Source organism: Melitaea cinxia, chromosome 23, assembly GCF_905220565.1.
Source record: "Melitaea cinxia chromosome 23, ilMelCinx1.1, whole genome shotgun sequence".
NCBI classification, from domain to species: Eukaryota; Metazoa; Arthropoda; class Insecta; order Lepidoptera; family Nymphalidae; genus Melitaea; species Melitaea cinxia.
This window is the reverse complement of record NC_059416.1, coordinates 2,975,875-3,047,963: the sequence shown is the minus strand read 5'-3', so window position 1 is coordinate 3,047,963 and position 72,089 is coordinate 2,975,875. Positions and strand designations below refer to the sequence as shown.

The window sequence follows — 72,089 nt, the reverse complement described above, 5'->3', positions numbered from 1 at the left end:
TAGGATTGTCCGCCGGTTTCTCAGCCTACAGCCCTAACCCCCGGCCGTTTGATTTCTCTGCCGGGGCGTATTCCTCCACCCGCTTATATTTATATATGTAAGTATAAGTAAATTTACTATATTATTTATATAAGTAGTTATTATAATATATGTATCTATTATGTATTGGGCGGGCGGAGTGACATTCAGTATAATAATAATAATACACTTTATTGTACACCAAAGACAGAAATGATACATATCAAAGAAAGAAAAAAAATATTGACAATATATTCATTAGGTACAAAGGGCGGCCTTATCGCTAAAAAGCAATCTCTTCCAGGCAACCTTAGGGCAAAGGAAATGGTCTAGCGTCAACATAGGTGTACAAGTTACAACAAATTTATTATAAATATTCAAATAATTAAACATATACATACATACCCACATACATAAATACATACATACATACTGACATATATACATATATACCCACGTACATGCATACATACATATAAATACGTATATGTATACATTATAATTATGAATTACGTGTTTATTGTTGAGTTTGAAGAAAATGCTTCCAAACAGTCTTTTTAAAAAGTGCAGGTGTTTGTACACGTCTGATATTCAAGGGCAAGGTATTCCATAAGCAATAGGCTTGAACTGTAAAAGATTTATCATAAAAGGAAGAGGAGTGAGAAGGAATTTCAAGAAGAAAATTACTGTCAGAACGAAGACAGCGTTCATGAGAATCACCAAGGAATTTGAAACGTTCTTTCAGATAGGAAGGGGTAAAGGGTATATTAAGTATATTTAAGCAACACAGAAAAAACAACGTTACAGAAAAAAAACCTAGTGGTATAAATTTAAATAAAAACTTTTTTAACAAAAACTCAACGTTCCAAATTTAAAATCACTCGACGTCACTCCCGTAGCGCCTGGAGCGCGTCCGCAAATCGGTAATTTCACGACTCTTCGTGACAAATACCATGTCCGTTTCACTCTTCTGAATGAATTCTTGTTTATTTTGAAGTTCGAAATTCAAATTTTATTTATTTCAAATGATAGAGACAATGTTTATTCTTTTTTTATTTAAGCATTGCATGCTATTTAACAGCACGCTCGTATTCTCAAAAGTTTCTATAGTTTAGTCAGTTGGTGCCTGAGTTATCTGATTTAGCTGGGTTGTTTAGTCGGTTGATTCAACCAATATTGTGCGCTATTGAATAGTAATTATCTACTAACTTCATACATGTAAAATTGATCGATTTGAACATATCGACATCATTTTATTAAACAAAACAAAAATACAATAATATGTTATAACTCATATCTTTTAAGTTTATATGTTATACATAATTATACAACATAGTATCATCACAAGATTCAAGTTTGTAGTTACGTTCAAAAAAAATCTCGTTGTGTGTATTTATATCATACTAGCTGACCTGGCGAACTTTGTGCCCCCTTTATTGTTTTAAATATAATAATAACATTTATCAAAATCAAATATAGCCTATCTTCCAAGTTGGATAAAACTGCACACGGTGTGCAAATTTGATCAATATCGGTTAAGTACTTTAGGAGTCCATCACACACAACGTGACGCGTAATTTATATATATTAAGATTAAAAATAGCATATTTAAATAAAACCTGTTATATAATATAATATAAAATATAATAATAAATAGCTTTTTTATAAAATTTTGTTATAAAATTTGAACAAACCATAACACCAATAAATTACAACATAAATACTCAACAGTCAAAACTATTTACGAGCCCGCCAAAATAAATATGCTCTATATCACAAAACACAATTACATTACAAATAGAATCAAGCTTAGCTTCCATTTACCCTCCGAATCACTATCGAATAGACATCTTAATACGTGACAGAAAATACAGACGATTCCCAACCTTATAGCAAAGACAATAAGAATCATATAGATCCAATACACAATCATAGAAATGTATGGAATCCAAATGAAAAAGGTGTCAAAGATCGAATTTACGATTCATTATACTTAATCCGAATAAAATCGAGGGAGGCCTTCGAAATTCGTAAATCGAAATTCGACCTTAAATGGAATAAATATATGGTCGAATTTGCAACGAAAAAAACAATTGACATTCGATTTTCAAAAAAGCATTCCAAGTGCGCATGTAAGTGCCCATTGTGGCGACAGATGGCCTGTTCGAAATCCGAAACGAAAGGACGCATGATATGTCACATTTAATACCTTTTATTACAACGATATAAGAACTAGTTTCGCAGCATTTTTCCGTCCGATCCTTTTGACGGTGGCTATTTTTTAAAAGCATGAAGATCGTCGAGTGTTTAAAAAAGTAATTCGTTGTTAAAACCCGCCAGCGAGGGTGGCGTGTAATTAAGTCTATATGAATCAGTTTCCGTGTCAATTAGTGTTTATGAATAAAATTACTACTGGCCGTAATGTTTGGGGTGTGTCGTGTTTTTTTTTAAAGTAATGACATTAAGCCCATTACAAGTTAGCGGTAAATAAATGACGTAACGTTGATATTAATGTCGCAATTAAATGGATGTGTTTTTTATTCTCGCGAGGTATTAATTTAGTTTATTGTCACATTTGTTTTAATCACGAGTTAAAATGACGTTTTTTACTAACGAAGAATTTTTCTAAACAAACAACGCAAATAAAAACAACAATACTATTTGTTCTTTTTTGCATTGTTAAACTTGCTTGAAACTTATACGTTGTTGTTTGAAGAAAAGAGTTGAAATAAAAGATGTTAAAGACGAATTATTTTATATTGCAAAGCTTACAATGGTTTTAGGCTTTAGCAAACACTTCGCACGATGAGAAGAAAAATGGGAAAAGAGAGTTATAATGTCAAAATCACTGCCTTTTATAGTGAACGTTCTGTCACACCACTGTATTGTCTATTGCACTCACAGTTTATATAAACACTTCACATCGATGACCGACGAATTAAGTACGGACCACACGATGTGAACCGTTGCAGAGTTGCCACGCAATAAAAATGTGAGACGTTCCTTAACACTATTGATTTTAAAAGCATTTTTTTTCTACATATATATAAAATAATACATATAAATAATATTTTTAATTTTTATTACCTATTTTGCTATCACACTTTTTCGTAAATTCAATCAAAGACACACACATGTAAGGCCGTAATATAAAACCTCAAACGATAGGTATAGACAATAGACGAGAGATAAGATGATCGTAAAGAATTGATCCACGATAATACAGCCTAGACGATCGCTAATAGGTCGGAACGAATTGAAAATATGTGTTGGGCCATTAGTGGCCGCCATTACGCATCCCGCGGGGAAACGGCCTAATGCGGCAAAGATTACATAACGCAGATATAACTGGAGGTCATTTATATCTTAAAAATGTAATATTAATATTCGATATTCAGTATATTTACTTACTCTGAATAAAGAATGAAATATCTTTGAAATATTCATAATAAACGATATAATTATTCGCCAACCCGCATTGGAGCAGCGTGGTGGATTATGCTCTGATCCTTCTCTTACATGGGGACATTCCTATACGCAACATTGGGATATTACAGGCTGAATCGATCGATCGAAGTCTGTCACCCGCACACTATAATACCTACTGTACATAGACTAGTTATTATCGAGCGCTTATGCCAGTAAATGGAATTGCTCTACGTCCTTTTCGAAGCACGGTCAATAGATCGAATAGATATTACAGGCTGAAAGAACGAACGATATAAGGCGCGTGGTAGAAAAAAATATTTGGGGAGAGAAATTGCGTGAAGCAGAACCACTGAGACCTGTGAATCATTAATCACGATTATATTTCACCTATGCTTGTATAATAAAAAAAAAATAACGAACGTAATACAATTCGAAAATTAAATATATGTCAAACATCAATACCACAGACAATGCTAACAAAAAAAAATCGTTTTTTAATCTGTGTCGTATAATCATCGCCGCCCCAGTGTTTTGTGTTCGGGGGTCGGGTTTCGCGCCATTTGGCCAACCAGTCGTGTAATAGCGCTAAGGATAACTAACGCTGAAATAATCCTCAGATTAAACACACTTTATAATAGGAAAGTTGAAAATTAAATGTTTCAAAATATCGACCATCTTGTTTTTATGTAATAAAGTTTGAATCAAATTTTTTTTGCTCTTGATTTAAAAAAGGAAGTCTTAGGTATATGATATGTCAGTTTTTTATATATATTTATCGGCAACCGCAGATCCTTATTAAAGTCGTATAGTTCGATTTTATACATGACTAAGATGATTTATGCTATAGCTACTTTATATTTTTGTTTTAGGTTTGACCATCCCAAAAAAAGAGTAATATAACATAAATTGATGTATTTAAATTTACCATTTAATCAGTAAATGAAAAAAAAATGTTTAACCACAACTTTGAACATTTTAGGTACTACACAATTTGTTATTACATTAAAAAATAATTAATAATGTATTCATGATGAACAATAAAGTACAGAAAAAACAAAGACAAAAAAAAATACCGTTATCGTACGTTGCTCTTTCAAACCTCTAATGTGCCTCTCCAGCCAACATTGTCTATTCGAATTTAGAATAAGCCCGTTCGAAATTTGAATTGAGATGTTTGTTTTCGATTCGACGGTTACGGCTTAATTTGACGCTCGAAATTGTAATGAGTTTATATTTACGAGGTTTGATGTTTGATTAATTGGAATCTAAATAAAGCGATTAGAGATCATTCATAATACATTTGTTCAATCGGGATAGCGTACTATACTAATGGTTATTAGTTTGAGTACGTTATTTTTTTAAATGCTGGTCACCTTACTCACCACAGGAACAAAGTACTACTTGAGAGTAATATTATTTAGTTGTAATCTTCTGTAAGATTATTAAAAGATTATTCCTGCTGTGCTTTAGCTTGCAGTAGATAGTGTTTAAGCGATAAGACCACTTGTGCTCTCTTTCTTCCTCTTAGTTACTATGTAAATCCTATTTGATGTAAAATAAAGATTATAAATAAATAAAATAAAAAAAAGCTAACCAAATTAACGCTCACCACCCCCATATATCACAAAATCAAACAATAAATCTGTATTAATTAGAAAACTAACATCATAACAGCTCTCACCCGGCTCGAAGGACCGAACATCAAAGCGTCGCATCAAAGGGTATTAGATATTGGGTTCCGTCATAATTACTGGACAACCAATCGCGTGCGAGTATTTTTGTGAGGGTGGATAATTGACTACTGGTCGCTAGTGGCGCCCTCGGGTGGTCTTAATCTTAGATGATTTGGTATAACACAAAAATGCGGAAATAAAATTTGTAAGTTTTGCCGCTGCTACTATATCTTAGATTGATTTGGTATAATACAAAAATTTTACACGGTAGTTACAACTACTTTCATTTCATTTTTTTAATAGCTGCGGATTTCTTGCCAATTCTTCTCTGCTTAATCTACATTCTGAATCGGTGGTAAGTCCACTTTGAAAACAATTATTTTCTTTTTACAAATGACTCTAATTTTATATTTAAAATGTTGATTCAAAAGTAATTTTGAAGCCTACTTAAAAAGGTACTTTTCGATAGGTTGAAATTTTGAAAAGTTGAAAAGACTACTACTACTAGTACTTTTTAATTGATTGAAAGATTGAAAAGTTTCAAAATGACTATAACGGTAAGACTCGTATGTGTAAGAGTGTAAATTAGGGGGTAATTTTTAAAACTAATCAAGTCAAACTTGCGGACTAGTCCCCTCGTCAGTGTCCACGTCTCGGACGGAGTGCTGCTGAGTTTTGTCTTCAAACAGGAAGCTTCGAACTTGGGGAGGCCTATGTTCAGCAGTGGACTGCGATAGGCTGAAGTTAGTGTAATCAAGTCAGATTTTCCACAATTCATTCAAAGATGACATTTGTATAGAAACGGGTTTGTTAGTATATTTTTAAAAATAGATTAATCTAAATTATGTTTAAGTATTCACATAGGTACGCATTTTTTTTTTTCTATAAATGACTTCGAAATTGAATTTTTCTTTATGCATGTTCAAAAGCACTTTTAAATCGCCTTTTTTCAAATAACGAAATATTCTGAGTAATGACTAGCTCGTTGGCGTAGTTTGTAGTGGCCCTGCTTTCTGCTCCGCGGGTTGCGGGTACGATTCCCGCCTGAGTCCGGGTGTAATATTTGTATTAATGTATGTATATATGTATGTAATATTACTCTGTATATTTTTAAAAAAAAGTATTTAGCTACCTATATCAGTCGGCTGTTACCTGTAACACAAGCATTAAGTTGCTTACCATAGGAACAGACGACCGTGTTTGTATGTATCCGTTATGTTATAAGATATTAAGATAAAAAAAAAATATATTTTTTATATTCTCTTACCGTCGTATTCTTTATAAATTAATTGTAAAAAATTCGACTTTGTCTTTGATTGGGAATGTATACGTGAGAAGAGCCAGCAATAAGCTTAACATTTAACCTTTAAGAACAAACAACCAACTCGTTAACAGCTTCGGTTAAATTTTCTGTAAAATAATTATAAGTAAAAAAATAAAACATTTTTCCTTTTTATCCTACAAAAAAAACACAGTTATAAAATTAAACATTTTTATCATTTTTTCTATAATCATAATCGAATCGAACCCCATTCAGCTCATCTCTTTTACTTCAAGTAAAGATGACATCAAAAAACTCCCCAACCCATGAAAAAACCACAAGCAAAACCCATATAGATATTGCTTAAACAACTGCCAAAACATGGCAATTTTATGGATATATCAGATGCGCGATCCCGCGGGATCGCGATGGGTCCCGCGGGATTCATCCGGGATCGCCCGGGACGGGGGACAAATCCGGGTACTTAATGACTATAAACACTAGCTAAATGATTGAATGCATTTAGGGTGTTTGAAGTTCCATTGTTCGTGGCACTTGTAGGGCCGACATCACTATCTATGTAGTAGGTACAAGATTAAATTTTATTTATTTATTTATTAGTGCCTCGGAGAGCACGTTAAGCCGTCGGTCCCGGTTGTTATCATGTACACCTGATAACGATCGTTACTCATAGTAGGGAATATATCCGCCAACGCGCACTGGAGCAGCGTGGTAGATTAAGCTCTGATCCTTCTCCTACATGGGAAAAGAGGCCTATGCCTAGTAGTGGGATATTACAGGCTGAAGCGTATTTATTCATTAGTATATATTATATTAAGCGTTACATACGTACACACACATATATAATTGCTTATTTTGTTATTGTATTGTAATTAAAATTTGGATAAGAGCGTAGGTATAGATAGACAGTGATATTATTATTATATTTATTGCATCAAATATATATAAAATAAATTTCAAAGTTAATATTTATAGTTAGCTGTGTCCCACAGTTTCACACGCATTAATATGAGAAAAAATAGCCTACGCCCTTCCTCGGTAAATAGGCTATCCAACACAAAAATAATTTTTCAATTCGAACCAGTATTTCCTGAGATAAGTCCGTTTAAGTAATCGAACAAACAATATTGAAACTACTTTTCCGATTTTTTTTTAAAGTTATTTACATGCCCGACATTTCGGATACTTAATAGTAACCATGGTCACGGGAGGACCATGGACCAAACCGCAATAAAGTCCGAAAAAGTTATTTCATTCTGATGAGTGAAATACGCGTAAACATTAGAAAACAATAATCAAGCACCTTTTCAGCTTTATAATATTAGTATAAATAAGACTTTACGATGATTTTAGTTTAATTTTAATAATTGGCATATTAAAAGGTAACAAAGCAAAAGTACTTATTAACCATAATGTCATAACCCATTACACCCCCTCGTGGGGTTACTTGATTCTCCAATTACCCGCCCCATAGACAACTGAATAATGTCTTGTGATCTGTTTGGGGTCTGCGGCGGATTATTATGTTATAAGAGAATTTTGTTTTACAGTTAAAACCTCGTTGACAAACATTTGTCTTACATTGTTTTGCCAAGGTTAAAAAAATATTTGACGAAGTATTATCATATGAAACTATTGTTAACTTAAATAACGTAATAAATAAAAAGATAAGCGGCAAAATCTACGCGTTATTCACAGGCAATAGCCGCTTGATATAGATATTTTTTTTTAAATGTACATATCGGTTTGGAAATCGAACCCAAAAGCGGAAAGCAATGTAAACTGCGCTAACAGGATTGCCAAAGCATTTGCGACCGCTTTTGATTTCCTTCTTCTTATATTATTATTTACTTTAATTACAACAAGAGTTGCAAAAGTATAAAGATATATTAAATAAAGAGGTTTCAATAAAATGTTTATAACTTTTGATTACTTATTTCATCCCTTTGGAAAAAATCAGCACATTCAGGCCAAATTGTCATGTCGATTTATGAGAGGCTGTGAGACCTATGAGTCTACGTTGCTTATTTCACCAATGTATATTAAATATGGAGACGAATTAATTTAAAAATATCGAACGACACATCCGTGTGCGTCTGTCGAACATTTTATTTATAAGCTAAACGGTAATATACAATAAGACTTACAATTTATCAACAGATATTGCATTATAAAATTCTTACAAATATTATATCAATCATATATTTTAAAAAAAATGGCACTCAAACGAAAACTTTTAACTGTTGAAACAATTACAACACTTCATTAAACAACAATGAGAAATGTCAACAAATTGGCAAATACCAAATTACCGCCATCTGCTTGCAATTACATCTCCCAAAGGGTTCTCTACTGCATCTGTCAAGCGGCCATTTCTGTGCATAGATAAAATTTGCGATTTTCCAAATCATTGAATACAGTTTTGTGAAATTAACCGCAAGCGATCCGTTTATTTTAAAAGTATTGCTGGCCAGTTAGGTTTTTTTTTTTTACTTAAACCCGGAACAATTTTTTCCGCGTCGGTCCATTTTGTTGCTAGTTATAGTTATTAGTATAACGATGGTCAATGTTCAGTGTCTGCAAAATATACATATTTAGGTTAATAAGTAGCATACGTGTATTATTGATCTCTAGCTATCTACGTGCCAAATTTTATTGCAATCAGTTTAGTAGTTTTGCATTAAAGATTAACAAACATACATATTTACATCCATAATTTCACATTTTATGTAACATTGCATTAGACTTATTTATCTAGTCTATATAATTTTTTTTTATATAAAATATAAAAATGCTATATGATATAATTATTTTCCCAAATAATTGGTACCTACGGCAATTCAACTGGAACATGCTGATATCCTTCGTTAAATAATTCCACGCCGATAAAAATGTATGCCGTAATTATCTGTAAGTAATGAATTCCTAAGATGTCAATTGTATGCTTGGCTGTGTGGTTACGACATACGACATTAAGAATATAGCCACCCCCTCTCTTCCCGTAGGTGTCGCAAGAGGCGATTAAGGGATAACACAGTTCCATTACCACCTTGGAACCTAAAAAGCCGACCGATGGTGGGATAACCATCCAACTGCTGGCTTTTAAATACACAAAACGACGGGCAGCAGCGTCTTCGGTGCGACAAAACCAGTCCTGCGGTCACCAACCCGCCTGCCCAGCGCGGTGACTAAAGGCAAAACACATGAGTTCACTTCATTTTTGGCGCGAACTAGTGGAGGCCTATGTCCAGCAGTGGACTGTATTAAGCTGAAGTGAGCGAGTGAGTGAATTGTACGCTAGTAATTAAATTTGTTGACAATAAAAATCATATTTTTAAATCACATGAAAAGTAATGGCAAATAACAATACACTTTAAAAATTACAATAAAATGTAAGAATGTTAACAAACAGCACTCAGAGCGAGCGGCGGTCAGATCAGGGCACTCCCATACGGAACCAGCGGACCGTGAAATATGGAACATCGACAAAGGAGCTAATAACTCGTATGAAACACCCTTAACGCACCCTCTCGATAAGTCCAAGTTATAGGGTTACAGCGAGATTAAAATTTAAAAATAGTCGATTGATTCAGCTTGTAACATCACACTGCTGGGCACAGGCCTGTTTCTCCATGGAGAAGTAGGATCGAAGCTTAATCCACCACGCTGGTCAATTACGGGTTGGTGAATAGTTTCCCTTCTTTGAGTAACAATCGCGTGTCTTTGATAACAACCGGAACCGACACCTTGACGTGTTCTTTGAGGCACAGTGAACCATTGTAGGTGACAAAAAATTTGAAGTAGTCTATTTAAATAGTCGCGCCTAACTTAACAACGCCACTTGACCACTTAAATTATAGACATTTAAATTTAGTTACTTTTTTCCTAAGACTTATATAACGCATTTTTTATATAACTAGGTCGGTAAACATGTGTACGGTTTACCTAATGGTAAGCGATTACCGTAGCATAGACGACTGCAACACCAGAAGCATCGCAAGCGCGTTTCCAACCCTACCCCCAATTTCCCCAGGAGTTCTGGTCACCTTACTCACCAACAGGAACGCAACGCTGCTTGAAAATAGTGCTATTTAGCTATGATCTTCTGTAAGGTCGATGTACGCTTATAAGTAAATCCTTATTATTTATATTTGGCATGACCAAAAGAAATCTTTGCCGATTCCTTTCATATTTTTTTAAGTTTTTTGATACACTGTAGAAGGTTAAAAATGAAAAATTTCAAAAAACTTTACGATACACATAGAACTTCACATGTTTGATAGTTTGCAAGATAAAAACACAGGCTGTCAGGTCAGCTAATACGTAATATTACGTATTATATATTGTGTGATTATTAATATTGGTAAAAAGGCAAAAACCTGATCTAAAACAACAAAAAAATAATAGCAAACTACTAAACCAAATTAAAAAAAGGAAACAAAAAAATCGCTACAGTTTCCAGCAAAGACCAAACGAAAACATTGGCTATGGAAAATATTATTTATCTATAGTACCATCGGTAATTCCTTTGTCGGGAATAAAGACCATTGTTAGTCATAGACAAGCCAATTTTTTTTTCGTGGCGTCTGCCATTTTTTTTTAACAGCTACCGACTTGGAATACAAACGTTTGTTTTGTTTTCACCGAAGTGAATATGTTTAAGGTATTTTTTGATAGTTTTTATATCGATCTATATCACAGATAAGATTTTGTATAAATTGTAAAGTATTAAATAAAATGAGTGTTTAGTGTTTCATCTTTATAATAGAAAAATATATTCCTGAATTTGTTCTTAGTTAAAAGGTATGCATTCGTTATTATGACGCAGGACTGATGGCTGTTGGAACAGACGTGTCCTGAAGTAGATACCACGTGTATCCAAACGCAGTGTGACCGATGATCTTCGTAAGATTTCCGGTGGAGGCTGGATAAGAATTGCGTAAAACCGAGATGTCCGGCGTGAACTTGGATACACTGCAGCAATGTATACATTTATTAAACTGTACCTTTGGTTATTATTATTATTTTTATACACCAAGCCAAGTAAAGGTACAAAGTACATATCTTGTCCTTAAAAAAAAATTATAACACTAAACTATGCATTTATAGGCCTAGATTAATTTGTACGAATCTGTCTTAAGCCAAAAATCTGTTTCAATGTACTCTCATATTATTATTTTTATATTATTGTTGTTGGGATGGTGATAAAAAATTCATAATTACTTAGTTTTTAACATTTTAATAAATTAATAACCCTATCACCGACAATCTTTATAAACACTTTCAACTACGTGCTACTAACTAACTAACGTACGTTCCGTGATTGTCATTTTTAACCAACTTCGAAAAAGGAGGAGGTTTCTCAATTCGACCGTATATATTTTTCTCATGTGTGTTCGCGGATTAACTTTTTCGTTTACGAACCGATTTTGATGATTGCTTATTTTGTTGGAAAGAAAATATCCCAAGGATGGTACCATGATAAGGAAAGCAGGATCTGATGATGGCGTCCCATAGAAATCGAGGGGAACCTTCGAAAATTTTAATGGTGACTAGTGCGTTTGTTAATGTTTTTCGTCCACTTAAGTTGTATTACTTGTCGATGTAATTGAAGTCGCTTTTTGTTCATTTGCTAGCAAACACAATTATATCATTCCGTTTAGCTTTTTGTTTTTTGTAAAAATTAATCTTGATAAATAATATTTTGCTGATTTAGCTCAACTTATACAAAGGCTCGCTTGTAACGGGTATACATTCGTCGATTGATATTTTATCAAGAACAGCTTAGCAATAAGAACTACGAAGTGAACAAATAGGTTGCTGTAAAAATAAATGTTCTCACAAGGGTTGTTAAAGATTTATTTACTTACACACCTTAAACTTGAGAAGATTCTAGTAGTCCCGATATTTCGAAGACATTGTAGAGGCCATGATTACGTATCAAAAATTATTATCTCAGTAATTCCGCATTCGAAAGCAAAAACTATAGCATTCTTTATGATGTAGGACACAGGAGGATATATCATATGACTTACCTGTAACATCCCACTGTTGGGCATAGGCCTCTTTCTCCATGTAGAAGAAGGATCGGAGCTTATACCACGCTGCTCCACTGTGGTTTGGCGGATATGTTCCCTACTGTGAGTTAGATCGCTATCAGGTATTTATGGTAACAAACGGGACGACGGCTCAACGTGCTCTCCGAGGCACGGTATTAAAGAATATCAGAGTTAATTACTGCTATCAAGTAGTGTCGTGTTGTGATAGCTCCTGGAAACGGGTAATGCTGACAGTGGTAGTAGAGTCAGTAATGAGTTTGGGATGCTCCTAATATTATAGGCGTCCACAAGCTACTATCAGCTTAATATATAACTGGTGGTGTAAGAAATCTACTTCATAATATTAAAGCCAGTTACACTTGTCTACATCTTTGATAATTGTGCTTGCAGACAATCGAAGAAAAACCGACGTCAATTATATCGACAAGTAATACAACGTAGGTAGACGAAAAAATAGTCAAGTAAATACGCATTATCAAAGATTACTCAAAAAGTTGTAATCAGATCTCGATGAAATTTAAATGCGACCACATGATAAAAATCATCAGAATCGGTACACCCAGTAAAAAGTTATGTGGATTTTCGAGAGTTTCCCTCGATTTCTCTGGGATCCCATCATCAGATCCTGGTTTCCTTATCATGGTACCAAACTAGGGATATCTTCTTTCTAACAAAAAAAGAATTATCAAAATCGGTTCATAAAAAACGGAGTTATCCCCGAACATACATAAAAAAAATATGTATATATTGCGGTCGAATTGAGTAACCTCCTCCTTTTTTTGAAGTCGGTTAAAAATATACTGCAAATCAATCTATATTAGTCATTTATTGTTATCATTTAGTGCAACCGTGTTTTGTCTATGTGGTGTCAGTCTGTGAGTGGTTGATAAATTTATCATTACATAGTAGAAAACAAAGTCGCTTTCCATTGTCTTTATGCTCAGATCTTTAAAACTACGCAACAGATTTTGATGCGGATTTCTTTAGTAAATAGAGTGATTCCAGAGAAAGTTTTATATGTCTACTACATGAATAATATAGTAGAGGAACACTGATAGTTTTAGAGGTTTCTAAGGAGGATCGCTAGTATACGATATTTTGCTCTAAATATTATTTTTATTTATATAAACAACAGTTGGTTAAGTAAATAAATAAATAAAAGCATTAATGCATAACTAAATTACCTGACTAGAAGGGTAGATCGAGGAGAATTGAAACAAAGTCACCAATTATATTCAAGTTGATTTATAGGATTCCGTATTTCAAAAGAAAAAAAAAATAGAACCATTATAGGATCACTTTGTTGTCCGTCTGTTTGTCAAGACCCTATTCGTTACGAACGCTTGGAGGTTTCAAGCTAAATTAAACTTAAATACTCGGGTCTACTGTCCCTAGGAGCTGTGAAAAAATTAGATTTCTAAGCCAACGCAATCAAATGATACAGCCGTCTATGCTGCAAATTTCAATACTCGCAAGGGAATCAAAACCTACAGAGTACTTTCCGTGAACTCAGAATCTGGAAATTTGGTATGAAGCAACGTCTTATAGCACAGATTTTTAATAATTTTGTTTGTACGGAACCCTCCTCTCCGACTTGGCCGGTTGATAATATACGGTACATAGGAAATAATGGTAGTGTTTATCTTCACCATTTGTTAGATATCTAAACAAGGTTTCATTACGTTATCAACGATATTAACACGTTACAGACTATCATCTATTTTTAAAGTAATGGGTCTTAATGTAAAAACTGGTTCAACTCTTGGTCCTCTTACTTCATATAGTAATTAGTATATATCGTGTATTGGATGTGTAAAACTGCGTGTCACGCCTAGTGCTATACATATTTCCATTACAATACTATACGTACTGATACCCAGTGATACGAGCTCAAAGCTATGCCTTAATCACGTTACTTTGACGGTTTTCAGCTTTCGATTTTTTGCAACCCATTTGCAGCGCGCCACTTTTTAATTCTTTTGACGATGGGCCTGGCACGCGTTCGTGTAGCTAGGGATGGGAATTTGTCGATTGTTTTATAAATGATATATCGAAATTTCTTATAAAGATTGTATAATCTATATTTAGATAATTTTTTATTTTATTTTATTTTATTTATTTGGGAAACACACAATATAAAAATCACATACAATTATTTTTTTTTACAAAAACACATTAATCACTAAAGTTTCCACTAACAATAATATACAGATATATCATTTGAAAAGTCGTAATTTTAAATCAATTAACATAGTATAAATTAAATTAACTATCAAGAGACAAAAAAAAGTCATAAAAAGAGTCGAACGTGTCAATTATGTCAAATGGAAGGATTATAATTTAAAATTAAGTCAAAGATTAAAATTAAATATAAATGTCGATATGTTTACTTTCGAAATTTTCAATATTATATATATTTTCTAATTACTATCCACAACCTAAAAACTAAATATTCACAGATGTTTAGCGGTAAACATCATATTTTTGCTTTTAAATTATTTAATGATTAAAATTTTTCATAGTGTAAACTGAAATTGCTGTGACTAATAACTGTAGACAAATATTGATTAACTGATAATCTTAATAACATTTTTTTGACTATAGCAAAGCCATTACTATGTATTTCCCATAAAAATCAAATCTTATCTATAAAATTCTCGTGTCACAATGTTAGTTACAATACTCCTCCGAAACGGCTGGACTGATTTTTATGAAATTTTGTGTGCATATTGGGTAGGTCTGAGAATAGGCTAACGTCTATTTTTCATACCCCTTAGTTATAGGGGGAGGGGGCTAATAACATATACGGCATAACAACGTTTGCTGTGTCAGCTAGTCTTATATATAAAATTTTCCTGTCACATTGCAGTTACAATATTCCTCCGAAACAGCTGGACCGATTTTTATGAAATTTTTCGTACATATCGGGTAGGTCTGAGAATCGGCCAACGTCTATTTTTCATACCCCTAAGTTATAAAGGGGGGGGGGGGGAAATTAAGAGGTTAATAACATATATGGCAAAACAACGTTTGCGAGGTCAGCTATTTAATGTTACTGTACTAAGATACATCCATTTCACAGTATAACACATGGACGTAGGTACCCACGGTGAGGCAAGGTGGGGCATTTGCCCCATTCTGGCTCGAAGATAATAATTGATATTTTAGATTTTAATAAATATCTATCTCTCTATAATCTCCGCAAACTAGTATTGAAGTAGTGCAGATAGTGAAAGTAAATGTAAAGTTGCAGTAAATAAAAAAATACGATTTTCTTCAAACACTTATCGAGTTTACCTTAATTTTTAGCCTCACCTTTACAAAATTCTAGGTACACCTATGTTATCACACATAAAGATTTTCATTCACGTTATTCTGCAGCTACACACTTTTTTAAACAAAATATAAATAAATATATCTATATCTTCTCCCATCCCTAGCGCCTCACTCGCATCGAGCTCGGAGCCATCATATTTCATTTTTATCATTTTATCCAATCCTTTGCCGAAACCATACTTTTAGAAGGCCCGCTTTTTAATTCGTTTTGCTATGATAACTACGGCTAGCTTTTTATTCGTCGAATATTACTTTTGACTGCTGCGCGGCTTCGGCGTAGTTGGGTTTAGGATACTTCACTTGCTACTATTCTAAATTGCAATAAAATTGCAATTTCTTTATTCAAGTAGTTTTTTTGAAGTGAAATTTCTTAAGGCGTATGAGCAAACGGCAACGTTTTTGTCGAACAACAGAGCCAGCTAGCGTGTACTATAGAAACTACAAAGTTTGTTACATTAATATCGATAGTATTACATTGCAAACCAACTAGATGGCCCTGGAACGTAAATCTAAAGCCTTAGATTTGTATAATATAAACAAGACTTAAAAATTAGTTTGCCAAAGAAGTTACACTTCTGACATATGTACTTTATACGCACGTACTTTTTTTATAATTGAATTATTTTGTAATAGGGGCAAACGGACAGATAGTAGTATCTGATGTTAAATGGCTGTCGTTACCCATGGACATCTAAAATATTAAATGAGTTTCCATGGACAACGACAGGTTAGCTATACACATCTGTGTGGCTGGACTTATAGCGCCCAGGGAACACTTCAGGATAAAGGTTAAACTTTAATTAATTTATTACTATTATTATGAAACTATATTGATTTTATATGAGGTGAGGTACATCGCAAAAAGTGTACCATGTCATACCACAGCCGATATTAAACGTAAAAAAAAAAACGTAGCAGTAGTAATTACAGGTCACTATTACGTAACTTTAAGGTCATCGAATTTGAAAAAAAAAAATATCGAGAAGACATGGAAAAATTGGCTATAAATAAGTGATTTAACTGTAAAACTCAGGTGCACTCGATACTAACGTTACACACGACTTTTTTTAATATTTAATTTTATTATTTGTATTTAAGGGTTAGGGAAATTAAGAAGCATATTTAGGCTATAATATCGATTCTAATGTCGAAGTTAAATGGATGGACGCTAGTTTAATAACACGTTGTATACGAAGTATACAAATCCGTTACACGAGATACACTTCAGCCTGTAATATCCCACTACTGGGCATAGGCCTCTTTCCCCATGTAGGAGAAGGATCAGAGCTTAATCCACAACGCTGTTCCAATGCGGGTTGGCGCATATATCCCTACTACGAGTAACGATCGCTATCAGGTGTACATGATAACAACCGGGACCGACGGCTTAACATGCTCTCCGAGGCACGGTGCGGAGACCCACAAGGACTGCACATACACCCAGACCACGGCAAATACCTGTATGGCCAATACAAATGTTTGTCATGTGCGGGGGATCGAACCCGCAACCGCCAGCACAACAGGTACAATCCATGGCTGTAATCGACGCCAACGCGGCGTCACGCGAGATGCTTTACCTAAAATCTTAATAAAAAAACGTTCGAATCTCCGAAACGTAGCGCGAGTGCATTTTGATGAAAACGCGTAAATATCTGTTATACAGTCATTACAGAGACGTGTTTTATTTACGGCGGCACGTAGCGTTATCGTAACATATGACGTCACATATTTGTTTTCGTTTGCTGCACGGCTAATGGTTTAATATCCGGCGAGTTTCGCTTGTGAGGCTTTTAACTGACGTTAGTTATGGTGTTACAAAGGGCTAGATCTGTTTGGTGCGTCTAAATTTTAAGATATAGTTGAAGACGTATCAGCTAACCTCACTAAATTAGTTTTAGTGAACCGATCACTCGATCTTCTTAATTGATTAAAGGAGTTAAAATGAAATAAAAAAAAATTAATTACCGTTAAAATTGAAGCTGCCACCGATTCTGTACTTTTTGCCCTGCTAAGTATTATATCTGTGTACATTTGTCAAAAAAAAAATTACCTCTGACAGTCGGCTGTTACCTGTAACACAAGCATAAAGTTGCTTACATTTATTTTATTATTCAGCTCAATAGGTCTCAATATTTGTATTAAAATTGAGTTTCATTTCACTCTCTCAAACATACATACATACATTGCAAGTTGATTAAAAGCTTTTAAAAACTGTCTTTGTATATTGACTAGCCACAATGGCAACTTATTAATTTCCTTCTAAAAAGAGAAAGTAATATACGTGTGAAATGAAATGAAAATATATATTTGGCCATAAGTTGATTACACACACTTAACGAACTTAAAAAAAATATCATTTACAAATAAAACTCAACAGAAATAAAAGAAAGTTAAGTTAGAAAAAATATCAATAAGTAAAATAAAAATTTACATCTAATTTTAGGTACATTACAAACTTAGGTAATGTACCTAGTGTTATCCAGCAACCTTAACTAAGTCACAATATATAGCAAACATTAAATCCTTATGGGAAAATAATAAATATATTCGTAAATAGAGTCTATTTTCTGTTACTAACGCATTCAAACTGATAAACTATTTCGCTTCATTGTATAAAATTGCGCTTTATCTAACATTCGATACCCCAAAAGCACAAAAAGCTTATCAAGCAATCAATTAACTCACGCATAATACCTCGATGATTCATACGTACGGACGGACGTATGGTTTTATGTAAATATACTAATATAAAACGCTTATCAGACGATCCTAACGTTATTTGAATAAAAACACAATTAGACGCGAGCTGTTTTGATCGCTACGTGTTTGATTAATTTCGTTTCTTTGATAAGAGGTGCGATGTGTGTGGACTTTTAGTAATTTATTTTATAGTAATTGTTTTTTTGTTTCTACTATTAAATTAATTATGGTTGATTATTTTGGACAATAAAAATGACATGAGTTTTATAACGCGAACTTTTAAATATATCAGAAATTACTAAAAGTAGAATTAATCATAGAAGAGTCGATTTAATTTCATTCAAAAAATATAAAAAAAAAATTACTTTAAACAAGTATGATCAATCAATTTGATCTGAATTACGAATTTCTGATGACATATATGAATCTGATTACATCAAGGCAAGAGATGATCGAAAAACAGATGACAACTTAGTGAAAACACACAATGCTGTTATTTTGAAGGTTGAGGCACATCCCCACTCGTGCTTTGGATTTTGAACAAAACATTTCTGTACCCTACTTTTTATAAAGTTTTCGTATAAAAAGTATTAAATGAACTCTAAATTGTAACATTTAGTATTCAATATAACCTTTTAAATTAACGTGGTTATTTTTATTGCTAAAATAATTTAAAATAGCGGCCAAGTGCGAGTCGGACTCGCACACGAAGGGTTCCGTACCATTGACTAGGTAAAATATTTAGACAAAATTTTATTATTTACTATTACAGTAAATATAGAATTAAGTGTTTTATGAATATTTCAAAAGCCTACTTGTTCCCATTTATTGATATCGAGCAAAAATAGGCAAAAAATTGCGTTTTCGAATGAGATTCCAACTTAAATATTTATTTTGTTTTAATTTTATTATTTATTATTAAATTAAAAATATAACTGAGTATTTTATGTATATTTCAAGTGCCTACCTGCTGCCATTATTGATATCGAGCAAAAAAGGGAAAAAAATTGCGTTTTTTGTATCGAGCCTCCTTAAATATTTATTTTATTTTGTTTTTAATATTTGTTGTTATAGCGGCAACAGAAATACATAATTTATGAAAATTTCAACTGTCTAGCTATCGCGGTTCTTGAGATAAAGCCAGATCTAAAAAAAACTTCATTCTTCATCATTCTTCATTCTTTTTGTTTTTATTTTTTGTTTTAATTTATGTTCTAGATCGAGTTCTTGAGATAAAGTCAGACAGACAGATGGACGGACGGACGGACGTACGGACGGACGGACAGACAGCGAAGTCTTAGAAATAGAGTCCCGATTTACCCTTTGGGTACGGAACCCTAAAAAGACGAGGTAAATATCCCGTTTTTGAATCATTTTAGCAATTTATTCTGTTCAGTTAGATTCTCATTAAAATACATAAAACAAAATATGTCGTAATAATCATTGTTTTCATTTTCATAATTGTACATCTACCTATTATTTTATTATTATCTGTAATTGTTTCTTTTCCAGAACACCCGTTAGAAAAATATTCTTTTAGTAAAGCACTTTTGTTTCATTGCATATATAATACCTACTTTACATACAATTAATTTAACTGAGGTATCATACAACAGGAAATATCCTGTTCAAATGTGGAACAGTCCGACTAGTATATAAGTAAGGGTAGTACCTCGATCTTACAGAAGATCACAGCTAAATAATACTGCTTTCAAGCAGTGATGTGCTCCTTTGGTGAGTAGGTGACTAGAGCTCATGGGTTGGATTTATAGGCTACGGTGTTCCCTTCAGCGAGCCGTACGCTTATTTGCCAACCTAGTTTTATATATAAATTAAAAAAAAATAACAAATTAATAATTTTCTTAAAGAAGAAGAAATAATAGTGTTTATATAACAAAATGCCGCATTGACGCAACGGTCACAGCCATGGATTGTACCTGTTGCGCTGGCGGTTGCGGGTTCGATCCCCGCACATGACAAACATTTGTATTGGCCATACTGGTGTTTGCCGTGGTCTGGGTATTTGTGTAGTCCTTGTGGATCTCCCCCCTGTGCCTCGGAGAGCACGTTAAGCGTCGGTCCCGGTTATTATCATGTACACCTGATAGCGATCGGTACTCATAGTAGTAGGGAATATATCCGCCTACCCGCATTGGAGCAGCGCTGCCCTAATGCGGGTTGAGGATATATTAGTAGGTTCAGATCAGGTGTTTAAATAGCAACCGGGACTGAAAGCTTAACATGCTCTCCGAGGCACGAGGGAACACCCACAAGAATAGACAACCAGACCTGAAATAAATATTTATATAAACAGGAATATCCACTCCGAGCGGGAATCGAAACCAAAGCCGACCTAGTATTCAGGTGCATAAAGGACACGCTCCACTACGCTAGAGCGGTTGTCGAAAAAAGTTAAAATAATAATTAGTTTTATACAGTTTACTTAAGTCAAAACAGTTTGTGGTGTAACCTACCCAAGTGTAGATAGTTATCTGTTGTTCTTGTCCAAAATTTAATCGTTATAAACTCATTTCTCGGAATGCTTGCGTTGCATTCATTTTAATTGAATTATTAGCTTAATTATAATTATCTGTATGACTGTTTTTATAAATTATTTTATTTTTGTTTCGTTTAGATAATTGTCAGAACAAATTATATTTATATTAATTTCATGTAAAAATGATGTATGTATTTTAGACAATATAGAATACAGATGTTTTCTGTGGTCTGGGTGTTTTGTACAGTCCTTTTGGGTCTCCCCGGCGTACTTCGGAGAGCACGTTAAGCCGCGGTTCCCGATTGTTATAATGTATACCTAATAGCGATCATTACTCATAGAAATAACCGCCGCACATTAGAGCAGCTTGGTGTATTAAACTTTAATTCTTCTCCCGAGGAAAGAGGTCTATGCCCAGCAGTGGGATATTACAGGCTGAAGCAATGTATTTTAGACGCCTTAACACTATCGAGATATTATTTTGCAATCTTTTCGTCATTTCGGAAGAACGAATGTTCTATTTTGGCGCTATTAATAGTAATTAACGTAAACAAATGAATGAATGAGATTGATGGTGTGATATTTTACAGCCTAAAACTTTCCCAGAAAAATAAGATTATGAATACAAAACAAATAACTTAAATAAATAAATAAATACCACACGATACCATACCACACATACCTATAGCCTATGGACATCTGCAAAATCAGGAGCATTCAAGCGTGTTACCGACCCTCTACAAGAGTTCTGGTCACCTTACTCACCAACAGAAACACAAGACTGCTTGAAAGCAATATTATTTAGCTGTGACGATATTTCCAGCTGTGCCCCACTATACTATAAAATGCTCATTATAATAGGTATGTTAGTTATAAATTATTAATATTAACGACGTCTATATATATGAAAATGAATAGTTGTCTGTATGTCCTTTATAGAATCGTAAACTATGCATTTGATCATGTCATGATCTTCAGCAAAGTGTTGTGCATGAGACCACAAAGGTTTCTGAGTTGGTACGACCAAAAAAAAATATTTAAAAAGCGTAGCAACGCACGCGGGGTACAGCTAGTCATCAATAAAAGTAGGTACATAGGTCAGCAATTGTTTTTAATTTGTTAACGTTTAATCGCTGCCAAGTCGATCGTAATAATTTAATAAACACATTTAAATGATTATTGTCACACATTTAAATATATTAATTATATCTATGGACAAATAATTCAGTTTTATCAAAGTCGGAGATAAGGGGTCGTCGCTGGACAATTAAACTAGGAAGTGGGGTCGATTCTAATTTAATTTTTATATTTAACTCCGACCATCTGCTCCTTATCTGTTAATATTGTCACCCGGCTTGCTTAGTGTTTAGCGTTTTATTTTGAAATTAAATTAACTTATCATATAGTACATGGGGAAAGTGGCCCGTGCCCAGCAGTGGGATGTGTGCTGAATCAATAAATCTACCATAATTACAGTAAGTGACGACCTGATAGCGCAGTGATCTTAAAAATACTTATGTGCTTATAATCGCGAGTACAATCCCCGTTTACGATAAATATTTATTTAAATTTAATAATAAAGTGTATGTGTTTAACGGATGTGTATATATATATTATATTTTTTTATTATTCATTGACTGATTTGATCTTCTCTGCAGAATCGACATTTTTAATCGGTAGTAAAGATACTACCGATTGAAGATAATTCATTTACCTTATTGAAAATAAATATAACTTTAACTTGTAAAATGACGATTCCAAAAGGGCTTTTGTAGAAGTTAATAAATAAATCGTTCACATTGTGTTGGAAAACACTAATTACGTCATAGATTACAACTCCGCACATGACACATTCGTCCAGACCGTCCAGGTGCTTTTCACATTTAGCGTATGTGTTTTGTGCCCTGACACACCATTAGTCTATAGAATCTCAATAGGACATTTTTATTGTATTATCCATCCTCTCCAAGCGGGAATTAAATCCAGAACCAAATCATTACCATATTTACTTAAAACTACTTAGCACTAAACTTACTACAATTAGCTTTGCCGCGCGGTTTTGCACGCGTTAATTTAAACAAAACATAGTATATCTCCATCTTCGGTAAATGGGCTACCCAACATATAAAGTTATTTCCAATTCGAGCCAGTAGTGTCTGAGATTAGTAGCTATAAACAAACAAACTTCACAGCTGGATATTATGATTAGAGATTGTGTCATCCTTTAAGATTTGTAAGACGCAGACGACAAAGGAGATACAATAATTATCATTAAAATAACGACTGTTACGTAATACATATAGCTATAATGTATATAAGCGAGATGTAGATATAATAAGCGAGAGGCATTCAGTTGGACCACGTAATAATACTACATAGGTATTTGACTATTTCGTTGGCGCATTTTATATTGGCCCGCCCTGCTTTCTGTTCTGCGGGTTCCGGGTTCGATTCCCGCCTGAGTCTGAGTGTAATATTTGTATTTATTTATATATGTATGATTTCTATGTATGTTAATCAAAAAATATATAGTTATAACTGTCGGCTGTTACCTGTAACACAAGCATTAAGTTGCTTACCATAGGAGCAGACGACCGTGTGTGAATGCTATAAGATATTTATTTATTTATTTATTTATAGGTTCCATTAGACCGGTGCCAAGGCTTTGAAAATGCTAGAAAAGTAATAAAAATATCTGTCGACTTTTGTGCTTGCTTTTTTATGTCTCAAAAATTATCGGCCTTTATCTACATTTTTAAGATATATTAAAAAATAATTAAACAGAATAAGTAGTTTAAGTTCGATTTTAAACCTTACTTGTGTCGTCTATAGAACTTCAATTCGATTGAGTTTTTGCCAACTTTGAAAAGAGCGGCAGGTTCTCAACTCAACTAAGTACTTATAGATTTTGTACCTCAAAACTTTAAGCTGGGTCGTACCGATTTTAGTGTTTTTTTTTTATTTGATAAATATATTTTTTTTAGTGTAGATTTTAACCATTTTTGAGTTATCCATAACAATAAGTGGTTAACTAACTTCGATTTAATTATGTTCTCATTATTACTTTTTGATGTAAAATTAACAAAAAAAAAAATTGGATAGATTTTCTAGCTTAGATATGTTCTGATGAAAATCTTCGGAGAAGCGTCGGTTTAGTCTAGGACTCGCGGCTTTATCTGCTTGCTGACTTATTCTAACTAAAATTAAATTTACACTTTTTAAATGACTCTAGTATTTTTTTTTTTTTTTTTTTTTTTTTAAATAAAGTTATGTCCACAGGCTTAAAGTGCCCATGCTTTTGTTATTCCGATTTTTAGTTTTATTACTGATCGTTTACTTGTTACACTACTGCAGCTTACACTAAGAGACCTAATTATTCTATCTTAGTATCCCTAATGCAGACGTGAGTCCACCGACCAAAATTATGCTAAACTTAATTGATATCTTACATGCAAAAAGACATAGAATTATATTACGCCTTACTTTAATTATTGTTGTCACTATTATAATAATTATTATTATCTATGTTTATATATACACTTACTTGCTATCTATAATATATGTACACTTATTGTCTAGCTAACGTATATGTACACTTATGGCTTACTTGGCCTACTTACAATATACACTTAACCTATGTTATTATTAGTATTTTTTTTTTTTTTTTTTTTTTTTTTTCCTTATACAATTTATTCCTACAAGTAAGGTGTGCTACAATTTTAACATTTCGAGCACACCCTCAATGACGGCGGCATCCCTGTGGTGAATCGCCATCCTGAGGCTGTGCTCGAGGATGTCTTTTTCAGAAGTTTCCGCTGCCTTCGTCACAAAGCGACCAATTGCGTCGTCACGGTCGTCGGTGTAATAGACACAGGTGTTGGTATGCCTAGTCACCGCGACTACAGCGTGCGAGACGCTGTCGTGAATCTTGAGCCTCCTTGTCTTCGTCTGGAGGACAACGACGTCCTCATAGGTCTGGCCCTGCGCCTCATGGATGGTTAAGACGCGCGATCCCTCACCAGACCCGTATCCCTGGTCAGTCAGCAATCTCTTCTCCTCTTGCGTAAAGACCAGGTACAAGGTCCGGTCCCTTCCTACAGGAATGCGCGCGCCCGTGAGGCTCTCCACTCGCAAAGATCGGATCTTTGTGCTTGAGCTGTACACGGTCTTGTAAACCTCACTGATGGCAAAGGCGACGTCTTTGAGGTTACGATGCGTGCATGACAACTCACATGAGATGGTTGTTAACAGGTTTGGTCTGCGGTACCGCATTTCGAACAGGTTGTCCCTGTCGATGTACGGCAGCTGATTTATATCTCCAATGAGGACTACCTTCTCTGCTCCCGATAGTCGGGCGGCCATTACTATGGCTCCGAAATGGTTCATGAGGGCTTCGTCCACCGTTAGGCGTTTGATTTTTGAGCCCTCACGGAAACCATTTACCAGCACGGATGCCATAGTGCGCACCTTTTGCTTGGCCTTGTTGCCATAGCGGTGCGCCAGTTTTTCCTTTAGGTCTTTGGCCGCCTCGACTGTGGTCGTAATCACGACCTCCGTGTCCTCATCGAAGTCCCTGACTATGCGAGTTGTCTTACCGCATCCCGGTACACCGTTTATCCACTCCAGCGATGGTAGCCCCCAGGTCACGGACGGTAAACCGGCTTCCCGGTCGCCCGAGATGGTTTTCGCCATCCGCAGCATCCGGTCGCCCAGCATTACTTTCGTGCATCTGGCCACTACCACCACCGGGTCCCCTTCAGGTGTGTCGAAGGTGACTCTAGTATTGACAAATAAACCAACAAATGTATTACACACATATTCAACATTTAATTTCCAATTGTAAAAATTACTCATCAACCCGAGTAGAAATTGTTTCGTGTTCCTTAAAAGGATCGGACCGGGTATGCCCGATCTTGACCGGATAAGGTATTTAACGCAGAAGATTTGTCTGGACCTGATCAGGATGAGATGAGCTTGCCGGATCTGGCATCCCTCATTCTATCCTGATCCGATCCAGATACATGATATGGTTGAGCCTGACTTTTTTTCTAGTCGGGATTAAGCAGGTTATATGTGTTATTTTATATCTAATTTATGTAATACCAACTTAAGTAATTTTATCGTTAGCAATAAAAATAATTTCATAATTCTCGTATTACCATATACAGTACATATATATTACATAGTATAAAACAAAGTCACTTCCCGCTGTCTGTATGCTTAGATTTTTAAAACTACGCAATGCAAAATTTTGATGCGGTTTTCTTTAGTAAATAGAGTGATTTCAGAGGAAGGTTTATATGTATAAAACATACATAATATAGAACAGGAACACTGATAGTATTGGCAGCCATACGTAGCAGGGCAGGTCACTAGTATATTATAAAACTACTCCATTTAATTATATATTTAAATATAAATGTATGAATTATTATAACACACTTAAAATAAGAACAAAATAAGAGATATTTATAATTTTTTATATATTATAACAAAGGAATAACATTTTATTTTATTTCACACATTTAAGCTTATTATCTAAATACATTTTGATTTAGAAAACAGTTCATTTAAAAATCGACTCTATATTTAAAAGTAATAAAGTCTATAATTTGCTACAGTATATATCGAAAGCTAAACGCCATGCAACATGAGCCGATAGTATTTACCTATTCATTTTTCAAAAAAGGAACTTAACGCCCAAATCGACGCATTAATACGCGACAAAGAGAAAAATAAACGGCTTTATATGATTCGACAAACGTAGCAATACAGGTCATAAAACAAACAAACGTTCTTATAATATAGTTATAAGGTTGAAAATTGATTGATATTTTTTTTTATAAGTGTATGTTATTGTTTGTGATCGTAACAGAAGCAGAAAAGAATAAAACAGGCCCGTTCTTTTTTAAAATTGTAATTCGTAGGTTCGTATTGCGAGTGCGGCGTTCTAATTTCAAAACATCAGTAGGTGTCATTGGACACTCCCTGTTTGCGAGCCAACGAGAAAGTTTTCTGTACTTAAAAATAAAATATGTGTATTGGAATCTGCAGCCTTCATTACCTTGCCAAATTACCAATATTAACTATTTCTAAGTTATTTGGTTTCTAAAAAGTGTTAACTAACCTCGAAATTCCTTAAAAAAAACACACACACACACACACGCACACACATATATGATTTATTTCTCATTCTACCCTATCTCATAGTTTCATATTAAGTATATTTATTGAGAGCTTATAAGGCAGGGTCGATTTAGGGTAGGGCAACCGGGGCCACACAATAGCGAATTCAGCAAAAAAACACAAATTCAGACTAGTAAACACTAGTAAACAATCTTTCCTTTTATATTTTTATTCGCCTTATGCCTTAAAAAAAAGGCCATTTCATTTGGCAAATAATTTGTGGCCAAGGGGCTTCCACTCCGTGGATATCCCGAGGCCCCCAGACCTCAAAATTCGGCTATAAACTAAAATAAAATATATATAAATTAAATTAAAATTTCAACCCACAAATTGAACTTTACACCAAACAATAAATATTAAATATATACATAAACGTAAATTAAATAAGTATGAAATACAATTAAGCAGTGTTTGCAGTTAATTGCAGCAGAATTGTGTAAACGATACTGGAATCAAGCTGTATGAGCGAATTAATTAACGCAGAGATTGTTGATTTAGTTAAAACTTTACTTTTAAAGGATTTATTGTTTTACTAGCTGATGCAAGCGGTTTTTTTGAATTTGAATTTAAATTCGTTTTTTTTTTTTCGTATTTAAAGGTAGGCTAGGTACAGTATAAATTCCGTCAAAAGTGAGTAAGGTGAACTAACTATATTCCTACTAGGTACCAGTAAGAACTGACTGACAGAAACATTGATTAACTTTCTCTTGATCTTTGATTTTAATTATTTATGTTACGTTTATGCTTGTATGTATTAATCTATACAAATAAATAAAATTGGAGTGACTGTCTGCAATACTAAAATAACCGCTTTATACTCAATGCATATGGATGTATACACGACACGACCAGAATAAGGTTTTCTAAAATTTTTGTTTTATTATATGTATAATTATTTATTTTATATGTACCTGAATATCTTTTTGTACGTATATTGAGTTATTTTAATTAAATTTTCTTTATTTACTAGTACTATATAATTGTATATAGTATGTAGTTTAAATAGTTTTCGTACTTTATTATATATTTTAACAAACATTTTTTATTTTTGGAGGTTGTCTGTAAGAGATCACTATTAGTGATAAGGCCACGTTTGCACGTTTTTAAGTTATTGGTAATATTTTATTTCCTTATGTAATTTCAAATGTGCAATAAAGTGTTAAATATAAAAAATGATATAATTACAAAGTAAGTATCCGTGTTAATTCATTTTATTGCTCCTTTTAAACAATAAATTTAAATTATTGTTCATTATAATATTTAATTTTAGAATATACGTAAAACTTAAAACAATACTCAATTTATTTTTGCAATCGTGACAAGCTTAACTTATATTAGTTAATAATAAATTCTACTTCTAACGAATTACTGTAAGCATTATTTGACACTAAAACTTATTCTCTTAACCTCATTAAAAAAAAATTAAAGAAAAACTATCTCGCAACCGCACTTTTCAAATATTTGAAATTGGAATCGAATGTTTTTAAATTCGACGCTGTAAATGTTGTTCGAATTGTCGTCACTCACACCTCAGATTTCAAAACGTATTAGGCTTTGACAAACATTCTTAAGCGTTTCGTTTCTCATTTATTTTTTAACCAATAAGGTTGAAATTTGCTCGACACAGTACATATTATATAAAGTTATATTTTGCACTTATTATGACCCTTATTATTACACTATTAAGTTCAATTTTGCTTAATTTTATACATATATTTATAATCTCCATTATCACATGACATTTACTTTAGTTAAAATCTTTTGATGGAATGACAGTGATTCTTTTTTAGATAATTTTTTTTTACTTAATTTTGAAGATTTGTTCAAATTTCAGTTTTTTTTTAATTTTTTTATTGTGTCATTGTTTGACTGTTATTGCATACATTTGTTATTTGTATTTGAAAAAGGTTAAGGTTTCATATTATTGTACTTTATTGTCCTCTAATATATTTTAAATGTCCCACTACTGAGTAGAAGTTTCGGCTCCTAATATGGAGAAATATTAGCTTAATCTGCTACGCAGCTATTTACAAATTAGAAGATAAACATACATGTCTTAGAATTTATTCTACGATTCGCTAATTTTCTTGTTCAAAGTACTTACAAGATAATTTAAAAAAGAATTTAATTACCTGCACGGAGCAATAATTTTATGCGAGATACCTACAAGGACCTAAGGCTCATATTAAGCTCTAAAACACATTTTTAATCAAAATTAAAAAAAATGTACACCAAGCACGGGTAGAATACCTGATCCCAAACGCTTGAATAGCTCATACAAACATGCATTCTGTCAAACGTTGTTATTCCATATGTATAAGGACAACGTTATCACCTAGGGGTGAAAAAATAACCTAAGACAATTCTCAGACCTACCAATTGTACACAAAAAAGAGGAACACTATGATACAAGATTCTTACATATTAGATATGCATATGGAAGCGAGTAACACTGCGTGATATGTATAGTACAGTAAAAATATGAGAACACAATAGGATGTTACGCAACGGTTCGCTCGATCGCGGCCGCGTCGGTAATTTGATTTGACTAATTCCTGGTGAGGACGCGCGCTTTACATAAAATAAACATTAGCGGAGTAATCGCCCGCGGTCAAACACGTACGACCAGATAGAGTGCGATCACTAACTTTCACCACACTATATAAAATATTTTTTTTAATTATTTTTAATTTTTAATATAAATATCTTTAACGTAAATATGTGGCTGTCTTTTATTAAGAGCAAATTCAGCCCTGTCGTACATGGAGAAAGAGGTCTATGGAGGTAGAGGCCCAGCAGTGGTATGTAACAAGCTGAACCAATCAATCAGTCAATCAAATCATATTATATAGGTTTTTTGAAGTAAAACTTCTTTACGTAAGCTTGACTTGGGGAGTAAACTGGTGAATATGTGACGAGAGCGTTACGAAAATTGTGATTGGGCGAGGCGAACGGAAGTTGAGAGTGAGATATAAATTATATGTAGCTAAAGAAGTTTCACTTCAGTCGTGTGGTCTAAAGCACACTCGTTGTTTTTTGGTTAACACACATACAACATATAGTCAGTACAATCTGCGCTAATGGGCTTGTCTATACCCATTTTAACTTTTTAGTAACTTGTTTGTCATAGTACCAGTGTTGCTCTAGCGGTCACAGATTCGACTAACGGTCATAGCAGGTGTTTGTCGTGCCCTGGGTGTTTGTCTTCATATTGTCTATATTATATTATTACATTACATTTCTATATACATTTGAATGCCTTACACGCAATGGATTCCAGTATGAACACATTATGCGGACCGAAACCTACAATACAAGCACAAATCAAAACCAAAACACACATTTTTGCAATATTTACACTAATTTATACTTTTATATCAGTTGCCTACCTGAGAAATAGACGATCGACCATGTTCAATTTATTTACTTGTATTATATATGTTGTTGTATTAGATCTCAAACAAAAAAAATTATATGTATACTCATGTACGCACGTAACAAGTTATACTTCATTGGCTAACTAACTTCACGTTGCTAACTTCTTCTTCGTTGACTAGCTAACTTTAGGATATCGGTTTTTTATGACGGTGTGCACGCATCGTCAAAATTCACTCTCATCATTTTTCCCAATAAACATTATTAGAGATAGCTCAAAAATAACGTCTGAACTCCCTCAATTTAAATAGGACCTCACGACAACAACCAGATTTCAAACAAAAAAGAATCATCAATCGATACACCGAATAAAAAGTTTTGAGGTAAACCATAAAAAATACAGACGAATTGAGAACGTCATCTTTTTCCTGAAATCGGTTAAAAATAAATAAACAGAAACAAAGATCGCACCCTATTCCACCGTATACAACATTCACGGAGCTCTAATGCATCGTTCATAAGGAACAAAAATTTATTGTCTAATTACATCTGTCCGTCTGTCCGTATGATAAGCTAATGTATGCGAAGCCAAAACAAAATTATGCAGCGCTTGTAATATATATTAATTGTTTTCCATTTTAATTATCGAATTTGTACTGACTAATTTAGTGATCAATTTAGTGGTAGAGTGATTTTAGTCATTTTAGATATCATTTTGCAAATAATTACTAAAAGCTATTCGTTGTATACGAATTATTGAATTACTAGCCTAGACTCGCTAAATGATCTCATACGTTTATTATGTGGCTGCTTATTTTTTATGACAAGTTGGCAACAAGCGTACGACTCACCTGATGGTAAGCTATTACCGTAGCGTATAGACGCCAGCAAAACCAGAAGCATCGCAAGCGCGTTGCCGACCTTACCCCCAGGAGCTCTGGCCACTTTACTCATCACAGGAACACAACACTACTTGACAGTATTATTTATACTAGGTACTTCCCCATTCGGGCTGCTTCAAATTTTGAGCAGAATATAATTATGTATATGGTGGGAAATTTGGGATCTTAATAAATTAATGATTGTGTTTTTTCTAAACCGAAAAAAAAAATAGTTTTCAATTTTCATGTAATAAAACGAGAAATTCATCAACGAATCGATATCAATTAAAAACGCATTATGACAGATGACTTACGCACTCATCAGATCTCGGTCAAATTCAAAAATGGAACTAAATGACAAGCCCCTCTTTCGATGAAAAAAAATTAAAATCTGTGCATCCAGTAAAAAGTTATAAATGGAACACATTTTTTGAAATGTGAAAAATACCGTCAATTTGAGAAAGTTCTCCTTTTTTGAAGTCTGTTATTAATTAGATTAAAAATTATTCGATATATACGAGTTATTTAATCACGGGGCTTACTAAAATCCCTAGAATCTCGCTCCTAAATGGGACCACATCACAAGCCTAGTTAAAGCCTTTCGAAGAATAATAAAAATCGGTACACCCTATAAGAAGTACATTCGAATCGAAAAACTTCTCTTTTTTGAAGTTTCTTAATAAGAGGTGTTTATATAACAATGAATATATGCAGTGTAAGGTATATCAGATACATTTTGGTTGTAATTAAAAATGTTTTCGTTCTTAAAGCTACCACGAGGTCTCCTTATACTAATTGGGGTAAACTCGGATAAGTGCAGTACGTTACCTTAAGTAAATCTTGATTGACCACCAACTCTTACTTAAATACAGTTAAATTCTCATAAAAAATCACCTTAGTACCTCAATTAGCAGATAGATGTTAAAAAATATATAAATATCTACAACGAACGGTAATCAAAACTACGACCTCCACCGCTGAGGCGACCATTACACTAAAAAATTTATAAATAGTATTAAAATAATATAAATAAATATCTATAACACACGGTCGTCTATTCCTAAGGTAAGGGACTTAAAAATACTATTTTAGTACAGCTAAAAAAAAAAATGTAAAAAAAAATAGTAAAATATAATAATAAGAACAGTGTGCTTTAGACCACACGACCGAAGTAAAACTTGGCTCCATCTAATTTAAATCTCCCTCTCAACTTCGATTCGCCTTGCCCGATCATATTTTTCATAACGATCTCGTCGCGCATTTACCAGCTTACTCCCAAAGTCAAGCGTACGTAAAGAAGTCTTACTTCAAAATATATCAATGGTTACGTTCTGAAAAATATTCTTAAACAAGTTATTACTACTTTAATTTACTTTGTTCTTTTACTAACCAGATTACTAGCTTTAACATAGTATAAAATTAAATTAAAACGAGTGGGTGTAGCTTCAAGGAAATGGAAATATTCTTTATAATAATCTTGGTATTAACAACTTGCATGGATTGTACCTGTTGCGCTGGCGGTTGCGGGTTCGATCCCCGTACATGACAAACATTTGTATTGGCCATTCAGTTGTTTGCCGTGGTTTAGGTGTTTGTGCAGTCCTTGTGGGTCTTCCCACCGTGCCTCGGAGAGCACGTTAAGCCGTCGGTCCCAGTTGTTATCATGTACACCTGATAGCGATCGTTACTCATAGTAGGGAATATATCCTCCAACCCGCATTGGAGCAGCTTGGTGGATTAAGCTCTGATCCTTCTCCTACATGGGGAAAGAGGCTCAGAAATGGGATATTACAGGCTGAAGCGTAACAACTTGCAGACTAATATTACGCATTATATTTATAATTTATACAATAATTCGCTCCGCTGAGGAACTACTCCAACCTAAGAGCTAAACAACGTTGCTTTCAAGTAATGTTGTGTTCCTGTGGTGAGTAAGGCGGCTAGAGCCCGTGGAGAGGGTTGGGTTAGTCAGCAACGCGCTTGGGACCTTCTGGTATTGCAGGCGTTTATATGTTACGGTAATCGCTTATTTGGTTGAGTCATATGCTTGTCTGCCGACGTACGCTTGTTCATTGACAAATAACCTACCTACTTGTGCCACCTCAGTAATATAAATAAACCTTAATAAACAAGAATGCAGTCTGGTTACGGCAATAAAGAATATAGCCCCACCCCCTCTCTTCCCGTGGGCGTCGTAAGAGGCGATAAGGGATAGCGGGGGATCATGGATCTTGAGCCTGCTTGTCTTCGTCTAGAGGACAATGACGTCCTCATAAGTCTGGCCCTACGCCTCATGGATAGTTAAGACGCGCGATCCCTCACCGAACCCGTATTCCTGGTCAGTCAGCAATCTCTTCTCCTCTTGCGTAAAGACCAGGTACAAAGTCCGGTCCCTTCCTACAGGAATGCGCGGGCCCGTGAGGCTCTCCACTTGCAAAGATCGGGGCGATAGAACTTCTAAAGCCGCCCGATGGCGGGATAATAATCCAACTGCTGGCTTTGAAATACACAGGCCGGAAACGGGCAGCAGCGTTTTCGGTGCGACAAAGCCAGCCTTGCGGTCACCAACCCGCCTGCCCAGCGTGGTGATAATGGGCAAAATACATGCGTTCGCGCCGAAATTTCTGGCGCGAACTTGGGGAGGCCTATATCCAGCAGTGGACTGCGATAGACTGAAGTGAATAAACAAATAAAGTTGAAGGCTTAGAGACTCATCTAATCTAACTTTAGGCGCAGCGCTTTGCTGTGAGGACGACATTGTTTTGACTGTTTTATTTTCTTCTGTTAAGATGTAGCCTGCGTCACTCACTCAACGTAGCATTGTAGTGATAAAAGAATTCATAAATCTATTCAGTTGTTTTTGAATGTGTTCATTACAAACACAAAAACTACTCTTCAAAATACCTACTCCTAGATAGGTATGTATGTGTCTACCACTACAAAAACTTTCATATATATACTAGCTGACCCCCAAACATTGTTTTGCTATATATTTTATTAGCCCCCTTAATCCCTTAATTAACTTAGAGTTATGAAAAATAGATGTTGGCCAATTCTCAGACTCGGCAGTTACGAAGGAATATGGTAACTAATGTTGTGACACGAGAATTTTATATATACCTAAGATATATGCTAGGTATGCTAAGATGCTAAAAATTAATCAATTAAATTTGATAAATCATCATAAAATGACGTATCGACATGAAAATATGAGATACAATAATCTTTAGAAGTTTTAAACAGACTGTATAAACAACTGTATAAAAAATAATTCTATTTATGTACTACGTTGTTTTTTTTTTTTTTGTTATAATGTAATGAAATAACAAGTCTCTAGAACTGTAAAATATGTCGCAATAATGGTATAAGCATGTATCGCGTGCGTCTCATCCGTAAATTAAAGCATAACAGTTTATGTTCATTCATTAAAATTGGGGCGAGCTCCGAAATTACTGCGCACGCGCAGCCCCGAAAATGTGATAATTATCTACGTACATGTAGATCTAACCGAGATAGGAATAACGGTCTTCTGTCTGTTTGTATTGTCATGTTAAATAGTTGCTCGTCATTTTTTTTATAAATGTATTCAAAACATATATATTTTTAAATTTTTTATAATCTTTTTGACATTGGAGCAATTCATAATAATCCCGTTTTGTTCCGGGAATAGTGAGTTCGATTCCAACTTCGAATCTCATTGTAATATTTAATTTATCGAATAGTTATAAACTTATTGGAAAACGATTTTACAATCAAAGCTCTAAAATAAAACACCTTTTGACGTCAACTTCATACGACTAAAGTTGTCTTTAACGCACAACAATACACCCACAGCTTTAATTACATAATTATGCAATAACATTTACAGAAACATCCACGCAAAACAATAATATCAAGTTGAATCAAACAACGTTAAAAATTGCATTAACAAGTCACCAATTATGTATATTTATTAGTAATTAAAAATGTATGTAAGTATACCCATTTAATTACGAAGGCTTCAGAAATGTTGATTAGGACGCGGCCACCCTCAGGTAAACGTGACTTGCAAAATTTATTACCGATCAACATCTGATAGCGGGATCTGATGAAAATAATTGTTATAATAGTATAAAAGGAAATAAGTTATTATGTGATAAACCAGCTGTAGGTAAGCTTTTAAGATTTTATGGTTACTAGCAGTATGATTTATATTTAAAACTAACTGACCTGGCGAACTTCGTACCAATTTATTCTTAAATATAATAATGACATACATCAAAATAAAGTACAGCCTGTCTTTCAAGGTGGATCAAAATGCACACGGTGTGCAAATTTGATTAAAATCGGTTAAGTAGTTTAGGAGTCCATCGCGGAGAGACAACGTGACGCTTAATTCTTATATGTATAAAATTTTCGTGTCACAATTTTACTTATAATACTCCTCCGAAACGGCTGGAGCTATAGGGGGGGGGGGGATTAAGGGGGGTTAATAACATATATGGCAAAACAACATTTACGGGTTCAGCTACCTTATATGTATTAAGAAGATTATATATATATATATATATATATATATATATATATATGACTTATATACTTGATTGATTATATAATTGAAAATATAGAAGACAGTAAAAAGAGTTATTCAACCCGATGCACATACACATTTTTTTACAAACTTTTATTTCTAACAATAAAAACTTATTTGTCACAACATTAAACTACAAAAAAAGCACTCAAAGTATATCTATCATAATAGTAATACAGGGCAAGTGTCACCAGTTGTGGATAACGTTATTTGACGGATGACGATACAAATTGACTGACAGAGGGAGGTAGAATAGGCCAGTATCACAGGTGTCGTCTCAATTAATAACCTTCAACTTTAGGGTTAATATATGCGAATGGAAATATTTCATAAAGGTTAAAGTTTGTATTTCTCAAAAGAATACAATTCACTTACATGAGAAATTACAAACACTAAAATTTAACAAAAATATTACATGTTGGGTACATCGCAACACAATATATTAACAATTTATAGTCGAGATAAGAAATTAACAGTATGTAGGGTGGGCTTAAAACATATATACACAAGTTAACAGAAATATGCGCAACTGGAAGTGTCATTGTTAAGGTATTATTTTATGTTTCATTATATTATAGTAAAAATTAGTACACGTATTTATTTTGATTTATTTGTTAATTTATTTATTCATTTTTTTTTAAAGTGAAAACGTATGATTTTTTTTTTCTTTATTATATGTATATAATTTTAGTATTTTTTTTATAAGTAACAAAAAAAAATATGCTATTATTATTATGTTTTTTTTTCTTGCTAAATTCCATTACCCGTAGTTTAGTTTTAGTTTAATGACATTCATGTAGTTTAATTTTTATGAAATTGAAATATTAGTGCTTAGTTGATCCTGATTATACTATTCGATTTTTTACATAACTTTTGAGTAATTTCTTGAAAGTAAAAAGAGATTTAGCTCCCTTAACGTCATTTGGCAGTTTATTGTACAGTTGGGTACCTTCGAACATTACACATCTCTTCCCATAGTTAGTGCGTGGTTTGTAGAGTATAATATCATTGGCAGATCTTAGTTTCATTTTTTGTATTTCTTGTTTTTTTGTAAAAGTTATTTTAGAGTGTAAATCCTTGTTTAATATTTTACGTATCAATAAGCAATTATAATAAACATAAATTCGATGAACATTCATAAGACGAGTTTCCTTGTAAATTTTTTGGTTGGAGGTGAAGAAATTATATTTAAATAAAAATTTTATTAATTTATTTTGTGCTACTTGTAAAGGCTCTAAATTTGTTTTTGCCGCGGAGCCCCAGATTTCTACCAAATAATCTATGTGTGGCTTAATAAGAGAATTATATATAATGTAACGTACATCATGTGGCAAACATCGGACGATGCTTTTTTAGTAGAATCCGACAGTAATTCATCATTATCATCACTTCAGCCTATCGCAGTCCATTGCTGGACATAAGCCTCCAAAAATGGCGTGAACTCATGTGTGTTGCCCATAGTCACCACGCTGGGCAGGCGGGTTGGTGACCGATGGTAGTTCAGAATAATAAATCAAAAACTTTTTACTGTCGGATACTGTCATCCGTCAAATAGAATTATCCACAACTCATGAAACAGGCCCTAAGTGATTCATGTCTTATCAATAAATTATAAAACAATTATTGCGGGAAGAATATTAGCTATCAATATTTCTTACAGCTATTCGATCCACTTTGTGTTATTAGTTTGTATCATCGTATAAGGGGAAGAACTCTCTGTTAAAATAGTCCATTTGATTATTCCGTTGGCGCAGTTTGTAGTGCCCTTACTTTCTATTCCGCAGGTTGCAGGTTCCATTTCAGCCTGTGTTCGTACCAAGTTTCGATACATCGGTTCATTATTTTTTGCGTTTATGGGTATCAAACATCCGTTCATCCATTCTCATAAATTTTCACATTTATAACATTACTAGCTGACCCGGCGAACTTCGTATCGCCTAACAGTGACTTTTAAGTATTATCACAAATCTTTTGTATAGGAGTATAGAAAAGTGTTGTTTTTAGACTTTTTCAGGAAATTTAATTTTTTTTTAATTTTTCTCTCCTTAAGAACCATCCTCGTACTTCAAGGAATATTTTAAAAAAAGAATTAGCGAAATCGGTCCAACCGTTCTCGAGTTTTGCGCTTAGCAACACATTCAGCGACTCATTTTTATATTATAGAAGATTAGTATGATAATTCCTTAATTAATTTAATTATTTTTAAAGTAACGAAATTATCGTGCACAAAAGAAATGTCTTGCTCAATAGAACAGCCCGTCTGTGGAACCCCAACCTGTCGGAAGATCACAGCTAAATAAACCTGGTCTCAAGCAGTGTCGTGTTCTTGAGGCAAGTAAGGTGGTCAGAGCTCCTGGAGCTGATCGGGGGTAGGGTCGGCAACGCGATTTCGATGCTTCTGGTTTTGCAGGGGTCTATGCTACGGTAGCCGCTTATCATCAGACGGGGCATATTATTTTTTTTATTATTTATTTATCTGTCAAATACACACACGGTCGTCTGTATCTAAGGTAAACAACTTAATGCCTGTGGTATAGATAACAGCCGACTGATATAGCTGCATATTTTTTTATATAAAAATAATGAATATGAGAAGCACCGATTCGAATAGATTCTGCTAATAAGAATCGGTAATAAAACAATAAAGATATGGCAGTAAACGCTCACCCTTAACATAAATTCTTACAAACATCGTAAGCACGGCATTCGCTCGTTATGGTCATCAATTACCGTCTCAAAATTTTATTTTCGTTTGAGTACGGTGATGTTATGTTGCATTTATTGCCTGGTTTTCAATATCTTGTATAGTTCATGAAATACATTCAAAATTTTACTATATAAATATAAATTTTTATATTCTTTGTACACCTACACCGACACAATACCATCTCCTGTTGTCTCATGTCTCTCAGAGATCGCTTTTCAGCGATAAGGCCGCCCTTTGTATCTTATGATACTTTGTTAAAATCAATTGGCTATATATTATTCGAGTAGTACAAGCTTATTGTTTTAAATAAGTTAATTAATTTTGATATAAATAAGTTGAAACTTTATCTATGTGTGCATATATGTATGTATGCTAACTTCTATGAATGTTTTTATTTGTAAGACTCTTTTCTCTTCCGTGTATTGATAACCAAAGTTCCATTCCATTGATGACGTTTGATTCCCGCCAGAATCACTGTCTTCAATCATCATTTACTGAGTAAGATATCTTCTGTATAGAACAAATTGGAGTTTTCCTATATAGAATCGTTTGATTGGAAGCAGAGAGATCGGTCATAATACACCACTGCGAATTAGTACTTATCTGATATGTATGATAATTGAAAGTGATGCTTTTATTTATTGTCTTGCGTTGCGAAAGGAAAAATCTAGAAACCAGAAAAAAAGTGTATGTGTCCGCTCCGACGCGTGACTCTTTTTAACCGACTTCAATAAGGAGGAGATTTCTCAATTCGACCTTATATATTTTTTATGTGTGTTCGCGGATAACTTTGTTGTTTATGAACCGATTTTAATGATTCTTCTTTTGTTGGAAAGAAAATATCCTAAGAATGATAACATGATAAGGAAACTAGGATCTGATGATGGCATCCCAGATAAATCGAGGAAAACCGTAGTGACGACTAGTACGTTTGTTCATTTTTTCGTCTACTTACGTTGTATTACTTGTCGATGTAAATGAAGTCGGTCTTTTTTGTTTGCTAGCAAACACACTTATTATTAACAAGGGTCTTGTATAGTTTCTTAAGGAGTAAGATATTTGTATAAAGCCACCACTGTCCTTAATGTTCACACCTGTACACCTGAACGGTCCACGTTCAACTGTACTCATAATACAAACTGAAAAGCTAAGACCACAAAACTCTATGGCCTATACAACTATTTTTCAAGGGCGGGGATCGAACCCGCGAACTGCAGTCACCAACCCGCCTGCCCAGCGTGGTGACTATGTGCAAAACACACGAGCTCACGTTATTTTTTGCGTAAACTTGTGGAGGCCTATATCCAGCAGTAGTTATACATCCAGTGACCAATCTTGATCCTCAAATGCATTGTACTAAACATAATTTAATGAATTACCCTGTATCACTGACACGAGTCATTAATCCGTTTAATTGCTCCACAAGCAGTAATCAAACACATCATTAACTCTATTATCCACAGCACAAGAACCTTCTCAGAAAACATTTTTAGTACAATCAAAATAGGGATCATAACTGAACAAACATATTTTAAAACATCAAGAAAATTAATTGTCTATAACCGACGAAGGTATAAAACATTAATCCTTATCAACAAATGAAAAAGGTTTTATTTCGTTCAATAAAATTTTTGTAATTCGAACGACACGCGTCGAAAATCGATTAACGTATCCATACGCATCTGCCGTTCGAAATTTGAATAATTACATGTTTAAAAAACAAACATGGTTGACAGCGAGCCGGCCATTAGCGGCCATTTCGCTTATCTGTCACGTGAAATTGACAGCAAAGAGGATATATGACATTTCACATAAATTACTCCGTAATTAATGGTGTCGTTTAATTGTTTCTGATGTTACTGAAGTTCACTTACTGAATGTTACTTTTTGTAAATTAAATATCGATATACTTGTAATTTCTATGGTACAACTTACACGATGGACAGCTAGAGATGTGGTTACGGCTAATGACCCTCTATAAAATGATACATTTGTCACATATTTTATCGCATTTCGATGCTATAGTTCCTAATGGGCCATATATTATATGGAATTTTCGATTAAAACAGTATTATTACAATTGGCTAAATTTTGAAGGAAATGGTTTCCTGTTCTCAGTCAACAGTAATTAGTAAAGTACCATAATTAGGGTGAAACAACAAAAAATTCCTATGTAGTCCGACTAACAGTCTTACAGTAAATCTTTTGTGATTCAAACAAAGTACCGTAATACTTGGTATTTTTTTGACTGCCTTCATATTCCTTTTACTAAGGTGGGTACAGCAGGAAACGTTTTGTGTAAAGTCTGGAGCAGTTCAACTGGTGAAGTACCTTAACCTTACAGAAGATCAAAGCCGAATGATAGAGCCCTCAAGTAGTGTTGTATTTCAATGGTGAACAAGTTATCCAAAGCTCCTGGGAAGGCTCAGTTGTAGGTTTGGCAACGTGCATTAATGCTCCTGGTGTGGCAGGCGTCCGTAGGCTGCGGTATCTGCTCATCATGTGATTGACTGTACGTTCGTTTGTTAATCTAGTGGTTACAAAAATTCTATATTTAGTCCTACACTTACGTATCATCATTTCATCATCATCATCATTTCAGTCTATTGCAATCCACTGCTGGACATAGGCCTCCACTAGTTCTCGTCAAAAATTACACGAGTTCATGTGTGTCACCACGCTGGGCAGGCGGGTTTGTGACCGCAGTGCTGACTTTGTCGCACCGAAGACGCTGCCGCCCGTCTTCGGCCTGTGTATTTCAAAGCCAGCGGTTGAATGGTTATCCCGCCATTGGTCGGCTTTATTAGTTCCAAGGTGGTAGTGGAACTGTGCTACACTTACGTATAGTTCTTATCGTAATAATGAAAAAGAACTAGCTCCCTTTGTTGATTGCTTACTTATTTTACCACAGACAAAATTCAACAATGATCTGTCCCTTCTGCTAGCCTTTCTATGAGTCTTATTATAAGTCTGTTGCGTTGTCTCGATTCAACAAATATATATAGTGTCAGTGTTTATCGCCCCCAAACTGGGTAAGTGGTATTTTTATATAGCAGGCAATTTATGTAGTTAAGCCAAGTAATCATGCCTAATGTAAAATCTAATATTTATATTTAGTAGCATAAATCTCATTTAGATTATTTTCTTACATTTCATCATCTTTCAAATTCTACCCTCATATTTAATATTTTTTTAAAAATTGTAAATTTATTATCAGTTAAACTTCTTTTTTAAAAATATTACTCTCCGCTTCTGGCTTTATGATTCCACGGCACTACTGCTACAAATTAGGTGCTTTCTTTTATAACGCAGTGCCGTGGATGTTTGCAAATAGTGCTGGAACGCTTATTTTTATATTTTGATGGCGCGTTCCAGGGTTCGACGTTTGGGTCACCAATTTCGACGTTTGGGTCACCAATTTCGACGTTTGGGTCACCAAGTTCGACGTTTGGGTCACCAATTTCGACGTTTGGGTCACCAAGTTCGACGTTTGGGTCACCAATTTCGACGTTTCCACCTAACCCCAACGACGAGAGTGCACTCCGCCGGGTCTTGAACTACCCGTTCCTGCCGCCCCCGGTCGATAGCGGAATCCTGCCACGCGACTCCCGGGAATATCACCTGCACGGTGAACCAGGAGAGTACCTGAGCCGAATTGCATTTGGAGCTTGTGTGAATTGAGTGCTCGACCCCGCTCATATACATACAGTTTTTTTATCTACCTCACCGGGTTAATTAATCTAATAATTTTTTTTTTAGTTCATGGTACCCTGGTTTTATTTACATCCTTAATAGACCAGGGGAACCGTGACAGTATTAAATAGCCGCTTTGGTGTAATGGTACGTGAAGGCACCTAAACACTGACGGATTGCGGGCTCGATTCCTGCTCGGGGTGGATATTTGTATTTGTACAAATATTTCTTTCCGGTTTGGATATTTATCCTTCTCATTTTCCTCACCGTGCCTCAGAGAGCACGTTGAACTGTCGGTCCCGGTTGTTATGCGCCAACCCGCAGTGGAGCAGAGTGGTAGATTAAGCTCCAATCCATCTCCTACATGTAGCAAGAGCCATATGAACGTGGGTTGCACAGGCTCAATAATTATTAAAAGTGACTGTTCCGATAGTTACTAAGAGCGTTCAACGCTAGATTTTTGCCAGCCAAGCGCTTGTTGAAAACTGGCCCAAATGGCGGTAAAGCATTCTGGTAACTGGTAATTCTGGTAAACGTTAATTCTCCCAGTTATTTTTTAACTTTAATACTGGGTATCATCGAACTGTCCGTGATACCCGGTTACTTAAAATCCGATTGAAACTCAGACGGTTTTTCTAAAACGGTCTTATTTTTCTTATGAACATTGGTTTGCCTGATTGTTATATATTTACAAGTTATACTTACGATTTTCTTCAAAACAACGAAACACTATTAGCAGTACCTTTGCCTTTCCATTTTTGATTACATGATATCTTTACTATGTTTCGTATTATTTATTACTTCAAACTAGCTGTGCCCGCGACTTCGTTCGCGTGGAATTAAACAAAAAAGTTATTGTTCAGTTCGCAGAGTTATAAAATAAATAAATTTCTAAAATAATAAATATTACAAACAGACACTCCAATTTTATTTATTTGTATAGTTTAGTACGCTTCGCTTTTTAGTAACATTATCTTAGTATAATTTCTGATCTTGAAAATATTAAAAAAAAATTTACCACTCATTTTTTTTTTTAATATAAGTAAGTCGGCATACAACAAGTGTACGGCTCACCTGATGGTAAGCGATTACCGTAGCTTATAGACGTCTGCAGCATCAGAAGCATCGCAATCGCGTTGCCGACCCAATGTCCACTGCCTCCCAGAAGCTCTGGTCACCTTATTCACCAAAAAAAACACAACACTGCTTGTAAACAGTGTTATTTAGTTGCGATCTTCTGTAAGGTCGAGTTATGATGACGAATAATTCTTCGTTCAGATACCTATAATGCAACACAGTTCAAAGATTTAGTGACTCTGCCTCAACAAAGAAATATATATAAATCATATATTATCATTAAGGGGAGCTTAAGTGTATTTACGTAAAATTGTAATACTAAAGTATCACTATCGACAGACATCTTTCATTGGGCTATCTTAAATCTATTATAAAAACATTTACCAATTATCAGACAAATAAGTCTATATTTGTATTCATCGCAAAGAAATGCAAAAGCTCTATCTAGCATTTATTTAAAATATCTATCCAAGAATTCATTACAATCACACGGCCTGCTTTAAGCCTCATTTCCTATTAATGAGGAGATTCTACGACACTCATCAACAACATGTGTGTAATATATGTAAATACACATAGATACCTACGTACTATAGAACAACTTTAACACAAAAGCGAAGAACAAGATTTGAAAGAACTGTTGTATATAAGAGTAGATTTCATATTTGAGAAAAACAGTTAATCAAAGTAAATGTAAGTTTGTGCCTTTTTAAAGGTAATCTAAGTCACTGATTTGATAAAGCTTTCAGTTTAAGCCATGGATTGATAAAGTTGTCTTGCTATCATATTAGTATGTAATTATAGCCCAGAGACATTTTTATTGTTTTAAGCATTCGTAGATGCTCTGTCTGAGTTACAAGTAGATCTAAAGATTGGCAAAACCATAATTATAATCGTGTCGTAATATTATTTATATGAAATCCTAGTTAATATTAATTTATTACTTTTTCATTATCATATTACACGATATAAACCAAACATCAAAAGTCAAATTAAGTTGCATAAACATTATTAACGATAAATCCTTCGTATTACAAACCTAACAAGCAATCAGATAACTGGCACGAACGTAAAAAAATAAAGAAGAAAAACCCGCAAACGTTCGAAATTCAATTCCAATAATGAAGTGACAGTTGAATAACGACAAAAATCCGTCGAGTCGCGTGGCAACACTTGGGGGCACGCGGCAAAACGTTCCAATTTTAATTAAATTAACATTCCGGAACGAACTAACTCGATCTAATGTCCGATAGATGACACCACGTACACGCTTATTCTATATTCGAATTTTAAAACTTGTTACGATTAAATTAAAGTTAAATTTTCTTTAAACGGAATTGTTCGAGATTACTCGATTAGAACTATAATTTGTTATTAAAAAATGTGCTCAACGTAAAATAACTTTAAAGTTGGTTTTCGTTCGTTCTAAGTGGGTGGCGTGTGAATGCTTGTATGCGCGGCGGTAATTAGAGAATTGTCGTGATAAAGCAATGTAATCTCTATTACTGAACGATAAAATCCAAATTGCTTTATGGCATGGCGTGTTCCGTGACGGCGCGTCGTTTACGCGGCAATAGTCTGTTCTGTAAGTTTTTACGAGGAGGTATAATCGAATTAATATCGCGAATCGCTTAATTAAATAGATATCTTCGCAGAGGGCGGCGAGGGCGTTTGTTTCGTTAACGAATTATTGGTGAGTTGTCTAAATGTTCGAAAGTTACACAAAGTAATAAACATTTTGTAATTCTAATCCACCAATTATTAGAGAAAGGAAAAATCATTTGATTCCGTAGTTGTCCTAAGAAGTAAATGTTGTAAAGATTGCAGTAGAGGCTATAGTTTTCTAATCATGTGTATATATAGGAAGAAAGATTGTGGCTTAATTGACAATGCTGCTCCACTTTAGTATAGTAAATAATTTCTACCGCAATTAATACATACAAAGTCCGCTCCGAGCAGGAATCGAAGACACAACCGACGGCGGCGCAAATCAAGGGAATCTGTGCGAACCCTCAAACGTTGTTTTGCCATATATGTTATTAATCCCCCTTAGCACCTATAACTTAGCTGTATGAAAAATAGATGTTGGCGATTCTCAGACCTACCCGATATACACACAAAATTTCATAAAAATCGATCCAGCCATTTCGGAAGAGCATCGTAACTAACATTGTGACACGAGAATTTTATGTATAGGTAACATTTTTCACTGAATTTTTTGTTCAATCACAATAAAATAGCCTATGTTACTACGGAATAGTGTAGCTTTCTGTTAGTGAAAGAATTTTTGTGATCGGATCAGTATTTGCGAAGATTACCACCTACAAATAGACAAAGTTAGAAACTATACCTCTTTGTAATATTAGTATAGATAAACGTGTACCAAGACGATTTGTAAACAATGGTTTACAAATTGACAGTCCAAATAATTGTCAAGTAAAGAGTAGAACGTAGCCTAAGCCTAAAAGCCTAATGCTTATAAAATATCAGTCGTTTATAAGCATTAGGCTTCATCTTAGCATGTACCTACTAAAAATAATACAACCGCTAAAGAGGTATGATACCACGAAACGGTAACAGGATAGCACTACCATATTATAACTAATCATTATGTATGTAGTCATTTTAATTTCAGAAAAATTGGAGATGAAAAAATCTCTACACTTTTTTTAATCTAACAGATAGTTCCTTAGATTTGTGTGTGAGTTAAAGGTATCTTTATTCGGGTGTTCATGATATGTATTTACGGGCTCTTTAAAGCACCGTGGGAACCACAAAGGTTGCTTATATCAAGACCTAAACTTTTTTTTTATTTAAGCACGACAATGTCAGTAGCTACTCGTGCGATTTTGAAAATTTCTATTCAATAAGGAGTTTGTCATAAAACCCTGTTGTCTGATGTAATTAATAGGCTATAATAAATCCCTCTATGATCAACAGGAGTAGATCGTAACACAAAAATAATTATTGATAAATCAAAAACAAAGTGTTATTATGTAAATATTTTATCAAGTAATACTAAACGCGTTAATCAGAGCACGTGTAAAGTGACCCTCACTTCCGGTCCGGACGCGGGTGTCGACCGGAAACACTGGTTTGGTATCAACGCGTCACTCGGCCCTTGTAACATCCCTTTAGCTCGGAACGTGTTGTTATGGAAATGATATCGAAATTTTTACTATATTCATTTTTTTCAATACGAATATAAAAAGTAGTTTGGTTTTTTTTTTTACTTCATATAGTATAGACGCAGAATTGTTCACTAAGAAAATAAATCTAAATTAAGTGTAAAGTATTTAGTACTAACAGTTGAAAGTGGACGTTCATCCATGCCCATAAATATAGGTACCTATATTATTCACCTTATGAATGCCATACTACTCGAAAGCAGTACCTATTATTTGCCTGTGATGTACAAACGTACCAATTCTAATGTACCTATGCTATATTGCGATAAAGTTGTGATATAAAATTTGTAATAAAAGGCAAGAGTAGCATTGAAATATAATACATAGATATGTTATATGTAAAACTCTCGTGTCAGAATGTTAGTTACCATACTCCTGCGAAAGGGCTGGATCGATTTTTATGAAATTTTGTGTGCATATCGGGTAGCTCTGAGGCCAACGTCTATTTTTCATATCCCTAAGCTATAATGGGGGGGAGGTGAGGGAGTTATTAACATATATAGCAAAACAACGTTTGCGGTGTCACCTAGTAATATATATTTGTGAATCAATTTTTTAACCCAGTCATTTAAAAAGTATGTAGTTTTGCTAAATATCGAGACCAAGTTAAGTTTAATATGCATTCAATGATCATTTGCTTAAAATATATTTATTAAGTGAAATTATAGGCTCTATCATAATATAAATATATTATCTTCTTCCTCGTTCCCTCAATGATGAGGATCGCGACCACGAATGATGTCTCCATTGAAAGCGATCGTAAGCAGCATGTTGCACAGTGCAAGCTGCCTCCCATTGTATTCTTGATGACGTTAGACCATCTTGCTGGTGTCCTCCCTTTGGCGCGTTTCCCTTTATAAATATATCATATATAAGTATAAATCACAATAGTACCCAGTCAAATCTAAGATGTCCTTAAAATAAAACAGGAACATGGTCAATTCTGTACAATGAAAATCTTTTGATTTCTTTTTTATGGTATTCTGAAATAAACTCTGCAACTCAAACTGATTTTTTTTTATTTTTGTCTATCTGTCTGTATATATTTTAACTAAGCTTTACGCCAAAACTATAAAATAGATGTAAATGAGGCATAATTTAAGTCCATACTCTGAGATCGGTAAATAGATATGAATAGCATTTATCCAGAAATTCAGTAGTAGAGTTATTTCTTTTGGGAGAAGAGATAAAGTCAAAAAATGTAATCGCGAGCGAAGTCGCGGGTACAGCTTGTAAATAAATAAAAAACATAGTTTATATTGCGTGATGTCTTTATTCGTCTCTTTACCTCAGCATTATTATAATATTTGTAATTTAAAAGATAGTCCTCTATCGATAACATTAATATTTAGAAACAAGCGTTAGGCTAGCAATTATAGAATTACATGACAATGGCAACACTTTATACAAAATTAGGACTACGTAAGAGTTGCTAGCGTTCGACTTTAATTTCTACAAACTTTTTTGAACTTTCCTTTTACGCGTACGTCGTTTATCGAGACAGTTTAATTTTCGATATACTATATAATTCAGTAAATTTATAAATGATAATTAATCATTGCAAATCATTTTGTAAACATTTACGCAATAATAATGTTGAAACAAAAGAACATCGCGACAAGCTCTCCCATCGTCCGCCATTTTTATTTACAATATTAGCTAGCTTAGCACAGAATAAATACAAGAAGAAATTTAAAACATTTCTATTTACAATAATATACAATGTGGAATGACAACGATTTTGTACGTTACATTTAAAATCTATAATTTAACTACTCACAACTAAATTTATCAATTACAAAATACATTTATGATTCTTAATTTGGCATTTGACAGCTAACACTCACTGACATGACTAGTCCGCGCCATTTTGTTTAAAAAAAAATCACGTTTTATTTTTTTAAAAGTGTCCATCGGCCGCGTCGGATCTTCCAGCGGCTTCAAGCGGACACTACACTAGACTGGACAGCGGCGCTCTAGACGTAACTGGGGACGCTGGGAGCTGCTGTAGCTGCTGCGGCGCTTGAGGGGGGAAGTAGACGCCGGTTTCGTTAGAAAACTGCGGATGTATCGGCAGGGGCGTGTGAGGCATAGACGTCGGTCTTGACTCGTGGTATAAAATCGGAACGCGAACCAATCTTTGAGCTGCATGCGCCATATTGGCAGCTTCTAGCTCAGCAGCCAATTGCCTCTTCCACTTGTTCCTACGGTTCTGGAACCAGATCTTGACTTGGGTTTCCGTGAGATGGAGACTAGCCGCTAGACCGGCTCGTTCAGAACTGCTCAGGTAACGTTTCATGTCGAAGGTAGATTCTAGTTGGAATACTTGGGAGCGTGAGAAGACGGTTCTTGTCTTTTTCTTTCTTTTTCCAAGACTGGATGTGGGGTCTCGTTTCTCGTCTTTGTCGAAGTCATCACTTTCATCGACATCAGGGTCCGAGTCCTGGACATCTTGCTGTTGGGGGTAGAGTGCGGGATGGAGCCGGGGTGAACGGGGTGAGGATCTCGAGGGGGAGGGAGGAGATGGTGCTCTTGGAGGACTGCGAGGTCGAGGAGACCCGCCAGCTGAGCCTTCCTCATTGTTTATGGAGTCTTCTGCAACAATAAGGCTGGGTTAATAAAGTAATGATATATTTAAAGCAAAAGAAGATTATTTTTAATTTCTTCTCTAATTAAGGTAGTGACAAATATTTGCATATTAGTGGGGGGGCGGGTTTCAGTTTTATTTGGATGACGGTTTGGCTTAGTGTCCCTCATTACTTTATATTGCACCGGAAATCGCATTTCAATTTACTATCATAGCCAATTTTTTTATAGACCATACAGGTGATAGCAGTAGTCAGTGTAGTATATTTGTGGTATGTGCCAGACCCCGAACGACGTCGAGCTATATAATAAAATTAATTTATTTAATGAACACAAACTGAACAATTTGACAGTATTTTAACAAAATTAAAATTTAATATCGAATGTTTGTAACACCAAGTTTGTAAAAAGCATTTATGTAAAATTAAACATTATTACAATGAAACAAACTTATCGGATTTTATTCCATTTTATTAAGTTTTTTGATGCCCGACGTTCCGGATACTTTACAGCAACCTTGGTCAACCTTGGATAAAATCCAAAAAAGTTGTTTCATTGTAATGAGTGAAATTCGCGTAAACGGTTCACCTCGTGGTAAGCAAATACCGTAGCCTATAAACCTTCCCCAAAGAGCTCTGCCGGCCTAGCATGCATACAACGAGATATCTCTTGACGAGAGAGAGGGATAATGTCTACATCGAGTATTTTCTCGATTACCCTAACATGCGCACTACGAGAGACAAAATTCTCTTCCGAAGACTTCGCCTTGTCGAGTAGAGAAACATTATCAACCATAATCACAACTGAATATCATTCTTATTTCTTATGTCGTAAAGTTGAATTTACAAGGTTATTGACCAATCGTGCCAAACCGGGATGAGCCAACGTTTGTATAATTTCAAACGAGTGACACATGTTTTATTTAACAATGTTCTCGGCCTTTTGGCTAAGATAAAAAGTGTATATCTAATTTAAAAAATCTAATATGGAAAATAAAACGGCGTAAGTAAATGAATTTAATTATATATGTAAAACAATATGCTCGTGTTGTGCTTTATATCTTGTCGCACATTAGATAATTGTAATTCTATCACGCATTGTTTTTTTTTTTTTTTTTTTTTTTTTAAATTTTTTGAATTTTTGAATTTTTTTTTTTTGATTATTGATTTTACTTTTATTCTATTTAATTTTATTTTTACTTATTGATTTTTTTAATATAATTTTGTTTTGTTTTTTATTCTGAATGTTGTCTTGTCTTGTTGTACTAACCCAATATGGACTTATACTTTGGTCTGAAATAAAGTATTATTATTATTATTATTATTTAGAATAAGAAGAAATTACCGAAATTATATAATTATAATAGGGAAAAGCCATGGTATACAAAAAATAGGCACCCGGTTTTATTTATTTTTTATTTATCGTCTTTCTCGTCGATAATATTGAAGACGAGAAGTTTCTCTTCCTAAAACGGCAAAATTCGACAAAATTACGATGTCATGTTAGCTTCCGTAGAGATAAATATCACAGATCACTAAAATTTAATGATTATCTCTTTTATTGACGTAACGAGAAGAGTATCACGTGCACGTATGTTAGCTACTGTAGACATAGAGAGATAATACGAGAAAAGGGGTAGACAAAATTTTGTCGTGGCGTGCATGCTAGGCCTGCTGGTCACCTAACTCACAACAGGACCACAACACTGCTTGAAAGCAATATTATTTAGCTGTGTAAGGTGTCTTCTGTAAGGTCGAGTACCTCGGTACGACAGTCAAGTCAGGCTTTCCTGCTGTGTAGGAAATATCCTACTTCAAATCTGGCTAACCTCTTCAATCAGTTATATATTTAAATTAAAAAAATAATTGAAATATCTGTGTAAAATGTGGCCTGTAACACAGTTTTTTAAGCTAGCACGGGTCGTAGGGCTTCTAGATAATATAAACTACATAATTTGAGCAAAATGAAAACTATTTTATTATTTTTATTATTATTAATTCTCATAAAACTTTCACAAGAAAACATCCAATGTAACAAATAAAATAAAAAATACAATCCAAAAGGTTTCAACAATGAAACAAATACACGTTAATTTCAATTACATTTCCGATCCAATTACAATGTTAATAATCTGTTGGGATTTTACGCCACTACGCCCTTGATTAGGTAATTTGGCGGTATTTCTTGTTTTCCTTTAATTAACATTGAAGCCATAAAAAAGTAATTATATTTTATTTTCTTTTTAATTTATGACAACGTTTAAAAAAATATTAAATAAGTAATAAAGTTTACAAAAAAATACCGATTAAAAAATCAATTAAATTTTTCAAAAATTTATATTTTATATCGTAGACTATTGAGCATAAAACCTCTATGGTGTCAAAGAACTATTAACTTAAAGTTAAAGACAAAACGTTCAATATTCAAATTCGAAATTCGAACGAGACTCGAAGGCGCGAAGTCAAATGTCATCAACGCTGTTGAATGAATCACTACAACCGAATCGGAACACTCCCATTACCGACATTTATTCTATACCCTATTAAAAAGAGCTAAGGTTCAATTTAGCAAGCTCTATGTCGATAACTTTTAAGATCACCGTCTAGTATAAACTGAACTTCGTTTCAGTGTCTAGACGTAGATGAATGGGTTCAAACAAAATAGTCGTACCGCAGTGATTCGCATTGATTTTAGAAGCCGTATCAGGTAATCCTTTGTTACCGTTGGCTTGCTGTTTACACAAACGCTTACTAGTTAAGCAGTTTATGAATATTGAATTGTTAAGTAATTATCTGATAGCTACTTTCAAAGTTTTAAATCCTTATTAAAATATAATATGTAACAATGTAAACTATGGTTTTCTCCTACAATTATAAAAAATCGTATAAGTGTTTCTTGTAATTTTTTAAGTCTAACACTATCATAAACAATTTAAAAAAGTCGCATTTCAAGTACAACGCGTTCAGTTAATATGCTATACCTATAGTTCACAGATTAAAAAAATATATTTATTTGGAACGCTCATTCTTGACAGTCAACATCGATCACTATAAAAAAATAAAAAAGAGGCCAACAAATGCACTCACAGCAATCCGAACAAACCGCATTCGAAAATTAAAAGAACCGCATGCGACATTACCGAACGTATAGCTTTTGGCGCGAATGGGAGCGAGCGAGACGGGTCTATGTTTGACATACATCCGTCTCTCTCGCACGTATAGACGTAGCTATAAATATAGCGGAACGGTAGCTAGAAAGGCATTGTTCGGTTGGTTTGGATCGCGTGAAATGGTGCTCGCTTTGTTTTCCCTCGAGATGGGTTTTGGAAAATTAAAGCGAAATGAGCGGGGTTGAGAGAGCAGACGAGATGACGATTGCTTGTTTACCATAAATATAGCCCGCTAACATACAAATGTGAATGTGAGAAATTTTCGCTGCCGTGACGACAATGGCGTTCGGATGAGTTCATATAGACTTTGTGCTTCGATTTCAGTCGATAGTTCCGCGTCTTTGGAAATGAAAATTGTTTTATTTACGACTTGTCGAGATAAGTTTTGGCATGTTTTTAATATAACAGTCATTTCTGGAACTACAGATTCTCGCGGAATACTTATTAACATCCGTCTGTGATGAAATATTAATGAAATTGTTTCTTACTCTGTCTTTGACACAGATTTTAATTTTTCACAAATACCTAAACTTAAGAATTAGCAAGTTGAAGCGGCAGTGGGCTGGTCATTTGTATCATATGACCGAGGGCCGTTGGAGCAGACGGGTCCTGGAGTGGAGATCGCGTCTTGGCAAACGCAGTGTGGGACGTCCTCCGGCCCGTTGGACCGACGATCTACGTAAGATTGCCGGTGTAGGCTGGATGAGGATTGCGGAAGACCGGGATGTCTGGCGCGAACTTGGGGAGGCCTATGTCCAGCAGTGGACTGCAATAGGCTGAACTGACTGAACTGACTAACCTAAACAATCAAGACACTAATTTCGGTGTAAGACACTGTAATCTTTGTGTCGAAACTCTCGTGACATACGCCGTGACAATACAATCAGTGTACCAACTTGCTTACGTCAAAATGTGGACATTCTAGTGCCTGACTTTTATGTTGACTATTCCTGACACTTTAGTCATATACCCTAGCGCACGTAGTAAATTACAACGTCGACCAGTACAATTAAGCCATTCAAACAGAAACCTATGATAAATATCTTTATAGCTATAGCAACACTTCTTACGAGCGGGAATCGAACTTGTACTCGCTATGAAACATTACACGAGCATATCCTACTACCATACTAAATGCGAATATTTTATAAGGATGGATGTTTGTTAGTGTTTCACACAAAAAATAATAAACTGATTATAACGAAACTTGTATGTGTACGTAGCTGGAAATCCAAAACAATTCTTAGGCTACTTTTTATTTCGACAGTCCCATGGTATCGGTAATTTCGCGGCGGAAAATCGCAAAGCACAGCTGCCATAGTTTATAATGTTATTGTAAGGTTGTAATGTTATTGTAAGGCCATTCTTATGCGACCAGAAATCACGTGGGTGCAAGGCATAGCTAGTATAGAATAATTACAAATTCTGGTAAATCTCGGTGGGTTTTCTAGCTATCATTTTTTATAGACCTTTATATTCATATATGTATGTATAGCTGTCAGCTGATGGTGTCGTATAGCGCCATCGATTTTTTAAAGCCGACGTGATTTAATAAAGGGGACTATTGTGAGTTATTTGTGCATACACTTGACTGAGAGTGCGTAAAATATTAATATATACAAACTCTCTTATATATTCCTATGTAACCTGGCATCCATTTCCCATATTTTTATTTCGTTTAGAAATCGATTATTTTATCAAATTAAAAAAAAAAACTTTTTCACAATTAACAATTAAAAAAAATCGTCCAAGTTGTTGCAGCCGGCGACTAATAAATAATAATTATTTATAAAAATAATGAAATAAAATTACATAGAATTGGGGAGATATATTTGTAAATAATTTATAAGATAGGATGATTATTTTTAACCGACTTCAAAAAAGGAGGAGGCTTCTAAATTCGACCATATATATATATATGTATGTGTGTGTGTGTGTGTGTGTGTACGTTACTGCGATAATTTCGTTGTTTATGAAGCTATTTTGATAATTCTTTTTTTGTTGGAAAGGAGATATCCCAAGGGTGATAAGGAAACCAGGATCTTATGATAAAATCCCAGAGAAATCGAGGGGAACCCTCGAAAATCTTAGTGACGACTAGTGCATTTGTTAATTTTTTTCGACTACTTACGTTGTATTACTTATCGATATAATTGAAGTCTTGACTTCATAGAAAAAAGAAATAGTCGCTGCAACTAAAATATTATTTAAGTTTTGGGTAGACCGTTTATCGGGGAAAACTATAGGCTATGTATTATTAAGCTACGGCCGAAAGGAGTATCAATGAAAAGTATGAGAAAAACCATAATAAGAATTATTATTATATTCCCTTTGACAGCATGTATACTAATATGAATTTGTATACGGAGGAAGTACCGTAGTAACTTATATAAAATATTTTGGCAAATTTTATAATCATTACATTAAACTTTTCATTCAAGTTATGTAGTTTTAAAAGCAATAATAGAGTATGAGTACGTGTTGTATATTTTGTAGATAATAAGCGTTTCTTTTAAAACTTATTTTTTGTTTCATTGTCATTATTTAGTTTTTATAATGTTACTAAACGCAATGCATTAATCTTTTATCGTGTTTTCTGTTTTTTTTTTTTTTTATTGTATTTACTTCATTAAAATTTTTATTTAGGTTTTCGGCGCTGCGACAGTAATGCGAGCCACAAATCACAGTACGTGACAATTGATTATGCGGAGGCCGTACATGTGCTAATCCGTGTAACGGTGACATCATTCGGTGTTAGCCTGTAACGTGTCGCGTGTGTGTGACTCTTACTTGCCTTACGTTTTAGTTATCGTCATGACTGACATTCGAAAGAGGTTTACGTTTAAGGTTTTACATGTTTTAGGTTTTTTATCCACATGTTTGTTTTGTTTCCCAAACACTATGTATCATTATTTTAACATTGGTATTTGAATTATTTTATACATTTTTGCACGAGTATAATATACATAGCCTTTGTTTGTACATGTTTTTGATTAAGAAATAAATAAATAATAACAATTGAAATAAATAAAGCTCACTTTGAAAAAATAAATTTTAGTTTAAAACAAAAGAAAATGAACAAAAACTTACGACGTTGTTTTTTTATACAAATCATAAAACTTAAATTAAATTATAATTTAAAAATCAGTAAATAAAGGGAAAAGAGCATACGAAGGCAAAGATGATTCAGTACTTAGAGTTATCTGCTATTTTTATCTGTTGTACAATAAACAATACATTATTATTATTAATAACTATTTTGTCAAACGTTAATAGCACATTTTTTTTCATTTTTTTTTGTATTAAAACTTTCCGTGGTCCTTGAGGAATGTACAAAAAAATAATTTAGCCAAATTGGTCGAGCCATTCTCGAGCTATGCGCTTAGCAAAATTCGTTTTTATTTATATAGATAGTAACTACCAAATATTCACATACGTCAGAAAGGGTTTTTGAAAATATGTTCCTTTTAATTTCTTTAGATTTCCAAGACATTTGAAAAAAATTATAGCTATTTTCAACTGCTTAATGTTATTTATTAATATATATTATTGTCGATTAGGATTACATCTTGAGCGAAATATATAAATATGGAAGGGCTTATATTTACCTCTTGGTGGAGTCCGTTCATGAGGCCTCTGCCAGTACCAGGGCGCGGGTACGAGTCCCCCATACCGACCAGCCAGCGCACTCCACTGAGAAATAAGACCGAGCCTGTAACAATATCAAAATGGTACTTAAATAATTAAATGTATATAACAATACACACGGACGTCAATGTACAAAGAATGCTTGTGTTATATATAAGTAATATCCGACTGATATAGCTAAATATATATTTTTTCGACAAATACATATAATTAATATTTATTTAAAAATAAATACATATATCATACCCAGACTTGAGGCGGGGATTAATGTTCGGTATGTGAACCTGCTTTTCTGTTATGCCAAAAAGAGTTTGTATCTTTAAAAGAGAGCTTGTATTCCTTCTCTTGTAACTTCATAAGTAGACATGACATTACTCAACATTCTTATCATTCATTTTTGTTAATTAGAAATAAAGCTTTAACGATTAGAACTAACGAATTACTGTCTCTACATTTCTTTACATCTATAGAACATTAAAAAACAAACAATATTTCAAATCAAACTAAAAAAAAACTGTTTTAGTAAAGGAAAGTGCAAAGAACAATAAATCACTGAAGTAAAATTGTTTTTCTATATTTTTGTTATAAATTCACTATTGACACGAACAAGCCCGCTCGCTTACGACGTATCGATGTATACGTATCGATTGTTCTCGATAAAGAGGATCGGAGCTCTTGAAGTGTGGGCGATAGTGATGTGAATTGATGAAGTTTATCGATAAACTGTAAACATTTGTTATATTAAAATATTAAATAAGTATTATTTTAGCTCTTTTGAGTTTATGCAACACCATTTATGGTTATAATTTTATGGTACAGAAATAAATAAAAGAAAATTTATCTTCCAAATATTTGTTTTAATAAATTGGATGTTTCTTTTTATTTTAAGTAAGACCATGTATTTTTTTAGATCTTGCAATACAAGATATGCGCTTGAGATATAAATTATCACCTTCTTACTCTGCGAATACTATTTTTTTTTTATAATTTTAAATGAAAATCAAGAAAAACAACCATCAGTAATCCTTCATATTATTTTAGAATTTTGTCATATAGCAAGAGAACTTAGCAGCTAATTAAAGTCTAATTCTACATTAATAAACATAGAGAGCATCTTCACCCATAAGTTGAATGTTTACAGGGTTGTGATGACTGTGTTTTAATAAAATTAACAACAAGCTACATATGGGTGTTGAATATCGAAATGAAATTAAACGAATGAAATTAAATTAAATGTAACCATTTATTTCGCCATAAGGTGATAAACTTACACTTAGCAAAACTTAAAAATAATATCATTTACAAAAAAAAAACTCAACAATAATAAAATAAAGTTAAGGTAGCTAAATATCCAGCAATAAAATAAAAATTTACATCTTAACATAAGGTACATTACAAACTTAGGTAATGTACCCAATGTTACCAATAACCTTAACATATTCGAAATAGTCAATATTAAGATACTTAAAATTTCTTATGTCTCGTTAGACATTACCTTACCTTACCTAAAGCATTTATGACGCTCGAAAGTCACTTTCCTCTTTCTCTGAAATTGTTCGTCTAGTGTTTTCAAATTTATTCAATAGTTATACATTTTTCCGGTAAACTATCTATAATTTCTCGACACTACTCACCCACAATGTGTAAGAGAATATTCACTTGTATTTCCACTATTTTTTATCTATTTTGCAAGCTTTACTATATATTTCATAACACCGCTTCCATTTTAGCAACTTTTCGTTAAGGCTCGAGATATCCCATTAATTTTTGTCGAAGCAAAATAAGTGGCGGTGACAACATCCATGCTTGAATTTTAAATAAATAACCATAAGAACTTGCTTTACCGACCGCGCCATGTAATGGTCCCATTATTATTTTTACATTCACCCATTATTACAATTTCATAATGAATCTACCCTCACACCGATTATATCCTCGGCTTTTTTAAATATTACAATTGTTTCGGTATTAATAATAAGCTATTGTATCATAAAACAATCATTGATTGTCGAAAATAGATAATCAACAACAATCATTTAAATATTTAACTACTGATTAATGCTTAGTACTTATTTTGAGACGATACAAAATACGTGGAATCCATCTCAAATATAAGAAGCTCTTATTTCAAACAAGGTAAGTAAAGTAGTTCATTTAATTTTTAAGATCAAAAACTTGTCACAAACCGAAGATTATTAACAAATTTGTAAAATTTTCTTCTGTCTATAAGGAGTTATTTAATTATTTTTTACTTTTGAATAAAAGTAGCATTTAATAATACAAATAATATTACGATTTTTCATTTTAAGGAAATGTAAGTAAGACGTTTCATGAAATCTTGTTTATGGCTTATACAACGTCATCGAATTAACGCTAATCTAAAAACAACAATCGCAGTTATTAACATTTGACGAATACCAAAATAAGATTAAAAATCATAATATATACATGTTATGTAGGTATGTCATTTTCTACAAACGATATATTTTACTCGTTTCTAATATATAAGCTTCAGTATACAAATAGACATGTGGAAACACACAATTATACCTCAACGTAAATCAAACAGAAAAAAAAACACAAAATAATATAAAAAAGAATACAGACAGTATTTACACTTCAAACCTGTATAAAAACTCATATACATGAAAAAATATCAAAAATAATTTAGTAATACAGATACTTTATCTTGCCTACGACGCATGTCTACGATGTCTACGTGCTACGTACCTCGTAGTTACGAGGTACTACGCTGTAGCGCCACCGTAGCTCGTAGTTCAAGTAAGATACTAATGAAATGCTGGCGTGTTTTGTGATTTTGCTTACTAACCGACCTTAAAAAAGGATAGTTATGTGGAATTACTTAACGTATCGTCTGTTATTTTTTAATCGATAGGTACTGTTTTAAGATATTGTTGTATTATTGCGTAGGGACAAAGTTATTTTCTTATTTACCGTTAAAATATAGGAACTGTGGAGTTGCTATTTTATTTTACAAAGTGACACTTTGTACAATTGAATTTGATGCAGAAAATATAACTTAATGAATAATTATTCAATAAGTTAATTTTCAGAAAGTTAAGTTTAAGAAAATATAACTTAATGAATAATTATTCAATAAGTTAATTTTCAGAAAGTTAAGTTTAAGAAAATATAACTTAATGAATAATTATTCAATAAGTTAATTTTCAGAAAGTTAAGTTTAAGAAAATATAACTTAATGAATAATTATTCAATAAGTTAATTTTCAGAAAGTTAAGTTTAAAAAAATATAACTTAATGAATAATTATTCAATAAGTTAATTTTCAGAAAGTTAAGTTTAAGAAAATATAACTTAATGAATAATTATTCAATAAGTTAATTTTCAGAAAGTTAAGTTTAAGAAAATATAACTTAATGAATAATTATTCAATAAGTTAATTTTCAGAAAGTTAAGTTTAAGAAAATATAACTTAATGAATAATTATTCAATAAGTCAATTTTCAGAAAGTTAAGTTTAAAAAAATATAACTTAATGAATAATTATTCAATAAGTTAATTTTCAGAAAGTTAAGTTTAAGAAAATATAACTTAATGAATAATTATTCAATAAGTTAATTTTCAGAAAGTTAAGTTTAAGAAAATATAACTTAATGAATAATTATTCAATAAGTTAATTTTCAGAAAGTTAAGTTTAAAAAAATATAACTTAATGAATAATTATTCAATAAGTTAATTTTCAGAAAGTTAAGTTTAAGAAAATATAACTTAATGAATAATTATTCAATAAGTTAATTTTCAGAAAGTTAAGTTTAAGAAAATATAACTTAATGAATAATTATTAATTAAGTTATATTTTCAATAAGTTTTTAATGTATTAACATACTTGTTGAGATTTTTAAAGTATTTACTATTTTGTTTTTTAGTTTTTTGTATTCCAATCAAATATCTAACGCATTATATTATTGTATTGTAATGTACCAGAAGTACTTTAAATTAAATTTACGAACGCTCTACATTCATATATAAAATCCGTTTTAACAAAAGTTCGTTGTAATACTTTATTGATAAATTTCCATCACTATACCCGAGCTTTTGTCTCGCTAAGCTTCGAACGTCACATTTATCGGTATTCGTAACAATTACGATTGCGTCCTTTCTATTTGTTTATCGACTATAGTTTCAGTCAGAGACAAATTAATCGTGAAACTAATGGATTATATTTTAACATACGCTTTTTATATGAAATATCTTCTTTTTTTTCTAAATATCGTTCTTATAGTATTGGTTTTAATGTGTGTGTTTGTGGGTATGTTTGTGTTTATCTATGTGTATGTGTCTGTGGATAAGTAATAAACGTAATTGTTAAGAAATTGTTATAGAATAGAATTTTGAAATAACACTTTTTAATTAAACTAATTGTATTACGCCAAACGTGATTCAGACTTTCAGAAAATTTGAACAAATTAAACCTACAATAAATAATAAACATGCGTCTCTGTCGTAAATCTATTCACCGCAACAAAAAAAAAATAAACCGTATAATATTAAATGAATCTGAAGCATACATGTGTGTTCGATAAATAAAAAAAAGCTAAATCGTTAAATCAAACCCAAGACCGAAACTCAACAGCCAATAGAGCACAAAAAAGAAAGAAATCGGGACATTACCAATTTGCATCGGTCCCACATTTAATCCCCGCAGAGAAGTTCCAAACTGAAATTCCATTACTCGATAAAGTACTGCTTCCTTTAAAAGCGGAAAGGAAGAAGGCTCGCCGTGATTGGTCGGCTCACCGCGCTCTGATTGGCTGGCTCGTGACCCCGCCTCTCTTGAGGGGTATAAAAATCGATGCGCGTCACCCGCTCACTCTTTTTGCCACGGCGCGTCCGCCCGACACTCTGCGCTTGTTACTAATAATGGCGTTTGTACTTTCTTTTATAGCATAAAGTGTTTAGTTGTATCTGTTGTCCGTGCAAGCGACACGGGAGCCTTTTGTTGGTTTTACAGATAGGGAGGTATTCTCGGACGCGTTTAAAAGCTTCTCAGAGATATCTTTTCACTTATTTCCTAGGTTACAAACGACAATACGACTCGTAACGACCATTCAGCGGGTGTCTAGCGCTTTCAGTGCTTAAATGTCAATAGAATGTAACTACTGTTATTTCATAATGAAACATTTTTTGTAATAAAGAAGAAATGCGATTTATATTTCCATTTATATTGCAATGCTTTGAAAAATATGCCAGACTATTTTCATTTATTTTAGATTCTCAAGTATAGTAGCTATAAGTTAAACCAAACTAATACATACCAGTCTTTAACTTAAAAAAACCTAATTTTACTACTACTTACTATTTCAATGTAGGTATTTGTAAACAGCCAGAATACAGATAGAGCTGCTTTTTGAGAATTATATTATTAATGATTCAAATACTTTTAAAGTTTTGGAGAACTAACCATTTCTATGACAAAACATCTAGAATTTAAGCTATATTAAATATATGAAACCAAAAAAAATACACCCATATTAATTTCGCATCTTGAAAAATTCGGTACCATTATACGAAACTAAGTCACCGCCAAGATTCCAGGTCCCACAATAGGTTTAGACTTTTGAAATAGGCAAGCATGAAGTCTTTATATTCTTTTGTACGGGACATATATTAAAAACTCTCTTTGTGTTCGAGAACCTCTTGGTAAACGTTTCCTTTTTGCTCGTGTTGCTAATGTACAATGTGAACACTTAGTTTTTTAGTTCTCCGCAGTATGGTAAAGCCGAGTCGGTAAAGCCGAGCCGAGTTAATGCTCTGTATGTTTCTCTTTAATAAAACATTCCGTGAGATTGTTATTAAATACTTTTTTTATTCTTTAACCTCTGATGAAATGCGATTCTATTTTTCAATTTCGAAAAAAATATCGTGTCGGTTGTACTTTGACGGTATTTCAATTTTATAAATATGGAATGAAATAGTTTTCTATTTTTGAATTTTGAAAATACTATTCTATTTTTAAATATTGAAATAAATGTCGGTTATTTTGTGACGGTTATTTGATTTTGTAGATTCGAAAGGAAAATTCGGGAAATACGTTAAACAAATTTTTTAAACATATTTATATAAAAAATATTTCCTTATATATTCTCAATTACAAAAATAAATAATTTTAATATCACTATGGTGATTATTGAATTATAAAATTTAGCAAGGTTGGATTTAAATCCCAAAAAATAATAAGCACAAATAAACTTAAGCTTTGTAGACAGCTTAAAAGCAGCCAAAAAATTAAAATTCATACCCAACTAATCCCCTATCAGCTTACAGGATATCTTCATAAAATGAAAAAATGTAGGTATTCAGTAAGGGGCAAAAATGGATCCTGAAATTCTCTTAAGAGATAAGAAAGTGACTTTCCTACCCTCTATATACCTACTTTCATTATTTTGCCTTAATTTATAAGCGGTAGCGGAAATAACGAAAAACTTTTTTATAATTAATTAGATTCAAAGAGTAGTAATGTATTTTAACTTTTCACAATATTATAAACGACTGTTATTTTTATTTACTTTTTTAGTTAAAAATCGTGTCGAAATAACTGAACAAATGTGATAAATTTGGTGGAAGAAGCTACATAGAGTTATTACTAACTGGAGATTCAGAATAACTTAATACTTCATTCCGAAATGTTCAAGGGTTGGAAATTACGTAAGAAATCACGAGGTACTAGAATTTGTATATTATAAATTGTAATATATCATGACAAATGCGTGATACAAGAAAGAAATTGATTTTAATTAATATAAGTTTAACTAAAGCGCTTACATAATAAAATTTAGTATTTTTTAGATTATAATGAAGCAGTTTATAATAATGAAGTTATTTTCTTTTAGTGTGATACATTTTTGGTATTGTATGTATATCATGAAATCTTTATTATATAAATAGTATGTATTGTCACGTTGCTGTATTGTCTATTGTAATAAAATAAAAATTAAAAGTTATGAAAATTCATTATAATTTTTTACTTAAAATGTGTTAAAACATCGCTAAATTTTCTAACTTACACCACAAACAATCGGTAAGTTATTTATACTTAAGAGGGGCAAGTAACTCACCCTAAGATACAAAGATTTAGGGTGCAGCATATTTTCTGTTATTAGGTGTTTAAAGAAGGGTGTTTATCAAAAGATTCCATTATATTTATGGGGTGAGAGACATTCCGTGTGGGGATTTTAGTATCATATTTTATTTCTTAAGATCTACCTCATACATACGTGAATAAGTTCGTTTTACTTCTCATAGAGATTTAATATCATATGACGTCATGAAGTAAAGATTGCGGCTCTTTACAAATTCACTGGCAGTTGTTCTATATGATGTCCTATTGCCTATTCTCTCTTGTTTAGCTTACTGCAGACAGAATTTCGACAGTTTTCCGCCAACAGTTTATTTCAAAATTAATTCTCAGGTTATTAAAAACCTAGGGATAGCATAGTTTGAACATATTACAGAAGTTAGTGACAGTAAAGAACATACATAAAGTTAAACTTCAAATATTTTCTTATACGTAGTTTATGAATTTCTGTTTGAATAACTTCTTTACATTTTTCGTAATATTAATATAAACGTGAAATGTTTTCATAATACATAAGTACCGATAAATTTTTAACTCGGCAATAAAATAAATAAATGATACAACAGAAAAAAAAATAAAGAATATTTAAATAATTCATTAAAAACAAGTAACAAACAACATACCTCAAATATCTAAAATAACTCGACTATCTCAAAGAGTTAAATATTAACAAACCCACCCTGAAGGCCGAAAAGTGATCCCTTTTTTTCGATCAAAAGTATTTATAATAAAAACTTCCTAAAACGCTCTAATTAATACAAAAAAAAGAAAAAATCTCAAATCCTTTTAATCAATTACTTTTCCTTCTTAAATTACATAATTAGACGATCCTAAAAAGCTACAAGGACAAGAGTGCAAAGAATTTAAAAAACATAAACTTAACAATAATGGCGCGAACAATGACAGATTGTTTACAACGCTAAACAAAATGTCGGCCGTCACTGGAGGCGTAATTAAGATTTGAGGGGGGAAAATGGAGACAATTTTCTTTAAGTTTAAATGTTTTATCATCGCAATTTAGCTTGTCAGTTATATAATTAAAGTTTTATTACTTACATTCTAATTGTTTGAATTTTGTAAATTGTCATTTAATTTTTATTTCTTATATTTATATATTATCATTTCCTCTTCTGTCTGACTTCATAAATAAATAAGGTTTTTAATCGTAATGACCCTTAACACGACCAAAATCCTGATTTAAGAGTCTGGAACAACACAAAACAAACGCTCATACCACGAAAAATATCCGTATGACCCATACAAACATGAAATGACCAATGTCATAACCAGAGCAGCTGTCAAACACTGCTAACACTGCGCTTTCACACCTATAGACGGTCTGTGTATGTTTCTAAAAAGTATATAGTTCTTGAAGCCCCATAAATATCTTACATTGCTTTGATTTTTTTTTTTCCAGCCAGGATCAGACCTTGAGTTTTAATCAGTTTGATTGTTTTTTTAGGTGGCAGTTCAATATTCTTTACATCCTGCAACACGTCATCTCGCTAGTTACTTTATTCTTAAAGAACTTCTCTAAAAGACTCCATCTATTCCTATTTTAAAAATTGTTAAAATATATGTAGTCTTTGACAACTTTTTTGTAATTTTATCATTCTACCGTCAAGGGACAACTTTTTTTTTGTTTCTAGTTTTGACTATTTTTAGTTATTTAAATTTGCTAATTGTGTAATTTTTATGTTTATGTCTTTATTGTTATACATGTGGTATGGTGGTGCACCTGTAAGTAGGTATTATATTTAATTTTGAAATATTTGTTATTATTTTTAAGTTATGTAAATAGCTGTAGGTAAACCTGACAAATAAATAAAAATGAAGAATTTTGTTGTTACAACAACGAACACTGAAGAGAACGACTGAGATTCATTATATTTAATGAATTATCAAGGAATCTGCCCCATCAAGGAGTTTCCCTCGTCAAGGAAACTGCCCCATCAAGGAATGTTAAATAACCAATCTTAACAAAAAAGACAAGACGTCGACCTCCATCAAGATGTTTACAGGTCCAATGTGTTGTCTTGTCAGTTCCTAGCAAACGACTTTTACCCAGATAAAAGGCCCATTTTTACCCCATAAAGGGGAAACTACTTGTAACCCTTGATTAGATGGGGTAATGATGTTTCCTTCGTACGGATTAAATGGTCCGTTTTTATTCGTTACAAGAATAAAGTTCTTTTACGTTCTGATTTGATTTTGGTAAATTAGTTAGTTTGGGATTTTGTTTTGAGATTAAATATATTACTTTTTACGTGTCGAAAGTCTCAATTATTGTTTTTTTGAATTGATTTTTTTTTAATTACATAGAAAAAAATGAGTTTTACCTAATAACAGTATTCTGACTACTTAAGATATATATGTAAAAGACTCATTTTAGTATATGGAATTAAAACCAAGTAAACTCAACAATTAAATAAAAATTTCATCTGAGAAGAGAAAACATTGACTGATTGATTGCTTGTAACATCCCATTGCTGGGCCTATGCCTCCCTTTAGAGCTGTTACCGGTATTAATAGCCGTGTTAAAAAAAATTTAAACTGTAATAATTAATTAAACATAATTAAAAACCATTGATCCTTGACTTTTTAATTATATAGCATAATATAGCTTAGCATAATATAGCTGGACATTACTTACTTTTCATACCCCTAAGTTATGGGGGGAGGGAATTAAGGGGGTAAATAACATAGAATGCAAAACGTTTGCGGGGTCAGCTAGTAACAAATGAATCGTCAAAATCGATTCAAACGTTTCAAAACGAATAAAGTATTATTATTTAAGTAGAGAACGCGAACTTTCAAAATTAACACAACATTTAACTTTTAAATGAATAAAATAAAATACGGCCTATGTTTAAATAACGAACCCTCAAACTGAGGGGTGGTTTGAATGAAGTTACTTGTGAAGTTGTAGTGGCGTACCATGGGATCATGATCGTAGCGACCAGCGCGGTCGGTACTAGGCTTAATCTACAAAATCGATCGGGTGAGTTGGAATAAGCGAGTTACTCGAGCGAGTTCTTGTAAAACTATAAATATTAAGTAATATATCAAGTAGTTTGAAAAAACGACCAACGAAGACCTGACGGAATTGTCAGCCATCATTTTTAATTTTTTTGAAAATGAGAGTAAGATGTTTAAGTAAATAGTTCTTGGAAATTTTTATAGTTCGATATACTAATTTAATACTATATAAATTAAAAAAAAATCGTATTGTATGTATACACGCCCATAATTTCCGAAAGACTGCTCCAAATTCAATGATAAATTTACCTGTAAATAAGGTAAAAATGTACCTGTAAAGACAAATTTACCTGTAAAATAAAGATCATTAAAAAATCAATGTATTCACGTAAAAAAAAATATGATGGTCCGATGTTCCCCAGGGCAGCTAATTATTATTCAATGACAAAGCCTTATAATAGCGATAAAATGAATAAGACAATATATTTTCTAACACAAGATTATTCCAAGTTGTCTATTATAAATTTCCCTAAAGATTTAAACACAATTTATCAAAGTTCATTACAAAATGCGAACAAAACTTTCAATTTAAGATAATTTTCAATGTTTTCAAATAATGAAAACAATTAACAAATAACTCAAAAGATAAACTTCAAAATCTTTGTTTTATTTTAATGAAAACTATCCGTAATTTTATAACAAAGGATTACGATCAGAGGCTAGACGGTTAACTTCAGACTAAGCTTAATTTACCAATTAGGCTTCGTTACTTCGAACGGACTAGTAACTGGAGCGAGCTACGTAGTAACATTGAATAAAAATGATTAAGTTACTGTATTTACATTAAATTTCAATTGATTCTTACAAGTTTTTGATGATACTTATATGTCTTTGTTAAATTGTGATCACGTATAAGAAACGTGTTTTTAGCTATTTTAGAGCTATTAATAATGTACTACAGAACTATTATGTATTTAAGTCCACGACATCTAGTATTTGTTTTTTCAGACATATGTGTGTTAAAACACTTTGTATATTTGAAGCGAACGATGAATTTAGAAAATGTGCTTGTAACATCTGTATGACGATGAACGTTCTGATTTATTAAATAAAATAAAACTTAAAATAACTAAAAAGTAAATTCAAATTAGTCATATACATACGGCTAACTTAACATACTCAGTTTATCCAAAGAAGTCAAGTCGTCTAAACGGAGCATATTCAATCATCACAGAATGCTTGATTCGCTTCAACAGACAACAATTACCTAGTTTATAGTTTCATCGGTCAATTATATCGTATTAGAACTAAAACGCAAAGTTATATTAAATTCAAAACATTCATGAATATATTATAAAACCTCTTTCGTATTTTTTCTATAATTATATGGGTAAAGTGGTAGATCTTTTATAGATATAAGTTCGCCCTTGCCAACATTATTATTAAACATGATTTATGCTTATTAGATCAGTGCAGATAGCTTTTGAAACCAAAAAAAATATAGTTGGATGAAATCCGTTGGAAAAGGAAAAGAATACAACGAAAATGAAAGGAAAAATAATTTGGAAGGTGTATTATTGTTACCATTGTCAGAGGCTAAAGACACTGGTCTATATATTTTTAAGTGCAATAAATATATAAATTACGAGCGATCTGAGGTCGATAAGTGGGGGGGGTATTTTTACCATTTTCAAAGGCTAAAGGCTATAATCTATATATTTTTAAGTGCAATAAATATATACTATTGTATATAAATATTTTTTCCACATAAAGACATTATTACGGTAAACGCTAATACCCTTTGTAAAGTTTCCCTTCTTTGACAAGATATTATAAAAAAATAATGTGTGTGCAATTCACACACGGTAGAAGTAAAACTTCAGAAAACTAGCATACTAGAGATTTTTTTTTACTGGGAATATAAACGTTGTGTAATGTATTCTATCTCATTATCACCTATTCTTTATAGTGACGCGTTTTCGTTTCATCGAATTTCAAATCACAACGATTCTAAAGAATTTTTATTTCATAATCAAATGAGCGAGGCAAAACAATTTAAATTATAACTAGCTGACCCCGCAAACGTTGTTTTGCCATAACACAAAATTTCAAATATTTTTCTCAATTTGATCGGAGCACCAACTGTCGGGACAAACTGTAATTAAAATAGAATAATATTTAATTTTTTTAATTTTTTTTTTTTTTTTTTTTTTTAATAAAAAAATATATCTAAAAAACAGAATACTAAATTTTAAAGGAATATCAGACAGGATTGCGGTTCTCAATATGCAGTTAGCTGGATTCAAACAACCGATATCTATTATTCAAACCTATGCACCTACAGAACAAGATACGATAATAGTAAAAGAAAAATTCTATAAAAAATTAGCTGGAGTACTGCAAGGGATAAATAAAAACGTAATAGTGATGGGAGATTTTAACGCAAAGACAGGCAGCAAATCAAACAAAGACGAATTCGTGTTAGGAAAATACAGTAGCGGAGAAAGAAACGATAATGGACAACGACTCATCGACTTTTGTTTTACGTTTAATCTAAAAATAATGAACAGCTTTTTTAAAAAGGGAAAGATGAGAAAGTGGACATGGATTTCTCCAAATGGCAAGCATATGAACGAAATTGAGTCAGCGTAGTAAATATTTTCAATTTTAATACAGATCATAGAATGGTAAGAGGAATTATAAAATGCGAAAAAAGAAATTCAAGAAAACATATCTTATCAAATAAAAATATAGGCACTTCGTTTCCGTTATCAAAAACTAACTTAGGTGAATTAAATAAAACACTACTAGAAATTAAGACGCATAGAACTTTACAAGAAAAATACGATTTTTTGGAAAAAGCAATGAAAGAAGTGAATAGATTACGGACAAAAATAGAAAAAAGGGATAAATTAGGAGAAGAGACAAAAAAAATAATGGAAGAGAGAAAAAAACTATTGGAGAATCGTAAAGATAATTTCCAAAATATAGCGAACATCAGCAAGAAAATTCAGATATCAATAAGAAGACACCGTAAAGAAGAAAGACTAAATATATTAAAGGTACAGATAGAAAAAACAGGAGGGATAAGGAAAGGCCTGAAACAACTAAAAGAATATACACAATGGATACCTAATATCAAAAGTCAAAAAAAAGAAAACTGGTCAACAGACTACAGGAAGATTGTCAATAATTACAGAGGCAACAAAATTTTATAAAGAATTATACACAAATAAGAATAAAAATATACTGATAAGAGAAAAGAGATTTGAATTAGAAGAAGAAATACCATGCATACTAGAAGCAGAAGTTGTTAAAGCTATTCAAACACAAAAAAGTGGTAAAGCACCTGGTGACGACAAAATTTCAAATGAGCTATTGAAGGACACAATAACAACAATTGTTAAGCCCTTGACCTACTTATTCAACGAAATTCTCTTTACCGAACAAATACCAACTCAATGGACAAAGTCGACGATAATTCTTTTACATAAAAAAGGAGATAAAACAAATATTAACAACTATAGACCGATATGCCTTACATCTAATATTTATAAAGTGTTCTCAAAAGTTATACTTGGAAGAATAACAAAGCAACTGGACGCAAATCAACCAAAAGAACAGGCGGGTTTTCGCTCTGATTTTTCAACCATTGACCATATTCATGTAGTCAAACAGTTAATTGAAAAATGTAATGAGTATGGCAAAACTTATTATTTGGCATTCATAGATTACAGTAAGGCTTTCGATTCACTGAGTCACACCTACATCTGGAAGACGCTAGAAAACCAAGGAATAGAAAGTAAATATATAAATATTATAAAAGAAATATACAAATATTCCACAGCGAAGATTCAACTAGAACGAGTAGGAGATGAGTTTACCATCGAAAGAGGCGTCAGACAGGGGGATCCACTTTCGCCGAAGATATTTACAGCAGTTCTTGAAAATATATTTCGAAATATTGAATGGGAGCACTTTGGCATAAATGTAAATGGAACCAACCTAAACCATCTAAGATTTGCTGACGATATCGTACTATTTGCTGATACTCCGGAAATGCTTCAAACTATGATATATCAACTGGACCAAGAAAGCAGGAAGGCAGGCTTATCTATGAATCCAATTAAGACTAAGCTAATGACAAATGCGATAAAACATAACATAGAACTAAGGCAAGAGCCTATTGAATATGTCGACGAATACGTATATCTAGGACAAATCATATCTACAAAAGACCAATATTCAAAGGAGATCGACAGAAGAATAAGCAACACTTGTAAACGCTATTGGTCTTTGAAAGAAATATTTAAAAACGAAACAATCCCAATGACTGTTAAAAGCAAATTATACAACATCTGCATTCTTCCATGCCTTACCTACGGGTGTCAAACTTGGCCTGCTACGTACAAAAACAACGCAAAACTTGTAAGTTGCCAACGTCACATGGAACGAAGTATGCTTAATATAAAGCTGCGAGACCGGTGGACCATCGCTAAAATAAGAAGCAAGACAAAAGTGAGTGATATTAGCAAAACAATTAAAAAACTGAAATGGAACTGGATAGGACATATTATGAGAACAAATAAGGAAAAATGGACCAAAAATATTATGGAGTGGTACCCTAGAAATGGAAAGAGGCAAAGAGGGCGTCCAATAAAAAGATGGGATGACGATCTACCAAAAGGATGGAGAAGATTAGCTCGTGAAAGAAAAGTGTGGGAGCAACTAGGGGAGGCCTATGTCGAAGGACAACCTGGCAAAAGAACCGGTTACTAAAATAGTAAAAAACAAAAATTGTGCAGTGCTTGTTGGTCAGTGAATAAAGGCTTTATTTATTTTATTTATTTATTTATAATATTTAATATTTGATGCTGCGATGGTAGCGCACTCTTCCGGATCCAATGTAAAACATTCCAAAATTAACAATTACTTATAAATAAAAAATTAGTTGAATAAACATTTTCCAGTGGACCAAATTGTGAATCTAAACCATCCTCGAATCTCCTTGAACTCACACAAAAAAACTCAACAAAATCGGTCCAGCCGTCTAGGAGGAGATCAGTGACATACACACGCACACAAGAAATATACATATATATAGATATATTAATAATAATACTCTTTATTGTACACCATTAAAAGCGACAACAAAAAGAAACATAAAATGAAAGATGTACAAAGGCGGTCTTATCGCTGAAAGAGCGATCTCTTCCAAACAACCTTTGGGTATAGGACACGAAATAGAAACTGCAGTTAGGAAGTACACAAATAATTGGTGTTCGAATTAGAATATTTAAATAAAGTACAAATAGATAATATATAATAATAAACATTCATAATACTTACATATATAAAATAAATACATATATAAATACATAACAATTTAAATATTAAAAAAAAAACCTACCTCGATAACATAGCATCATTGGCACTCCCGAAATGATTAGCAGCTAACGCAGCTTCCAGAACATTCGACTCCCTTCTCGGCTCAGTCCGGTTAAGAATGGAACTGATAGAAAAACTCGTGTAAGGAGCACTGCCCGTGGCCTTCTCTTCTTTATCCTTCTTCAAATCATAGAAGGGGCTCTTCTGGTCTCTTCTAGAAGGTGAGGAAGGGATGTCAGGACTGCTGGCTCCAGATACGACGTTTACTTCGATGTCGTTGTCCTGGGATGAGACTGGGGAATCCATGTTTGGTCTCAGCGCATCGTTCTGTAGCAGCCTGAAAGATGTGATCGTTATTCAATAACTGAAATCATCGCAAAACATTTTATGGAGATTCTTCAAATAATGGTGCAATTTCAAAACATTTGAGATGTTCTGTGGGGCTTGTTTGGTCAGCTAATAAGAAAGTATATAAGATAAATAAGAATATTTGACATATAGCGGTATCCAATAGATTAAAGCTTACGATATAT

At 33.1% G+C, this 72,089-nt stretch overlaps 1 protein-coding gene across 2 annotated transcripts; it reads right to left on the bottom strand.

Annotated features, from left to right (window-relative positions):
- Nucleotides 1-48,622: 48,622 nt before the first annotated feature.
- Nucleotides 48,623-71,862, bottom strand: LOC123665177 (homeobox protein HMX3-B-like). Of its 2 annotated transcripts, XM_045599521.1 has the most exons (3): nucleotides 71,579-71,862; nucleotides 56,035-56,138; nucleotides 48,623-49,266 (listed from the first exon to the last, which is right to left on the bottom strand). In XM_045599521.1, the coding sequence occupies exons 1-3, from the start codon at nucleotides 71,860-71,862 to the stop codon at nucleotides 48,623-48,625; spliced, it is 1,032 nt and encodes a 343-aa protein (XP_045455477.1). The 2 variants fall into 2 exon arrangements, 1 of the variants encoding a protein (XP_045455477.1); XR_006744998.1 differs by lacking the exons at nucleotides 56,035-56,138; nucleotides 71,579-71,862 and adding an exon at nucleotides 52,344-52,378 and having other exon boundaries at nucleotides 49,201-49,266.
- Between the last annotated feature and the right edge of the window lie 227 nt (nucleotides 71,863-72,089).

Excerpts from the sequence above, each read along its gene's own strand:
- LOC123665177 (XM_045599521.1), bottom strand. The coding sequence starts at position 71,862 with ATGGATTCCCCAGTCTCATCCCAGGACAACGACATCGAAGTAAACGTC. Across the intron at positions 56,139-71,578 it reads AATGATGCTATGTTATCGAG|GCTCGGTCTTATTTCTCAGT; the intron begins GTAGGTTTTTTT and ends ATATTGTTACAG. Across the intron at positions 49,267-56,034 it reads TGAACGGACTCCACCAAGAG|AAGACTCCATAAACAATGAG; the intron begins GTAAATATAAGC and ends TTATTGTTGCAG.